At 42.4% G+C, this 72,089-nt stretch overlaps 1 pseudogene; it reads right to left on the bottom strand.

Moving 5' to 3' along the window:
* Positions 1–47,012: 47,012 nt before the first annotated feature.
* On the bottom strand, positions 47,013–67,112 carry LOC129136797 (ankyrin repeat domain-containing protein 18B-like; annotated as a pseudogene).
* Between the last annotated feature and the right edge of the window lie 4,977 nt (positions 67,113–72,089).

The following is a 72,089-nucleotide window of genomic DNA, read 5'->3' as shown; positions in this document are numbered from 1 at the left end:
AATTCAAGTCCACTTTCAGATAACACTATCCCACTTCAAGGGTGACTACCTGCTTAACAAAGAAAACACCTGATTCCTCCCTCCCATCCTTCCATTCCATTCCTTGTATTATTGTTCCTTATTTCACTTGTGTAAAAGCATACACAATCTATCTGTGTGTATTTATTATTATCTACAAACTTATTGTTCAGATCAATTATGAATAAATACATGTTTTTATTGTACCACAATTCCTCCCTCCCATCCTTCTATTCCATTCCTTGTATTAGTGTTACTCATTTCACTTGTGTATAAGCATACATAATCTATCTGTGTGTATTTGTTATTGTCTATGAACTTCTTGGTCAGATCAATTAAGAATAAATACATAGGTTTTTATTGTACCACAATTCTTTCTTTAATGCTCTTTTTTAAAAAATGTTGATCCAGGTTTCAGTTATATATCTTTCGTTTCCCTCTAAAGAATTTCATTTAACATTTCTTGCAAGAGAGGTCTCCTGGCAACAAGTTTCTTGAATTTTTATTTTTCTGAGGAAGGCCTTAATTCTCCTTCACTTTTGAAGGGTGTTTTCAGTGGGTACAGAAACTTAGGTTGGTGGGTTTTTTTCTGTCAATATTTGGAATTTTTCATTTCACTGTCTTCTTGCTTTCACAGTTTCTGCAATGTTGAATGCAGTTCTTATCTTTGTGCCTCTGTAGGTAAGGTGTTTTCTGCCCCACCTCTGGTTTCTTTCAGAGTTTTCCATTATCTTTTATTTCATATAGTTTGAAAATTATATGTCCAAGTGTAGGTTGCTGGCATTTATTCTGCCTGGTGTTCTCGGAGCTTCCTGGATCTTTGGTTTGGTGTCTGACATTAATACTGGAAGTTCTCAGACATGGTTGTTGCAGAACTTTCTTCTATTTCTTCTCCTCCTGGTATTCTCATTACTCTCTTTCACCTTTTGTAGTTGTCCCACAGTCTTGGATATCATCTTCTGTTATTTTCAGTGTTTCTTTAGTTTTCAAAGTTTCTGATGATAAATCCTCAAGGTCAGAGATTCTTTACTCAGCTGAGTCCAGTCTACTAATAAGCCATCAGAGGTATTCTTCAGTTATTTACCACATTTTTTATCACTACATTATGTTGAAGGTTCTTACGATGTCCGTCTTTCTGATTACATTACCCATCTACACTTGAATGCTGTCTACTTCATTCATTAGGCCCTTAGCATATTCTCCAGAGGTTTAAAAAAAAATTCCAAAATCATATCTTTGTCTGCTTCTGAAGCTTGCTTTGTTGACGCAAATTGTATTTTTTTCTTTTTTTGGATTTTAGTATGCCTTGCAATTTTTTCCGTTTATTCTCATGCATGAAACACCCACTAAAAGTGACTGTTGTTAGTATAGCTTCAGTAATGCGGTGATGAGGTGACAGGGCACATGATGCTCTCTTAGTCTCTTTAGGCTAGTATAACAAAATACTTTAGACTGAGTAATTCATAAACAACAGAGATTATTGCTCACAGATCTGGAGGCTGGAAAGTCCAAGACTAAAGGGCCAGGATATTTGGTGTTTGGTGAAGGTCAAACATTCAGACACTCGCAACGACTATAGCGACAGCAGCAGTCTTCAGGAATCCTATGTGAGGGACAAACACTCAGAAGCCAGCTGGAGTGTTCTAGAATCCTATGTGAGGGACAAACATTCAGACCCCAGCAGTAGTGTTGTGGAATCCTATGTGAGGGACAAACTTTCAAACCCTTGTAGCAGTGTTCTGGAATCCTATGTGAGGGACAAACTTTCAAACCCTTGTAGCAGTGTTCTGGAATCCTATGTGAGGGACAAAAATTCAGAACCTCGTAGCAGTGTTCTGGAATCCTATGTGAGGAACAATCAGACCACAGCAGGAATGTTCTGGAATCCTATGTTAGGGACAAACATTCAGAGCCCAGCAGCAGTGTTCTGGAATCCTATGTGAGGGACAAACATTCAGACCACAGCAGGAGTGCTCTGTAATCCTATGTGAGGGACAAACATTTCAAAACCTCGTAGCAGTGTGCTGGAATGTTAGGCCAGGGACAGACATTTAGACCCTCGCAACAGTGTTCTGGAATCCCATCTGCGGGACAAACATTCAGATACTCGCAGCAGTGTTCTGGGATTCTATGTGAGGGACAGACATTCAAACCCCAACAGCAGTGTTCTGGAATCTGATGTGAGGGACAGACGTCAGACCCCAGCAGCAGTGTTCTGGAATCCTATGTGAGGGACAAACTTTCAGACCCTCATAGCAGTGTTCTGAAATCCTATGTGAGGGATAAACATTCAGACCCCAGCAGCAGTGTTCTGGAATCCTATGTGACAGACAAACATTCCGATCACAGCAGGAGAGTTCTGGAATCCTATGTGCGGTACAAACTTTCAGACCACAGCAGGAGAGTTCTGGAATCCTATGTGAGGGACACACATTCAGACCCCAGGAGCAGTGTTCTGAAATCCTATGTTAAGGGCAAGCATTCACATCCCAGCGTGAATGTTCTGGAATCCTAGGTGAGGGACAAACATTCAGACCACAGCAGGAGTGTTCTCAAATCCTATATGAGGAACAAACATTTAGACCAAAGCAGGAGTGTTCTGGAATACTATGTGAGGGACAAACATTCAGACCCTCTTACCAGTGTTCTGGAGTCCTATGTGATGAACAAACTTTCAGACCACAACAGGAGTGTTCTCGAATCCTATGTGAGGAACAAACATTCAGACCACAGCAGGAGTGTTCTGGAATACTATGTGAGGGACAAATATTCAGACCCTCTTAGCAGTGTTCTGGAGTCCTATGTGATGAACAAAATTTCAGACCACAGCAGGAGTGATCTGGAATCCTATGTCAGGGTCAAACATTCAGACCCCAGCAGTAGTGTTCTGGAATCCTGTGTGAGGGCAAACATTCAGACCCACGTGGCAGTGTTCTGGAATCCTATGTGAGGGACAAATATTCAGACCACAGCAGGAGCGCTCTGGAATCCTATGTGAGGGACAAACATTCAGAACCTCATAGCAGTGTCTTGGAATCTTATGTGAGGGAGAGACATTTAGACCCTCGCAGCAGTGTTCTGGTATCCCACGTGAGGGACAAACATTCAGACCCTCCCAGCCATACATTCAGACCACGGCAGCAGTGTTCTGGAATGGTATGTGGAGGACAAACATTCAGACCCTTGTAGCAGTATTCCGGAATTCTATGGGACAAACGTTCAGACCACAGCAGCAGTGTTCTGGAATCCTATATGACGGACCAACGTGCAGACCCTTGCAACAGTGTTCTGGAATACTAGGTGAGGGAGAAATATTCACACCCTCGTAGCAGTGTTCTGGAATTCTATGTGACTGACAAACATTCAGACTCCAGCAGCAGTGTTCTGTAATCCTATGTGAGCGACAAACATTCAGACCCCAAGAGCAGTGTTCTGAAATCCTATGTTAAGGGAAACATTGAGACCCCAGCATGAATGTTCTGGAATCCTATGTGAGAAACAAACATTCAGACCACAGCAGGAGTGTTCTGGAATCCTATATGAGGGATAAGCATTCAGACCCTCGTAGCAGTGTTCTGGAATCCTATGTGAGGGAGAAGCATTCAGAGCACAGCAGGAGTGCTCTGGAATCCTATGTTAGGGACAAACATTCAGAACCTCGTAACATTGTGCTGGAAACCTATGTGAGGGACAGACATTTAGAACCTCTCAGCAGTGTTCTGGAATCCCATGTGAGGGTCAAACATTCAGATCCTCGCAGCAGTGTTCTGGAATTCTATGTGAGTGACAAACATTCAGACTCCAGCAGCAGTGTTCTGTATTCCTATGTAAAGGACAAACATTCAGAATCCAGGAGCAGTGTTTTGAAATCATATGTTAAGGGCAAACATACAGACCCTAAAATCAATGTTCTAGAATCATATGTGAGGGACATACATTCAGACCCTCGCAGCAGTGTTCTGGAATCCTAGATGGGGGACAAACATTCAGACCCCAGCAGCAGGCTTCTGGAATCCTATGTGGGGGACAAACGTTCAGACAATGGCAGCAGTGTTCTGGAATCCTATGTGAGGGACAAACACTCAGAGCCTTGTAGCAGTGTTCTGGAATCCTATGTGAGTGAGAGTGCCTGGAGTCTACCCAACCTGACACCCCCAAAGCCCTCAAAGGGTCTGACCTCCCAGCATGCACCTGCCTCTCCCTGAACCCCAGCTGCCCACCCTGCCTGTTCCCTGGCCTCCTCCATCCTGTGCAGCCCATAGACTATGACCATATCTCCAGGACTCTGGCCCTTCCTTTACCTTTGTCCTGTCAGAATCTCTGAGCAGGATCTCCCAGGTCCATCCAAACACAGGCTTTGTCCACTTTTGCCTAGGCCCTTGGGCATCACTGCGCTATCCCAGCTGTCCACAGGGCCTTCAATAATGCACATTGCACCTAGCTTATCCAAGCAGTGCTCAGCAGCCCACATTGACCAGGTCCCTGCTGACCAGACCCTGCACATCAGGTCCTCCCTGACGACACCCTCACTGATTAGACCCTCATGACCAGGCCCCACTAACAAGGCCCCCACTGCCAGGCACACAATGACAAGGACACCACTGACCAGGACCTTACTGACAAGGCCTCACGGACCAAGTCCTTACTGACAAGTCCTCACGGACTAGGTCATTATTGACAAGGCCTCACTGATCAGGTTCCACTGATCATGACCTCATTCCCTGGCCCCAAAGATGAGGCCCCACTGACCAGGCCTCCAGGGAACAGGTTGCCACTGATCAGACCCCTAATAACCAGGCCTAAGGTCACCAGATGCCCCTGACTGGGACCCTAGTGAGTAGACCCCACTGAACCGGCACCAAATGCTGAGATCCCCGCTGACCAGGTCACCCTGTAGACCAGTGCTACAAAAGTCACCACTGACCAAGTCCTCTCTGACCAGGACGCTATAGATTAGGTCCCACTGACAAGGCTGCCCTGACCAGTGCCCCACTGACAAGGGCCTCACTGATGAGGACACGCCCACCAGGGTCTGCTGACTAGGTCCCATGTGCCCAGTCCTCCACTGAATAGCACCCCTTGACCTGGTCACCAGTGCCCCAGCCCATGCTGACCAGGCCAGCACTAAGCCCCAGCTGACCAGGTCTCCACTGATCAAGCCCCACAACCCAGGTTTGCACTGACCAGACATGAAACAACTGGCAGCCAATAGGTCCCCACTCACCAAAACCCCCACTACTAGACCCCACTAATGAGACCCTCTCTAAACAGACCCCTGCTGACCACGATCCCACTAAATAGTCCTCACTGACCTAGGTCCACTGACCAGGCCCACATTGATCAGGCCCCTCCTAACCACACTGGAAATCCAAGCGGCAATGACATATTTCATATGGCAGAAGTTGGAACAAGACAGAGAGAGGAAAGAGGTTCCACAGCCTTTTAAACTACTAGATCTCATGAGAACTCACTCACTATCAGGAGGATGGCATTAAGGGCTTGGTGCTTTGCCATTTGTGAAGGATCTACTCCCAACCCTTTATGATTAAAGCTTTTTCCACCTAGGCCCCGACTCTAACATTAGGGAGTGTACTTTCACATGAGTTTTGGAAGGGGCAAAGAGAAAAAAACGTATTATTCTGTCCCTGACCCCACAAATCTCATATCCTTCTCACATTGCAAAATACAGTCATGCCTTGCCAGCAGTCTCCCAAAGTCTTAACTCATTTCAGCATTAACTCAAAGTTACAAAGTCCAAAGTCTCATCTGGGTCAAGGCTACATTCTTTTTTGCCTACGAGTCTCTGAAATAAAAAGCAAGTTCACTGCGTCTAAGGTACAATGATGGTACAGGCATTGTGTAAGCTTTCCATATCCAAAAGGGAGACATTTTCCAGAAAGCTTCTTATTTTTATCTGAGGCCCCCTCAGCCTGGCCTTCTCTGTCCATGTTTTTGTCAGCATTCTTGTCACAGCCATTTAACCAGTCTCTAAGATGGTCCAAAAATGTTCTCATCTGTCTGTCTTCTTTGGAGCCCTCCAAACTCTTCCAACCTCTACCCATTACCCAGTTCCGAAGTTGCTTCCACATTTTCAGGTATCTTTATAGCAATGCTCCAGTCCTCATTTGCCATTTTTGGTAAGATTTATTTTGAAAAAGAGGTTTAATTGGCTCATGGTTCTGCAGAGTGGACAGGAAGCTTAGTGCTTCTGCTTCTGGGGGGCCTCAGAAATCTTTCAATCATTGTGCAAGGTAATGAAAGAGTGAATTGTCTCACATGGCAAGAGGAAATCACGGACAGTAGGGAGTGATATAGAGTTTTCAGTGGCCAGATCTCACGAGAATTCATTCATGATTGTGAGGACAGTACCAAGGGGATGGTGCTGAACCACTCATGAGAAATTTGCCTTCATGATCCAATCACCTTATACCAGGGTCCACCTCCAACATTAGGAAGCATAACTCAACATGAGATTTGGTGGGGACACATATTCGAATTGCCTCATCAGTCTGAGTATAAAGACATCCATAGTAGGCTTTATCCAGCCAGCTTCTTTGGGATTCTTTAGAGGGTTTCAGGTCTATAGCATATCCACTAAAATATTCCTACTTCAAAAGGCAATAAAGTAAGTGGTATTATCATTCTTCAAAAAGTTATAATGGTAGTTTAGGCATTCATAGTATATTTTAGTTCATTTCCTACTGTTTCTATTCTATCACCATATTAACACTTTCCTACACAATTCTATATTCAGCTGGGTTTCAGTTGAGCACAAAGTCATCCTTGTACTAACACCGACAGCTGGCACTAGCTCTTTGATACTGTTATCATTCTGCTGTAGAAAGTACCCGTGAACTGGAAAAAGTCCACAATCAAATAGCTAGTCATTCAACACTATCAAATTTTAGGTGACTTTTAGAAAAAATAGTATCTCTTGTTGCAAGAAATGCTCCACCTGTGATTTCAAGTCTCTCACTTGAGTGAATTGGATGGAAGTGGTGAATTTCAGCGAAAGTGGCCAAAGAAATCCTGTTCCTGTGACAGTGACGCCATCAGCCTCTGCACCTCTGTCTTCCCTTCTGCCACATGTTGCCTGTTCTCCGTGACTTTGGTAAGAACTTCCTTGTGTATGAGGATGATGTCCAGGATGTTGGTCTGGTGTCCCTGAGACAGCACTAACAGGTCCATGGCTGGGTCCAGATCCTTCCTGGACTGATTGGCAAGGAGGTCACTGATGTTCTTGAAGGCATCTCTGGTGAAGTGGATGGCCTAGTCAAGCTCCAAGGCCTGGCTTAGGCTGAAGAAAAACTGGCCACCTTTTGATGCTCTTTCTAAAAGCCTGTCACTGTCATCTACTTGCTTGTCAACTCATTGGCTGTGAGGTTGAGCTGAGTGGCCTGTGTCCATCTTCTTGGGGAAGCATTTGAAGCCATCAGTCTTGCTCTCCTACCCCTAAAGGTTGATGGTCACCACCTGGGGGTGTGCTGAGGGTCAGAAAGAAGCCGGCACTCACTATCTCATCCTTCTCAGCCTTCCTCTTGCACTCTCTCCAGGCTGTCTCTTCAGTGCTGGTGGGATACATCAGAAAGTGATGGAAGATGTGGCACTGTGCCCACACCCAGAAACTGGCCATGTGGTTGGCTCATCCACCAGAATGGATGCTCTGGGTGCTCTTTGAGCCAGCTTGGCCTTGCCTGGCATGCACAGGCCCCAGGTTCCGACATGTTGCTCCGAGTGAGCTTGTCCTGCCTTGGGCCAAATTCTGTCAGGCCAGGGCCACAAAAGTCTGAGTCCCATGGGTGGTAATCCTGGCTGCTTTCTGCACTTCCACATAAAGACCTCCTGAAGATGGCCTGTGGTCTACCTCTTTGCAACCAAGAAGCCCGCAGTGCCATATGAACCCTCAGGCATGGACGGGAGTCCCCGAGGAAGCACACACCCTGCTCCTGAGCCTGCTGCTCATTTTCCCTGTGTGGCTCCATTTGTTTCACAGTTGTTGCACAGACTTGCGCATGCCAGGCAAGGCCAAGCTAGCTCAAAAAGCAACCGGCCATCTCTGCAAGGTTGTGCCAGGAGCCGGTGGACCGGCCACCAACCTCACTCGCTGCCAGTCAGGTTACATCAGTTCTTCTACCCTAGAGGTAGGGCCCCAGTGCCATATGCTTTTCTCAGGCCTCTGCTCTATCAGTCATCAGGCGGCAACCACTCAGGCTGTGGGAACCTGGCCATCCCTCCTTCCTTGAGTAGCTGAGGTTGCTGGCTTGTCCGCCTGCTACAGGCACAGCCTTGCAGATGTGGCTATTTGCTCTGAGCCAGCTTGGCCTTGCCTGGCATGCATAGGCCCCAGGTACTGACACTCTGCTCCGAGTCAGCTTGTCCTGTCTTGGGTCAAATTCTAAGTCTGGCCAGGGCCACAGAAGGCCCAGTCCCCTGGGTGCTAATCTGGGCTGCTTTCTGCACTTGAACATAAAGTCCTCCTCAAGACAGCCTGTGGCCTGCCTCTTGGCGACCAAAAAGCCTACAGTGCCATACGAGCCCTGAGGCATGGACTGGAGCCACAAAGGCAGTGCACGCCCCGTTCCTGAGTCTGCTGATCATTTCCTCTATATGGCTCCATTTGTAGCACACTTGTTGCAGTGAGGCTTGTGCATGCCAGGCAAGGCCAAGCTGGCTCAAAGAGCAAGCAGCCACCTCTGCAAGGGTGTGCCAGGAGCAGATGGACCAGCCGCCAACCTCACTCACTGCCAGACGTAGTACATCAGTTCTTCTACCCTAAAGGTGGGGCCAAGAGGCAGACCACAGGCCATCTTGAGGAGGACTTTATGTTCAAGTGCAGAAAGCAGGCAGGATTACCACACTGGGGACTCGCCCTTCTGTGGCCCACAGTGCCATATGAGCCCTGAGGCATGGACTGGTGCCATCTCCTTTATACAAAAATTAACTTAAGATGGATTAAAGAGTTAAATATGCCACCTGCTTTTCCTCAGGCCTCTGCTCCATCAGCCATCAGGAGGCAGCCACTCAGGCTGTGGAAACCTGGCCATCCTGGCTTCCTTCAGTGGGTGAGGTTGGTGGCTGGTCCACCTGCTCCAGGCACACCCTTGCAGAGGTGGCTGCTTGCTCTTTGAGCCAGCTTGGCCTTGCCTCGCATGCACAGGCCCCACCTACTGACACAGTGCTCTGAGTGAGCTTGTCCTGCCTTGGGCCAAATTCTGTCATGCCAGGGCCACAGAAGTCCGAGTCCCCTGGGTGGTAATCCTGGCTGCTTTCTGCACTTGAACATAAAGTCTTCCTCAAGACGGCCTGTGGTCTGCCTCTTGGCAACGAAGAAGCCTGCAGTGCCATAGGAGCTCTGAGGCATGGACTGGAGCCCCAAAGGCAGTGCACACCCTGCTCCTGAGCCTCCTGCTCCTTTCCTATATATGGCTCCATTTGTAGCACGGTTGTTGCACCGAGGCTTGTGCATGCCAGGCAAGGCCAAGCTGGCTCAAAGAGCAACCAGCCACCTCTGCAACGGTGTGCCAGGAACAGGTGGGCCAATCACCAACCTCACATGCTGCCAGTAATGGTACATCAGTTCTTCTGCCCTAGAGTTAGGGCCCCAGTGCCATCTGCTTTTCCTCAGGACTCTGCTCCATCAGCCATCAGGTGGCAGCTACTTATGCTGTTGGAACCTGGCCATCTGGGCTTCCTTGAGTGGGTGAGGTTGCTGGCTTGTCCGCCTGCTACAGGCACAGCCTTGCAGAGGTGGCTGGTTGCTCTGAGCCAGCTTGACCTTGCCTGACATGCATAGGCCCCAGGTACTGACACTCTGCTCCGAGTCAGCTTGTCCTGCCTTGGGCCAAATTCTAAGTCTGGAGAGGACCACAGAAGGCAGAGTCCCCTGGATGGTAATCCTGACTACTTTCTGCACTTGAACATAAAGTCCTCCTCAAGACAGCCTGTGGTCTGCAGCTAGGTAACCAAGAAACCCGCAGTGCCATAGGAGCCCTGAGGCATCGACTAGAGCCCCAAAGGCAGGGCACACCCTGCTTCTGAGCCTGCTGCTCGTTTCGTCTATGTGGCTCCATTTGTTGCACAGTTATTACACTGAGGCTTGTGCATGCTGGGCAAATTCTAAGCCACTTAGAATTTGGTCCAAGGCAGAACAAGCTCACTGGGAGCAGCGTGTCTGTACCTGGGGCCTGTGCATGCCAGGCAAGGCCAAGCTGGCTTAAAAAGCAAACAGCCTCCTCTGCAAGGGTGTGCCAGGAGCCGATGGACCCATCACCAACCTCACTCGCTACCGGTCGGGGTACATCAGTTATTCTATCCTAGAGGTAGGGCCCAAGTGTCATCTGCTTTTCCTCAGGCCTCTGCTTGATCAGCCATCAGGCGGCGGCCACTCATGCTGTGGGAACCTGGCCATCCCTGCTTCCTTGTGTAGCTGAGGTTGCTGGCTGCTCCACCTCCTCCAGGAGCACCCTTGCAGTGGTGGCTGGTTGCTCTTTGAGCCAGCTTAGCCTTGCCTAGCATGTACAGGCCCCAGCTACTGACACACTACTCCGAGTGAGCTGGTCCTGCCTTGAGCCAAATTCTAACTCTGGCCGGGGCCACAGAAGGCTGAGTCCCCTGGGTGGTAATCCTGGCTGCTTTCTGCCCTTGAACATAAAGTCCTCCTCAGCTGGTCTATGGTCTACCTCTTGGCAACCAAGAATCCTGCAGTCCCATACAAGCCCTGAGGCATGGACTGGAGCCCCAAAGGCAGTGCACACCCTGCTTCTGAGCTTGCTGCTCATTTCCTCTGTGTGGCTCCATTTTTAGCACAGTTGTTGCATTGAGGCTTGTGTATGCCGGGCAAGGCCAAGCTGGCTCAAAAAGCAACCAGCCACATTTGCAAGGGTGTGCTTGAAGTGGTTGGACTAGCAATCAACGTCGCCCACTCAAGGAAGCAGGAAATGCGTGTTTGTTCCATGCATTTCACTACAGGTACATTTCCCCTGAGGTTGGTGGCTTAGGTTTTCTTCTAGATTTTTTATGGTTTTAGTTCTTACTTCTAACTCTTTCATCCATCTTACTTAATTTTTGTTTAAGGTGTATAGGTGTGGCCAGTTTCAGTTTTCTGCATTTGGCTAGACAGTTTTCCCAACACCATTTATTAAATAGGGTATCCTTTACCCATTGCTTGTTTTTGTCAGGTTTGTCAAAGATCAGATGCTTTTAGATGTGTGGTGTCATTTCTGAGGCCTCTGTTCTGTTCCATTGGTCTATAGATCTGATTTGGTACCAGCCCCATGCTGTTTTGGTTACTGTAGCCTTGTAGAATAATTTGAAGTCAGGTACTGTAATGCCTCTAGCTTTGTTGTTTTTGCTTAGGATTGTCTTGGCTATGTGGGCTCTTTTTTGGTTCCATATGAAATTTAAAGTAGTTTTTCTAATTCGGTGAAGAAAGTAACGGTAGCTTGATGGGGATAGCAATGAGTCTATAAATTACTTTGGGTGGTATAGCACTCAGGCACAGAAATGTCCTTGTGTTAGGCAATACCATTCAGGACATAGCCATAGGCAGAGCCTTCATCACTAGAACACCAAAAGCAATGGTTACAAAAACCAAAATTTACAAATGGGATCTAACTAAACTTAAGAGTATCTGCAGCACAAAAGAAACTATTATCAGAGTGAACAGGCAACCCACAGAATGGGAGAACATTGTTGCAATCTATCCATCTGACACAGGGCTAATATGCAGAATCTACAAAGAACAAATTTACAAGAAAAAAAACCCATCAAAAAGTGAGCAAAGGATATGAACAGACACTTACCAAAGAAGACATTTATACAGCCAACGAACATGTGAAGCAAAGCATATCATCACTGGTCATTAGAGAAATGGAAATCAAAACCACAATGAGATACAATCTCACACCACTTAGAATGGTCATCGTTAAAAAATCAGGAAAGAACAGATGCTAGAGAGGATGTGGAGAAACAGGAAAGCTTTTACACAGTTGGTGGGAATATAAATTATTTCAAACATTGTGGAAGACAGTGTGACAATTCCTCAAGGATCTACAACCAGAAATATCATTTGACCCAGCAATCCCATTACTGGGTATATACCCCCCAAATTATAAATCATTCTAATATAAAGACACATGCACCTGTCTGTTTATTGTGGCACTGTTCACAACAGCAAAGACTTGGAACCAACCCAAATGCCCACCAATGATAGACTGGATAAAGAAAATGTGGCATATATACACCATGGAATACCATGCAGCCATAAAAAAGGGACGAATTCACGTCATTTGCTGGGACATGAATGAAGCTGGAAACCATCATTTTCAGCAAACTAACAGAAGAACAGAAAACCAAACACCACATGTTCTCACTCATAACTGGGAGTTGAACAATGGGAACACATGGACACAGGAAGGGGAACATCACACACCAGGGCCTGTGAGGGTGGGGGGCTAGGAGAGGGATGGCATTAGGAGAAATAACTAATGTAGATCATGGGTTGATGGATGCAGCAAGCCACCATGGCATGTGTATACCTATGTAACAAACCTGCATGTTCTGCACATGTACCCCAGAACTTAAAGTATAATTAAAAAAAAAGAAATGTGCTTTTAATTAAGCTTTTAATCATAGAACTTGTGAAGAAAATCCTTTTGAATCTTTTATTACCACATCATAGCTGGGACAAACTGCTGACGCTTTAAAAGTAACACAAATATCAAACAGAAAGAACTAGACTTAGGAACCAAACTCAGGTTTCTGTAGTGAACAGGGCAGAATCTTCACATTGGGACACCACCACTACTCCTTCAGTTTGGCCTTGGCTAGCAAAAGGATGACATTTTTATGTAGATGAGACCACTTATGTAAAAAAAAAAGTTTAAAAAATAATTTCTGCTAACTGGAATGCTTTTTGTTGTTGTTTATTTGTTTGTTTTTTTGCAGCCATAGGAGTTTTAGCCAATTCAGAGGACTTGCTCCCCACAATTTGGGACATTCCTTTGGATTTGACCAAGTCAGGAAGAGATGGGAGAAAAGTGAAACAACAACAATAAAACCCCAAGCATAAACAAGCAAAAAGAGTTAAGCAAAACAACAAATGCACAATTCATATGATTACTGAGTGTTCTAATGGTAAGGAGAAATTAAAAGCAGAAATTAAAAGCAGCTGGTGAGTAATCTTAAATTTTAGTCATTAAGGAAAAATTTTAAGACAAAACTCTAATTCAGCTACTTACCTGGAAATAAGGCTCAGGCTGGTGATCGTTCTCTGCCATCTTAGAAGCTGGAAAAAACTTACACTCACCTTCCCTGTCAGAAGCAAGCTGAAACTCAGGAAAGGAGGTGCCTGCTCTCCATCATCATGGAAGCAGGAAAACTTGCCTTCTTTGTTGGAAATGAGTAAAACTTCAGAAAAGGAGTTGTACAGCAAAATCAACCTTAGATCTCAACCAGATTTTGGGAGATCAGGGAACCTCTGCGGGGGAGAAGCTCCACAACCTCAGCAAATTATCCTGTTGATTTGGGCAATAAAGATAGCCCAGGTTGGTATCAAGCAATAATGAGATTTATCAAAGGTCAGGACCACCTTTGTATGTCTTTCTCTGTCTTTTTTTTATCTTTATTGGTATATACGTTTTGTCAAAACTAGGAGTGCAACACGTGCTTTTTTCAGTTTTCCGTTTGCTTGAAAGATTTTTCTCCATTCCTTTATTTTGAGCCTATGTATGGCACCGCATGTGAGATGGGTTTCTTGGAGATGGCATATTCAAATGGGTCTTGGTTCTTTATCCAGCTTGCCCCCCTGTGTCTTTCAATCAGAGCATTTAGCCCATTTCCATTTAAGGTTAGTAATGGTATGTGTGGATTGGATCCTGTCGTCATGCTGTCAGCTGGTTATTTTGCAGACTTGTGTATGTGGTAGGTTTTTAGCATCACTGGTCTGTGTACTTCGGTGCATTTTTGTAGTGGCTGGTGATGGTCTTTTCTTTCCACATTTAGTGCTTCATTCAGGAGCTCTTGTAAGGTAGATCTGGTGATAATGAATTCTCCCAGCATTTGCTTGTCTGAAAAGGATCTTCTTTCTCCTTCACTTATGATGCTTAATTTTGCTGGACATGAAATTCTGGGTTGAAATTTCTTTTCTTTTTTTTTTAACCATTTAACTCTCTAGCTCTCATTTTAACTCTCTAGCGGCCTTTAACACTGTTTCTTTCATTTTGACCTTGGAGAATCTGATGATTATATGTCTTGGGGATGATCTTCTCGTGGCATATCTTACTGAAGTCCTCTGGATTTCCTGAATTTGAATGTTGGCCTGTCTGGCTAGGTTTCGGACATTCTCATGAAGGATATTCTGAAGTATGTTTTCCAAGCTGGTTCCATTCTCCTCATCTCTTTCAGGTACATTAATCAGTCATAGATTTGGTCGTTTATATAATCCCATATTTCTCGGATGTTTTGTTCATTCCTTTTCTTCCATTTTTGTCTGCCTATTTCAGAAAGCCAGTTTTCAACCTCTGGGATTCTTTCCTCTGTTTGGTCTATTCTGCTGGGTGGTCTTGCACACGAGATGGAGCTGGTGTGACCTCAGCCCTCCTTAGTCTGCTTGCCTCTCCAAGGACCCCAGCCTGGCCACACCTGCCTACAGGACAATCTCTGGTGCCCATACACACTACAATAATTTTCATAATGCAATCACACATAATCACCATGTGACTCCATTATGAAAATTCTTGTAGTGTGCTTTTCAGCTCTGTTAGGTCGGTTATGTCTTCTTTATACTTGCTATTTTGTCTGTTAGCTCCTGCAATGTTTTACAATGATTTTTAGCTCACTTGTATTGCATGACAACATACTTCTTTCACTCAGTGAACTTTGTTCCTACGCATATCCTGAACCCTGCTTGTATCATTCCAGACATCTCAGCCTCAGCCCAGTTTTGAACACTTGCTGGAGAGTTGATGCAGTCATTTGGAGGAAAGAAGGCATGCTGACTTTTTGAGTTTTCAGTGTTCTCACACAGATTCTTTCTCATCTTTATGGGCTTATCCACCTTCCATCTTTGCGGTTGCTGACCTTCGGACAGGGTATTTTTGTTTTATTGTATTTGATGATCTTGAGGGTTTCATTGTGGTATAAGGTGGAATCAACCAACTGGCTTTGTTTTTGGAGGATTTTGGGGGGGCCAATGTGCAGCTCCCAATTCCTGGACTGTGTGCTTTAACTCTAGGGAACTTGTCTTAGGCCCCAACTTTGTTCTCTGGCTCCTCGAGGTTTGGAGTCCACTGCACTGAGGGGACCGAAGTGTGGCAACTGTGGCGGAATGCTAGTGGATGCAAAATTCCCTGCCTCCCTGCGGGCGTTCACCCAGTGGTGGAGGCAAGACAGCTGGGGTGTGGGCCAGGGCTCCCCTGTTGTGTGTGTGTTGCACTGGAGGTAGTGTTGGTTCAGGGTGAGCTGCTGGCCAGTGCAGACCATGGTGCCTTCTCTGTGCCCCTCAAAGAAACAGTGGTCGCTCAGGGTATAAGAAGGTCCCTTTTTCTCTGCACAGCATTAGCTCAAGGGTGAGGTGCTGGCAGGGGTGTGGTTCTTGGTTCTGTGCCCACCAAGGCTCTGTCTTCAATGGCAGTTGGTGTGGGTTGGTGTGTGTGCTGCACTCCCGTGTGCTGTCAGGGCAAGTACAGCAAAACCCACCTGTGTAAACACACACAGCAAAGTGATGTAGGAAGTTTCCATATAAAGGGCTGCAGTATGGAGAGGTAATGTGCAGACTGGTGCGTGGCTGTTGGGGCCACCTTGCTGCAGCTCTCCACTGATCAGCTACGGTCCACTAGCACGGAAGGTATGCTGTGGGCATCTGAGAGTGCCCTGTAAGCAGGTGTGGCCAGGCTGGGGTCCTGGGAGAGGCAAGCAGACTAAGGAGTGCTGAGATCAGACCAGCCCCATCTCATGGGCAAGACTGCTCAGCAGAGATCAGGTCTCAGAGGAGAACTCTCTCAAAAGTGAACCCCCAGCACAGCATAGCTGCTTTACACAAACATGGCCAGGCTTCTTTTCTAAGCAAGTCCCCTTTTTGAAGAGGGGAACTCTCGGACCTGATCTCTGCTGGGCAATCTTGAACATGAGATGGGGCTGATCTGAGCTTAGCATTCCTAAAGTGCTGGGATAAAGTGTCTCACAAGGGCAAGTGGAGCCTAGAGAGATAGCTGTCCCTGCCCTCTGGGCTCCACATCACCTGACTTGCTGCTCCACCACTCTGCTTGTCTCCTGGGTGCTCCATCCCAGAGAGATGTGAGTTAGCAATCACTTAGCGTAATCAGCCCAGGATGGAGGGTCTGTGTTGTAAGCCCAAGCCAGGGTTCCCTCTCTGGTGATGAGCAGTGTGGGGTGTGTGGTACCCGTGGGAGATGGACTGGCTTGTTCGTTGGGTCAACTGCAGCTTATTGGAGGTGTCGATATGGCACTTAGGGTCTTTGCTCCCTTGATATTCTGAGGGTAGCAAGGGCAGTTCCACTGCAGAGACAGTGGCAGAGGGAATTTCATTTGCTCCTGGAAGCTCTGTCCAGGGAATTGCTGAGTTGCTACTGGCTTGATAGCTCCAATGGTGGACTGGCTGGAGACCCAGACCAGGAGGACTTGTCCATCAAGTAGACTGTCCGGCCACTTTTCTGTCAGGCTGCTGTGGTATGCTGGGGGTCCCTCCAGTCCCTATTTGCCTTGTATTTTCCAGGGAAGATGATAGCCTGCCCCTTCCTCTGGGAGCTCTGGGCCACTGAGGTACGAACTTGTTGCCGATATGAACACACCTATAAGATGTGACTGGAGGCAAGTTGAGAAGTCTTATCTAGTCAGGAGGAACAAGAACAGGGACTTGCTTAAAATAAAGTCTGGCCACGTTTTTCTAGAGCAGCTGTGCTATGCCGGGGTTCACTTCCACTCCTTGTCGCCTCAAACACTCTGAAGCCCTAAGGCTGAAATGGCTGAGTTGCCCCAACAGCAAAGATGACAGTCTGGTCCTCCCCTTGGGAGCTCTGACTCAGGGAGGCCTGAAACCTCTGTCGGCCAGAGAACAGCAGTGAAGGTAGCTGGAGACCCTGGTTGAAAGGCTTCACTCACTGATTAGAAATGTGTTCGGGGACTGACTTAAACAAGAGTCTGGCCACGTTTTTGTAGTGTGGCTGTGCTGTGCTGAGGTTCCTCTTCCACCCCTTGTCACCTTGGGCTTTCCAAAGCCCGCAGTCCAGAATGGCTAGTCACCCAAACAGCAAATGTGGTGGCTTGCCCCTCTCTCTGGGAGCTCTGTACCGGGAACACTTCAAATTTCCATTGGCCAAGGAATGCTGGTGGCCGTAGCTGGAGACCCCAGTTGGGAGGTCCTTTCCAGTGACATGCAACAGGGTCAGGGGCCTGCTTACAAAAGCAGTCTGGCCATGATTTGGTAAAGCAGCCATGCTGTGCTGTGGGATCTCTTCTGCCCCTGGTCGGTTTGTACTCTCCAAAACCCTCAGGCTGGAATGACTAAGTTGCCTGAACAGGAAAGATGGCGGCCTGCCCCATCTATTCTCTCAGAGTTCATCTTGTTTGATGGAGCTTAATTTTTAGCCTGTTAATTTTACTGTCTACATTAGACTTGTTCTGAAAGAATCTGTTATATTTTAGGTTAGATATATGAGAATTCATTGTTTTCTGTAAATAAATCTGTTCATGTCTTGTTCTCTGGAAAGAAATCTCTTTCAGCTCTCTGACTTTGGTCACAATCATGTAGAGCAGTAGCCAGTCTACAGTGACATAATTGAATTTCCATTTCCAGTGTTTCGTTTTTGTGTCTTACATTGTACAGTTCAGAACTGTGCACTTTATTCCCAATTGTCAAAATGCTAAGCTGTCCACTGTACTGAAATTCTGTTTTTGTTAATTCTTCGTCATTCAGTTTTTTTTAAGATGTGCACTTTTATCCAACTTTTCTCAAGGCAGAGTACAGGTAAGCCCTGGCTGCCTCCAGCCACTCTCAGGGAGACCAAAACCCTTCATACACTCCAAGTTGGGGTACAAAAAAGGGGGGCCATGAAGGCTAATCATTCAAAATAAAACAAAATTTAAAAGTATTAATGCAAAGATTTAAAAAATTTTGCATTATGTAATTTACACAAAAGCAATGCTATCACCTCCCCTGTGTGAGCTCGGGAGAGGACTGGGCCATTCTCCTTAGAGAGAAGTAGGGTGGCTTTTAGGAGGGCAAGGGGCTTCCTGAAACAATGCATCTCACAATATTTGGAATGACTATTGAAAAGAAAAATAAAGTACAGTCAAAGTCCTTGGCGACATTGTAAAACTAGTGGGTGCTGACCCCTGAACCACAACCACAGTTTTGGGTTTGGGGTTTGGTAAAACCACCCCAGGGACAGAGTTCTGGGGCTGGGTTTGGGAGAAACCAAGGCACCTCCCAGGGATGCTGTGTCACTCCTGCTTGCCATGAAATGTGCACACAGGCTGTCCCCCTGCCCATCCCATCCTGCTGGACAGGATGGAGGAAGTGAGGGAACAGGCAGGGTGGACAGCTGGGGTGCAGGGCGAGGCAGGTGCATGCTGGGAGGTCAGGACCTGTGAGGGCTGTGGGTTCATCAGATGGAGTGGGCTCCAGGTTCACCCTCAGTGCACTGGGCAGGTCTCAGGCCAGGCTCCCTGGACCCCAGCTGGGTGATGTGGTCACTCCCTGGGGGACTGCTGTCAGACCCTGGCCACCCCCCCTGGGCAGCACCGTCCCATCCCAGGACTGGACTTTCTGAGTCCTGAGACAGGACAGTGCTGCCCAGGCCTGACAGACTGGGAGGACCTGTTAAGTCCTTCATCCCTAGACCAGCCAATCTTAGAATGAGATCCATCTCATTCTAAGGCAACCAAGGCAGAGCTGAGGACCTGTGCCCAGCTGTGAGCCAGTCCTCTGCCTAAATGGGCCTTAGGGAAGCCTCATCCCTATCCCAGTGCACTGCAAGTTTCAGCCCAGGAGACACATAGGGAAGGGAGGATGGGGCCTCCCCACTGGCTGACCCTGGAAAAGCAGGACCTGGGAGAAGAGAGAGTGCAGGGCTGGGAGGTGATGCTCCAGGCCCATGGAGAGCTCAGGCTCCACCAAGGGGCTGCCTCTCCTGGGCTGGAGGCTGTGCCCTCTGCAGGATCTGAGGAAGTCCAATCCTGAGATGGGACAGTGCTACCCAGGGTGGGTGGCCAGCGCCTGACAACAGTCCCCCAGTAAGTGACCACATCACCCGGCCGGGGTCCAGAGAGCCCGGGCCAAGACCTGCTCAGTGCACTGAGGGTGCACCTGGAGCCCACCCCACCTGATGCCCCCACAGCCCTCACAGGGTCTGACCTCCCAGCATGCACCTGCCTCTCCCTGAAACCCAGCTGCCCACCCTGCCTGTTCCTTGGCGCAAGATCTCCAAGGTCCATCCAGACACCTGCTTTGTCCACTTTTGACTGGGCTATTGAACACCACTGGGCCACGCCAACTGTCCACAGCCTCCTCGATAACATGCATTTCCCCTGACATTTCCCAGTAGTGCTCAGCAGCCCCCACTGACCAGGTCCCTGCTGAGCCGATTCAGCATATCAGATCCTCCCTGACCACACCCTCACTGATTAGACCCCCTTCACCAGACCTCACTAACTAGATTCCCACTGCCAGGCCCACAATGACCAGGACTCCACTGACCAGGTCCTTACTTACAAGGTCTAACCGATAAGGTTCCACCGATCATGACCCCATTACCTGGTCCCACAGATGAAGCCCTACTGACCAGGCCTGCAGGGAATATGCTGCCAGTGAGGAGGCCCCTGCTAACCAGGCCTGAGGTGACCAGATGCCCCTGACCAGGACCCTAATGAGTATGCCCCACTGAACAGGCATGCACTGCTCAGATCCCCGCTGACCAGGTCACCCCGTAGACCAGTGCTACAAAAGCCACCACTGATCAAGTCCTCTCTGACCAGGCCCCCACTGATTAGGTTTCCATGGACCAGCCTGCCCTGACCAGGGCCCCACTGACAAGCGCCTCTGCTGACTAGGTCCCATGTGACCAGGCCTCCACTGAATAGCACCCCTTGACCTGGTCACCAGTAAGCCAGCCCAATCTGACAAGGCCATCACTAAGCCCCAGCTGACAAGGTCTCCACTGACCAAGTCCCACAGCCCAGGTTGGCATTGACCAGACACCAAATATTTGTCTGCCACTAGGAACCCACTCACCAAGACCTGCACTACTAGATCCCTCTAATGAGACCCTCTCTAAGCAGACCCCTGGTGACCACCTCCCACTAAATAGGCCTCACTGACCAAGTCCCAACTGACTAGGTCCACTGAGCAGGCCCCTCCTAACCATATCAGAAGGCCAAGCGGCAAAGAGATGTTTCATATGGCAGGAGTAGGAGCAAGACAGAGAAAGGAAAGAGGTGTGACATCCTGTTAGACAATCAAATCACATGAGAACTCACTATCAGGAGATCAGCATCAAGAAGACTAACCAATGGTGAAGGATTCTCCACCCATGCCACCGCCCACTGCTTCCAGGCAGAAGCCTCCTGCAGAGGCAGAACCTCTTAGGAAACTTCCACTATGGCAGTGCAGAAGGAAAATATAGGCTTTGAGCCCCCACACAGGAGGCCACCATCCTCCCGACTCCAGATTTGTAAGCCCACCAACAGCTCATACTCTCAGTATGGAAAAGCTACAGGCACTCAACACAAATCCAGCCCATGAGAGCAGCCATGGGGGCTACACCCTGCAAAGCCACAGGTGCACTCTCCTAGTAGAGGTTTCCCATGAGCCTCTGCCTCTGCAGCAGGTTACTCCCACCCTCCCACCACCCTACTGCCAACCTACTCCTCCCCACACTACCACCCCTTTTCCTTCCACCCAACCCCCTCCCATCCAAGATTAAATCACCTCCCACCTGGCCCACCTCCAACATTAAGGATGACACGTGAGTTATATAGGGACACATAGCCGACCCATATTATTCTGACCCTGATACCCCAGAACCTCATGTCCTTCTCACAGAGCAAAACACAATCATGCTTTTTCAAAAGTTTCCAAAAGTCTTAACTCATTCCAAATGTAAAAATTTCCAAGTCTCATCTGAGACAAGGTTACAGTCCCTTCTGCCAATGAGTCCCTGAATTTAAAAGGGATTTCTTTTCCTTCAAGGTACAACAGGCATTGGGTAAGATTTCTCAATCCAAATGGAAGAAATTCCCCAGAAAAATAACACAAATGCAAGTCCAAAACCCAGCAGGACAGTATTCACTCAATCTCACAGCTCCAAAGTCATCAAGAGAACTCACTGTCATGCGGACAGCATTAAGGAGATAGTGTTTACCCATTTGTGAAGAATCTGCCCCCTACCCTCATCTTTCACTCCCACCCACAAAATAATCTCTCCCATTCTCCCCACAACCCTAACTCCAACACCCACTCTTCTCCATGATAAAATCACCTCCCACCAGGTCCCACCTTTAACATTCCCCACTACAATTCCACATGAGTATTGGTAGGGACACAGAATCAAATCATATTATTCTGGCTCTTGCTCCCCAAATCTTGTATCCTTGTCACACTGCAAAATACATTGATGACTTCTCTGCTGCCCCCCAATGACTTAACTCATTCCAGCATTTACTGAAATGTACAAGGACTTACAGACCCCATGCAAGTCAAAAACCCAGCAGGCCAGTCATTGAATCCTACAGCTCCAAATCATCCTTTCTGAATCTACATCTCACATCTAGAGAACAGATGGCTGTGCAGGGTCTATCCCCCACAGCTGCCCTTATGGGCTGGGCTGGTGTTGAGTGCCTGTAGCTTTTCCACATTAAGGGTGCCAGCTGTTGGTGGGTCTATGAATCTGGGGTCTGGAGAATGGTGCCTCCATATTTAGGGACTCCAGCCCTAAATTCTCCTTCTGTACTGCCCTAGTAAAGGTTTCCCATGAGGCTCTGCCTCTTGGAAAAGATCCTGCCTGAACACCCAGGTTTTTCCTTACATACTCTGGAGTCTAGACAAAGGCTCCTAAGCCTCTAGTTTTGTGCTCTGTGCAGCTGCTGGCTTAACACTATGTGGAAGCCACCAAGGCTTGAAGCTTGCACCCCTGAAGCTGTGATGCAAGCTGTACCTGTGCATCTTTCAGCCATGCCTGGAGCTAGAGCTGCAGGGATGCAGGCAGCAGTGTCCTGAGGCTGCACATAGAGGGGGGTCATGGAACTGGCCCAGGAAACCATTCTCTCCGAGGCCCCAGGGCCTATGATAGCAAGGGCTGCTGCAAAGGTTTCTGAAATGGCTTCAAGGCCTTTTCCCTATTGTCTTGGCTATTAGCACTGGGCTCCTTTTCATGCAAATTTCTGAAGCCTTCCTCAGTTTTCCCCTGAAAATCAGCTTTTCTTTCTGACCATTTGGCCAGGCTGCAAATTTTTGAGTTCTTTTTCTCATATAATATAAGAGTTGGGACTGATTTAATGTAAGACCCATCCAGATGTCATTTCCTCAGTCACACATAAGGGCACAGGCTATTTGATACAGACAGGACATCCCTTCAGCTTTGCTGTCCAGAAGTTCATTCCATCAGATTTTCAGTAAGTCATCACCCTCAAATTCAAAGTTTCAGAGATCTCCAGGGCCGGGTCACTGTGAAGCCATGTTCTTTGCTGCAGCAAAACAAAAGTAACCTTGGCTCCTGTTTGCAGTAAGTCCCTCCTTTTCATCTGAGAGCTTCTCAATCTGATCCTTACTATTTTCCTATGAGCCTTCTGATCACAAGTATTTAACAATTCTTTACAAAGATCCAAACTTTCCCTCATCTCCCTGTCTTCGAAGTCCTCCAAACTCTCCCAAACTCCATCTGCTACCCCCTTCTGAACCTGCTTCTACATTGTCAACTATCTTTATCACAGGCTGGCCATGTGGTAAAGGAAGACAAGCCCATTTCCTGGGGAAGAAGTCAAGGAGGCTTCAGATACTTGAGTGAAAAGAAGCTGAGTGCTGATTGCCAAGACGTTAGGGAGAAGGCCTTGAAGACATTTAATAGATCCACTTTGCAGTCATAATTTTCTCCATGATCATAAAGAAAAGAGGTTTAATTGGTTAATGATTCTGCAGGCTGTAAGGAAGCATAGTGGCTTCTGCATATGACACAACTCAGGAAGCCTCCCAATCATACCAGAATGTCAAAGGGCAAGGAGATGTCTCATTTGGCAAGAGTAGGAGCAAGACAAAGAAAGGAAAATGTTGTCATGCCCTATTATACAAGCAGATCTCATGAGAACTCACTATCACAAGGTCAGCATCAAGAAGATGGTGCTTAAACATTGGTGAAGTATCTGACCCACACCCCCAACTCCCACTGTTTCCAGGCAGAAGCCTCCTTCAGATGCAGAACCTCTTGGAAAACCTCTATTATGGAAGTGCAGAAAGAAAATATGGGCTTGGAGCCCCCACACAGGTGGCCACCAACCTCCAGGTCCCAGATTCATAGACCCACCAACAACTCACGCACTTGGTGTGGAAAAGCTACAGGCCCTCAATACCAGCCCAGCCCACGAGAACAGCTGAGGGGCTAAAACCTGCAAAGCCACAGGTGCACTTCCCTAGTGGAGGTTTTCCATGAGGATTTGCCTCTGCAGTAGTCTACTCCCCCTTCCTACTTCCCCCCACCCTCCCACCACCCTACTGCCAACCCGCTCCTCCCCATCCTACCGATCTCTTTTACCTTCCACCACCACCAACCTCCTGTCCATAATTAAGTCACCTGCTTCAACATTAGGGATTACAATTCCACATGAGTTTCATAGGGACACACAGGCAAACCATATAATTCTGACCTTGATATTCCAGAATCTATGTCCTTATCACAGAGCAAAATATAATCATGACTTTTCAAAAGTTTGCAAAAGTCTTAACTCATTCCAAATTTTAAAAATTCAAAGTCTCATCTGAGATAAGGCCACAGTCTCTTCTGCCTATGAGTCCCTGAATTTAAAATGGAGTTCTTTTCCTTCAAGGTACAATGATGGTGGAGGCATTGGGTAAGCTTTCTCAGTCCAAAGGGAAAAAATTTCCCAGAAAAATAACACAAATGGGCCCACAGGTCCAATGCAAGTCCCAAACCCAGCAGGACAGTATTCACTGAATCTCACAGCTCCAAAATTATCAAGAGAACTCACTGTCATGTGAACAGCATTAAGGAGAGTGTGCTTAACCATTTGTGAAGGATCTGCCCCCCCACCCTCATCTTTCACTCCCACCCACAAAATAATCTCCCCCATTCTCTCCACACCCTTACCTCCAACCCCCATGCTTCTCAATGATTAAATCACCTCCCACCAGGCCCCACCTTCAACATTCCCCATTACAATTCCACATGAGTTTGCTAGGGATGCAGAGCCAAATCATATTATTCTTACCCTGGTCCCCATATCTCATGTTGTTCTCACACTGCAAAGTACAATGATGCCTTCTCTACAGTTTCCCAATCTCTTAACTCATTCCAGCATTTAATGAAATGTCCAAAGCCCAAAGTCTCTTCTGAGACGAGGCTGCCATATGTTCTACCCCTGAGCCTCTGAAATACCAAGCAAGTACTTCCAAAGTACAATGATTGTACATGCATTGGATAAGTATTCCCAGCCAAAAGGAAGAAATTTGCCAGAAAGAAGCACAAAATACATTTGGGACTTACAGACCCCATACAAGTCAAAAACCCAACAGGCCAGTCATTGAATCCTACAGCTCCAAATCATTTTTTTTGAATCCAGATCCCACATCCAGAGCACAAGGGTATGAGGCCTGGGCTCCCAAGGCCTTGGGCCGGTCTGCACCTGTGACTTTTGCGGGGTCTAACCTCCACAGTTGCCCTCATGGGCTGGGCTGGTGTTGAGTACCTATAGCTTTTCCACACTCGGGGTGCAAGCTGCTAGTGAGTCTATGAATCTGGCGTTGGCAGAATGGTGCCTCCCTGTATGGGGTTCCAACCCTATATGTTCCTTCTCTACTGCCCTAGTAAAGGAGGCTCTGCCTCTTGGAAAATTTTCGACCTGGACACCCAGGTTTTTCCATACATACTCTGGAGTCCAGACAAAGGATCCCCAGCCTCTAGTTTTGTGCTCTGTGCACCTGCTGGCTTAACACTATGTGGAAGCCACCAAGGCTTGCAGCTTGCACCCTCTGAAGCAGTGACCCAAGCTGTACCTGTGCATCTTTCAGCCATGGCTGAAGCTGGAGCTTCAGGAATGCAGTCAGCAGTGTCCTGAGGATGGACATAGCAGCGTGGCCACTGGGCTGGAGAAGGAAACCATTCTTTTATCCCAGGCCTCAGGGCCTGTGATAGCAAGGGCTGCTGCAAAAGTCTCTGAAATGCCTTCAAGGCCTTTTTAACATTGTATTGGCTATTAGCACTGAACTCCATTTTATGCACATTTCTGAAGCCTCTTTGAACTTTCCCACTGATAATCAGCTTTTCTTTTTGACCACTTGGCCAGGCTGCAAATTTTCCAAACTTTTAAGCTCTCCTTCTCATTTAAATATAAGTTTCACCTTGAGGTCATTTCTTTGGTCACATACAGGACCACAGGCTCTTCGACACAGACAGGACACCTCTTAAGCTTTGCTGCCTAAAATTTCATTCCACCAAATGCACTCTAAATTATCACCCTGATGTTCAAATTTTCACAGGTCTCCACATTAGGGGCATCATGCAGCAACGGTCTTTGCTAAGGAAAAAACAAAAGTGACCTTGGTTCCTGTTCCCAGCAAGCTCCTCATTTTCATGTGAGACCTTCTAAGCCTGGTGATCACTGTCCATCCTTCTGTCACCTTTTTAATTATAACTATTTAACAATTCTCTACACTGGACCAAAGTTTTCCTCATCTTCCTGTCTTCTTCCAAGACCTCCAAACTCTCCAACTTCTGGCCATTACACACTTCTCAACCTGCTTCTACATTTTCAGCTACGTTTGTCACAGCCTGGCAATGTGGTAAAAGAAGAAAAGTCCATTTCAGGAGAAAAATTAATGCAGGCTTCACATATTTGCCTGAAAAGAAGCTGAGTGCTGATTGCCAAGAGACTAGGAAAAAGGCCTTGAAGGCATTTCATAGTACCACTTTATAGCATTATTTTTTTGTATAATCAGAAAGAAAAGAGGTTAAACTGGCTGATGGTTCTGCAAGCTTTAATTAAATCATAGAGGCTTCTGCTTCTGGGAGGACTCAGGAAGCCTCCCAATCATACCAGAAGACCAAGCAGCAATGGGATGTTTTATATGGCAGAAATAGAAACAAAACAGAGAGAGGAAAAAGGTGCCACACGTTGTATAACCCTGTTATACAACCAGATTTCCTGAGAACTCACTATCACAAGGTCAGTATCAAGATGTTGCTTAACCATTGGTGAAAGATCTGCCCCCTACCACCCACACCCCTCACTGTTTCCAGGCAGAAGCCTGAGGCAGAGGCAGAGCCACTAGGAAAACCTCTACTAGGGCAGAGCAGAAAAAATAGATGGGCTTGGAGGCCCCACGCAGGAGATTACCATCCTCAGACCCCAGATTCATAGACCCACCAACAGCTTGCACTCTCAGTATGGAAAAGCTACAGGCACTCAACACCAGCCCAGCCTATGAGGGCAGCCACGGCGGCTACACCCTGCAAACCACAGGTGCACAGCCCTGGTAGAGGTTTTCCATGAGGCTCTGCCTCTGCAGCAGGCTACTCCCCCTTCCTACTGCCCACCACCCTCTCACCACCCTACTGCCAGCCTACTCCTCCCCACCCTACCCATTTATTTTCCCTTTCACCCCTACCAACCTCCTGTTTGTGATTAAATCACCTCCCACCAGGCCCCACCTACAACAGTCTGGAATGCTATTCCCCATGAGTTTCTGTAGAGAAACACAGCCGAACCATATTATCCTGACCCTGACACCCCCACATCTCATGTCTTTCTCACACAGAAAAATACAAACATGCCTTTTCAAAAGTTTCAAAAAGTCTTAACTCATTCCAGCAGTAACTCAAATGTAGTAAGTTCAAGTCTCATCCAAAACAAGACCAATCCCTTCTGCGTATAAGTCCCTGAATGTAAAAGAAAATTCTTTTCTTTCAAGTTAAAACGATGGCACAGGCACTGGGTAAGCTTTCCCAAACCAAAGGGAAGATTTTCCCAGAAAAATAACACAAATGGGACCCAGGCCCAATCCGACTCCAAAACCCAGCAGGACAGCATTCATTTATCATGAGAACTCACTATCACACAGACTGCATTAAGGAGATAGTATTTAACGATTTGTGAAGGATCTGCCACCCGTCCCCATGTTTCACCTTCACTCACACCATGAACCTCCGTTCCCCGACATCCCCCTTCCAACCCCCATTCTCTACCATGATTAAATCATCTTCTACCAAGCCCCACATTTAACATTCCTCATTACAATTCAACATGAGTTTTGGTAGGGACACAGAGCCAAATCATATTGTTCTCCCTTTGGTCCCCAATCTCACATCCTTCTCATACTGCAAAATACAATGATGCATCCTCTACAGTCCCCCAGTGTCTGAACTCATTCCAGCATTTACTCAAATGTCCATTTGTGAAGGATCCACCCCCCACCCCTGCCTTTCACCCCCAACCCCACCACAATCACCCCAACCGTCCCCACCCCCTAATCACCCCCACCCTCCCCACCCCCCCAACCATCCCACCTCCACTCTCCACCATGATTAAATCACCTTCCACCAGCCCCAACCTTTAACATTTCCCATTAAAATTCCATATGAGTTTTGGTAGAGACACAGAGCCAAAACATATTATTCTGTCCCTGGTGCCCCAAAGTTCATGTCTTTCTCACATTGCAAAACGCAATGATGCCTTCCCTAGAGTCCCCCAAATCTTAACTCATCCCAGCATTTACTCAAATGTCTAAAGCCCAAAGTCTCTTCTGAGACAAGGCTGCCATACCTTCTGCCCTGAGCCTCTGAAATACAAAGCAAGTTAACCACTTCCAAGGTACAATGATTGTACAGGCATTGGGTAAGCATTCCAAGCCAAAAAGAAGAAATTTGCCAGAAAGAAGCACAAAACACAGATGAGACTTAAAAACCCCCTGCAAGTCAAAAACACAGCAGGCCAGTCATTCCATCATACAGCTCCAAATCATCTTTTTGGAATCTATGTCCACATCTAGAGCACAGGGTGGTGTGATGGCTGGGATCCCAAGGCCTTGGGCAGCTCTACACATGTGGCATTGCAGAATCTTCCCCCTACAGCTGACTTCTTTGGCTAGGCTGGCGTTGAGTGCCTGTAGCTTTTCAACACTAAGGGTGAAAGCAGCTGGTGGGTCTATGAAACTGCGGTCTGGAAAATGGTGCCTCCCTGCATGGGGACTCCAACCCTATACTTTTCTTGTGTACTACCTGAGTAGAGGTTTACCATGACGCTCTGCCTCTTGGAAAAGCTTCTGGCTAGACACTCAGGCTTTCTGATATATCCTCTGGAGTCCAGACGAAGGCTCTGAAGCTTCTAGTCCTGTGCTTTATGCACCTGCTGGCTTAACACTATGTAGAAGCCACCAAGGCTTGGAGCTTGCATCCTCTGAAGCAGTGATGCAAGCTGTACCTGTACATCTTTCATCCATGGCTGAAGCTGGAAAAGGAGCTGCAGGGATGCAGGCAGTAGTGTCCTGAGGCTGCACACAGCATTGGAGCCATGGGGCTGGGCCAGGAAACTATTCTTTTCTCCTAAACCCCAGGGCCAGTGACAGCAAGGACTGCTACAAAGATCTCTGAAATGCCTTCAAGGCCTTTTTCCCATTGTCTTGAATTATTAGCATTGGGCTCCTTTTTATGCAAATATCCTAAGCCTTCTTGATTTTCCCCCTGAAAATCAGCTTTTCTTTTTGACCACTTGTCCAGATTACAAATTTTCCAAATGTTGAAGCTCTGTTTCTCATTTAAATATAAGTTCCAACTTATGGTCATTTCTTTCATCACACATAGGAGCATAGGCTGTTCGATGTAGGCAGTACAACTCTTGAGCTTTGCTGCTTAGAAGTTCATTCCACCAGATACACCCTAAATCATCACCCTCGAGTTCAGTTTCACAGATCTCCCGGGAAGGGTCACTGTGTAGCCAATTACTTTGCTAAGTCAAAACAAAAAACCCTTGGCTCCTTTTCCCAGAAAATTCCTCATTTTCATCTGAGACCTTACAAGGCTGGTCTTCACTGTCCATCCTTCTGTCAGCCTTTTACTCACAACTATTTAATAAGTCTGTGCAATGGTCCAAACTTTCCCTCATCTTCCTGTCTTCTTCCAAGCTCTCCAAACTCTCTAACCTCTGGCCACTACCCAATTTGGAACCTGCGTCTACACTGTCAGCTATCTTTGTTGCAGCCTGGCAATGTGGTAAAAGAAGAAAAGTCCATTATCAGGGGGAAACATCAAGATGGCCTCCAATATTTGCACTGAAAAAAGCTCAGTGTTAATAGCCAAGAGAATGGGGGAAATTCCTCGAAGTCATTTCATAACTTCACTTCACAGCATTAATTTTCTGTATCTACATAAAGAAAAGAGGTCTAATTGACTCACAGTTCTTCAGGCTGTAAAGAAAGCATAGTGGTTTCTGCTTGTAGGGGTACTCAGGAAGCCTCCCAATTATACCAGAAGGCCAAGCAGCAATGAAATGTTTCATATGGCAGGAGTAGAAGCAAGACAGAGAGAGGAAAGAAGTGCAATATCCAGTTATACCACTAGATCTCATGAGAGCTGTCTATCAGAAGATCAGCATCAAGATGGTGCTTAACTGTTGGTGAAGGATCCACCCACCACCCCATAACCACTACCCACTGTTCCAAGCAAAAGCCTGAGGCAGAGACAGATCCGCCTGGAAAACCTCTACTAGGGCAGTGCAGAAGGAAAATATGGGCTTGGAGCCCCCACGCCACCATCCTCCAGCCCAAGAGTCATGGACCTACCAACAGCTCACACCCCCAGTATCGAAAAGCTTCAGGCACTCAACAGCAGCCCAGCCCATGAGAGCAGCTGCAGGTGCTAAACCCTGCAAAGCCACAGGTGCAAAACCACAGGTGCATTGCCTTAGTAGAGGTTTTCCATGAGCCTCTGCCTCTGTGGCAGGCTACTCCCCTCCTGCTACACACCACCCTACAGCCAGCCTACTCCTCCCCACCATACCCACCTGTTTTTACTTCCAACCCCACCCCTCTCCCATCCATGAATAAGTCATTTCCCACCAGGCCCCACCTGCAACATTCAGGATTACAATTACATGTGAGTTTAGGTAGGGACACGCAGCTAAATCATACCATTCTGACCCTGATCCCCCAAATATCATATCCTTCTCACAGAGTAAAATACAATCATGCCTTTTCAAAAGTTGCCAAAAGTCTTAATTCATTTCAGCATTAACTCGAATGTAAAAAGTTCCACGTCTCACCTGAGAAAAGGCTACAGTCCCTTTTGCCTGTAAGTCCCTGAATTTAAAATGGAGTTCTTTTCTTTCAAGGTACGATGATGGTACAGGCATTGGGTAAGTTTTCTCAATCCAAAGGGTAGAAGTTTGCCAGGAAAATAACACAAATGGGATCACAGGGCCAATGCAAGTCCAAAACCCAGGAGGCCAGTATCCATTCAATCTCACAGCTCGAAAAACGTCACGAGAACTCACCATCATGAGGAAAGGATTAAGGAGATGGTGTTGAACTATTTGTGAGGGATCCTCCCCCACCCCCACTTTTCACCCCTCACCCCCACCATAATCCACCCATTCTCCCCAATCTCCACCTTCCAACACCCAGTGCCCTCCATGATTAAATCACCTTCCACCTGGCCCCACTTTTAACATTTCTGATTACAATTCCACATGAGTTTCCATAGGGACACACAGCCGAATCTTATTCTTCTGTCCCTGCCTCCCCAAATCTCATTTCCTTCTCACTTTGCAAAATACAGTGATGCCTTACTTACAATTCCCCAAGCCACTATGCTTTTTTTTTACAGCCTGCAGAAACATCAGCCGATTAAACCCCTTTTTGTTATGATCATACAGAAAATTAGTACTGTGAAGTGAAGCTATGAAACGCCTTCAATGACTTTTCCACATCGTCTTGGCTAAGACCTCCAAGGTCTTAACTCATTCCAGCATTTACTTCAATGTCTGAAGCCCAAAGTCTCATCTGAGACAAAGATGCAGTCCCTTCTGTTCCTGAGCCTCTGAAATACAAAGCAAGTTAACTATTTCCAAGGTATGATTGTCCAGGCATTGAGTAAGAATTCCCACCCTAAAGGAAGATTTTTGCCAGAGAGAACAACGAAACACAAACGGGACTTACAGGTCCCAGGAAAATCCAAAACCCAGCAGGCCAGTTACTCAAACTTACAGCTCCAAAGTCATCCTTTTTTAATCCTTGTCCCACATCCAGGGCAGAAGGGCATGAGGGCTGGACTCCCAAGGCCTTGGGCAGGTCTGCACCTGTGGCTTTGCAGTTTTCAGTCCCCACAGCTGTCCTCATGGGCTGTGCTGGTTTTGAGTGCCTGTAGTTTTTACCCACAGAGTGTACAAAGCTCTTGGTGGGTCTATGAACCTGGGGTCTGCATATGGTGACCTCCAGTGTGGGGGCTCCAACCCCATATTTTCCTTCTGAACTGCCCTAGTAGAGGTTTCCCAGGAGGCTCTGCTTTTTTGGCAGCCTTCTGTCTGGACACCCAGGCATTTTCATACATCTTCCAAAATCTATATGAAGGCTCTGAAGCCTCTGGGCTAGTGCTCTATGGACTTGCTGGCTTAAGACTATGTGGAAGTCATGAAGCCCTATAGCTTGTACCCTCTGAAGCAGTGATGCAATCTGTAACTGTGCATCTTTCAGCCAAGGTCTGAGCTGGAGCTGCGGCTGCTGGGATGCAGGCAGCAGTGTCCTGAGGCTGCACACGGCAGCAGGGCCATGGGGCTGGCCCCAGAAACCATTCTTCTCTCCTAGGCCCCAGGGTCTGTGACACCAAGGGCTGCTGCAACCATCTCTGAAATGCCTCCATGGCTTTTTCCCCCCATTGTCTTGGCTATTAGCACTGGCCTCCATTTTATGCAAATTTCTGGAGCCTTCATGAATTTTCCCCCTGAAAATCAGCTTTTCTTTTTGACCACTTGGCCAGGCTGCAAATGGTTCTAAACTTTTGAGCTCTGCTTGTCATTTAAATATAAGTTCCAACTTGAGGTAATTTCCTCGGTCACACATAACCTCGGTCACACAAGAACACGGGCTGTTTGATGCAGACAGGATCCCCCTTGTGCTATGCTGCCTAGAAGTTCATTCCACCAGATTTGCACTAAATCATCACCCTCAAGTTTAAAGTTTCACAGATCTCGAGGGCAAGGTCGCCCTGCAGCCATGTTCTTTGCTACAGCAAAACAAAAGTAACCTTGGCTCCTGTTCCCAGTAATTTCCTCATTTTCATCTGAGACCTTGTAAGCCTGGCCTTCACTGTCCATCCTTCTGCCAGCCTTTTAATCACAACTATTCAACAAGTGCCTACGATGGTCCAAAATTTCTTTCACCTTCCTGTCTTCTTTCAAGCTCTCCAAACTCTCCAACCTCTTGCTGTTACCCACTTCTGAACCTGCTTTACATTTTCAGCTATCTTTGTTGCAGCCTGACAATGTAGAAGAAAAAGAAGTCCATTTTCAGGGGGAAACTTCAAGAAGGCTTCAGATATTTGCATTAAAAAGAAGTCCAGTGCTAATAGCCAAGACGATGGGGAAATGTCATTGAAGATATTTCATAGCTCCACTTCGCAGTACTTTATTTTCTGTATGATCATAATGAAAAGGGGTTTAATTGGCTCATGGTTCTGCAGGCTGTAAAGAAAGCATAGTGGCTTCTGCTTCTGGGAGGACTCAGGAAGACTCCCAATCATACCAATAGGAAAACAACAATGAAATCTTTCATACGGCAGGAGTAGGAGCAAGGCTGAGAGAGGAAAGAGGTCCCACACCGTTAAATAACCAGATCTCATGATAACTCACTACCACTAGGTCAGCATCAAGAAGATGGTGCTTAACCATTGGTGAAGGAGCCGCCCCCCAACACAGCTCCACCTCCTAGTGTTCCAGACAGAAGCCTGCTGCAGAGGCAGAGGCTCTTGGGAATCCTGTACTATGGCAGCACAGAAGGAAAATAAGGGCTTTGACAGCCTATGCAGGAGGCCACCATCCTCGAGACCCCAGATTCATAGACCTACCAACAGTTCACACACTCAGTATGGAAAAGTGATAGGCACTCAACACCAGCCCAGCCCATGAGAGCAGCCATGGGGGCTAAAGCCTGCAAAGCCACAGGTGCACTGCCCTGGTAGAAGTTTTCCATGAGCCTCGGCCTCTGCAGCAGGCTACTCCCCCTTCCTACTATCCATCACCCTCCCACCGCCCTACAGCCAGCCTATTCTTCCCCACCCTACCCACCCCTTTTTTCTTCCACCCCTACCCCTCCCATCCATGATTAAATAATCTCCCACCAGGCCCCATCTCCAAAATTTGGGATTACAATTCCACATGAGTTTTTCCAGGGGCACACAGCCAAATCATATTATGCTGACCTTGACCCCCCAAATATCATATCCTTTTCACAGAATAAAATACAATCATGCCTTTTCTAAGGTTTCCAAAAGGCTTAACTCCTTCCTGCATTAACTCAAATGTAAAAAGTTCTAAGTCTCATCTGAGACAAGGCTACAGTCTCTTCTGCCTATGAGTCCCTGAAGTTAAAAGGGTGTTTGTTTCTTTCAAGGTACAATGATGGTACATGTACTGGGTAAACTTTCTCAATCCAAAGGGAAGAAATTTCCAAGAAAAATAACACAAATGGGACCACAGGCCCAATGGACATCCAAAATCCAGTACGTCAGTGTTCATTCAATCTCACAGCTCCAAAATCATGAAGAGAACTCACTATCAGAAGGACAGCATTAAGGAGATAGTGTTTAACCATTTGTGAAGGATCCACCCCCACCCCTGCCTTTCACCCCCAACCCCACCACAATCTCCTCCAACCCTCCCCACCCCCGAATCCCTCCAACCCTCTCCACCCCAGAATCCCCCCCACCCTCCCGGTGCCCCCAACCATCCAACCTCCACTATCCACCATGATTAAATCACCTTCTACCAGCCCCCACCTTTAACATTTCGCATTAACATTCCACATGAGCTTTGGTAGAGACAGAGAGCCAAAACCTATTATTCTGTTTCTGGTCCCCCAAATTTCATGTCTTTCTCACATTGCAAAATGTAATGATGCCTTCCCTAGAGTCTCTCAAATCTTAACTCATTCCAGCATTTACTCAAATTCACAAAGCCCAGAGTCTTATCTGAGACAAGTCTACAGTCCCTCCTGCCCATGAGCCAGTGAATTTTAAAGCAAGTTTACTACTTCCAAGGTACAATGATTGTACAGGCAGTGGGTGACTCATAGGATACATAAGTGTCCAAAACCCAGCAGGCCAGTCACTTAATGCTACAGCTCCAAAATCACCATTTTTGAATCCTTGTCCCATATCCATGGCACAGGGCTGTGAGGGCTGAGCTCCCAAGGCCTTTGGCAGATCTGCACTTGTGGCTTGGAAGCGTTCAGCCTCCGTGGCTGTCTCTCATGGACAGGGCTGTTGTTGAGTGCCCATAGCTTTTCCACACTGAGGGTGCAAGCTGTTTGTGGGTCTATGAATCTGGGGTTTAGAGAATTATGCCTCCCTGTGTGGGGGCTTCAACCCTCTAGGTCCCTTCTTTGCTCCTCTAGTACAGGTTCCCCATGAAGCTCTGCCTCTTGGAAAAGCTTCTTCCTGAACATCCAGGATTTTCTGTACATCTTCTGGAGTCTAGATGGGAGTTCCCAAGCCTCTAATCTCTTTCTCTGTGCACCTACTGGCTTAACACTATATGGAAACCATCAAGACTTTGAGCCACCTCTGAAGCAATGACCCAAGCTGTACCTGTGCATCTTTCAGCCATGGCTGGTGCTGGAGCTGCACGGATGCCGGCAGCAGTGTCCTGCGGTTAAGCACAGCAGCAGGGCCATGGGACTGGCCTAGGAAACCATTCTTTTCTCCTAAGCCCCAGGGCCTGTGACAGCAAGGGCTGCTGCAGACATCTCTAAAATGCTTTCAAGGCCGGTTTCCCACTGTCTTGGCTTTTTGCACTGGGTTCCTTTTTATACAAATACCCTAAGCCTTCTTGAATTTTCCCCCTCAAAATTGGCTTTTCTTTTTGACCACTTAGCCAGGCTCCAAATTTTCCAAACTTTAGATCTCCACTTGAAGTTCCAACTTGAAGTCACTTCTTAGGTCACCCATAAGAACACAGGCTGTTCAATGCAGGCAGGACACCTCCTGTGCTATGCTGCCTAGATGTTCATTTCACCAGATACATCCTAAATCATCACCCCCAAGTTCATAGTTTCACAGATCTCCAGGGCAGGGTCCCCATGCAGCCAGCTTCTTTGCTAAGGCCAATCAAATGTAATCTTGGCTCCTGTTCATAGGAAATTCCTCATTTTCTTCTGAGAACTTTTAGGTCTGGACTTCAGTGTTTACACTTTTGTCAGCCTTCCTATCACAAGTATTTAACAATTCTCTATAGTGGTCCAATATTTTCCTCATCTTGCTGTCTTCTAAGCTTTCCCAACTCTTCTGACCTCTGTCTTTTACCCACTTCTGAACCTGGTTCTACATTGTCAACTATCTTTATCACAGCCTGGCAATGTGGTAAAACAGAAAAGTCCATTTTCAGGGGGAAAGTTCATGAAGGATTCAGATATTTGCATGAAAAGGAGCTGAGTGCTGGTTGCCAAGACAAAGGGGAAAGGGCCTTGAAGGCATTTCATGGCTCCACTTCATAGTATTAATTTTCTGCATGATCATAAAGAAAAGAGGTTTAATTGGCTCACGGTCCAGCAGGCTGTAAAGGAAGCACAGTGGCTTCTGCTTCTGGGAGGATCAGATCAGGAAGCCTTCCAATCATACCAGAAGGCCAAGGGGCAATGAGATGTTTCAAATGGCAGGAGTAGAAGAAAGACTGAGAGAGGAAAGAGGTGCCACCCCCTGTTATATAACCAGATCTCATGAGAACACACTATCATGAAGACAGCATCAAGAAGATGTTGCCTAACCATTGGTGAAGGATCTGCCTCCCACCCCCACCTCCCACTGTTTCCAGGCAGAAGCCTGCTGCAGATGAAGCGTTCTTGGGAAACCTCTACTAGGGCAGTGCAGAAGGAAAATATGGACTTGGAGCCCCCATGCAGGGGGCCACCACCCTCCAGACCCCAGATACATAGACCCACCAACAGCTTGCACCCTCCGTGTGGAAAAGCTACAGGCACTCAACACTAGTCCAGTCCATGAGAGCAGCCACTGGGGCTCAAATCTGCAAAGCCACAGGTGTGCCTCCCTAGTAGGGATTTTCCATGAGACTCTGCCTCTGCAGCAGGCTACTACCCCTTCCTACTACCCACCACCCTCCCACCACCGTACAGCCAGTCTACTCCCTCCCACCCTACCCACCCCTTTCTCCCTTCCACATCCACCCCCACCCATCCATGATTTAATAATCACTCCCTCCCACTCCCTGTCATAATCTAATCCCTCCAAACCCTTCCAATCTTTGTTTGCTACCCACTACTGAGCCTGCTTCTACTTTTTCAGAAATCTGTATAGCAGGTTTGCTATGTAGCAATAACAAAAATCCCATTTAAGGGGAAACATTCAAGATTTCAGAAATTGGCATATAAAGAAGCCCTGTGCTAATAGCCAAAACAAAGGGAAAAAGGCCTTGAAGGCATTTCACAGCTCCTCTCTGCAGTTCTACTTTTCTGTATTATTGTAAATAAAAGAGGTGTAATTGACTCATGGTTCTGCAAGCTGTGAAGGAAGTATAGTGTCTTCTGTTTCTGGGAGGAATCAGGAAGCCTCCTCATTATATCAGAAAGCCAAGGGACAATGAGATGTCTCCTAAAGCAGGAACAGGAGGATGAGATCTGTTAAACAACCAGATCTCATGGGAACTCACTCATTATCAGGAGGATAGCATCAAGGTGATGGTTCTTTATCATTCGTGAAGTATCTACCTGCACCATTTTATGACTAAATCTTTTTCCACCTAGACCTTGCCTGTAACATTACAAAATATAATTCCACATGAGTTTTGGTAGGGACATAGACAAAAACCGTATTATTCTGTCCTTGACCCGATGAATCTCATGTCCTTCTCACATTGCGAAATACAAACATGCCTTGCCAGCAGTCTCCCAAAGTCTTAACTCATTTCAGGATTAACTCAAAGTTACAAAGTCCAAAGTCTCATCTGGGTCAAGGCTACAGTCTCTTTTGCCTATGAGTTTCTGAAATAAAAAGCAGACATTGTGTAAGCTTTCCATATCCAAAAGGAAGACATTTTCCAGAAAGCTTCTTATTTCTCTCTGAGACCTCCTCAGCCTGGCCTTCACTGTCCATGTTTCTGTCAGGATTTTTGTCACAACCATTGAACCAGACTCTAAGATGGTCCAAAAGTTTTCTCATCTGTCTTCTTTTGAGCCCTCCAAACTCTTCCAACCTCCGTCCATTACCTGGTTCCAAAGATGCTTCCACATTTCCAGGTATCTTTATAGCAACGCTCCAGTCCTCATTTGCCATTTTCTGTATGATTTATTTTGAAAAAGAGGTTTAATTGGCTCATGGTTCTAAGCACAGTGCTTCTGCTTCTAGGCCTCAGAAATCTTTCAATAATCATGGAAGGCAAAGAAAGAATCAATTGTCTCACATGGCAAGGGGAAAACACGGAGAGTGGGGAGGTGATATAGAGATTTCAGTGACTACATCTCATGAGAAGTCACTCATTATTGTGAGGATGGTACAAGGGGATGGTGCTGAACCATTCATGAGAAATTTGCCTTCATAATTCAATCACCTTATACCAGGATCCACCTTCCACATTAGGAAATATAATTCAACATGAGATTCGGTGGGGACACATATTCAAATTGCATCATCGATCTTTGAATATAAAGACAACCACAGCAGGCTTTATCCAGCCAACTTCTTTGAGACTCTTTATAGAGTTTGAAGTCTAGAGCATATACACTAAAATATTCGTACTTCGAAAAGCAATAAAGTGGTATTATCATTTTTCCAAAAGTTACAGCAGTAGTTTAGGCATTCATAGTATGATTTAGTTCACGATTGCTACTGTTTCTATTCTATCACCATATTAACTGTTTCCTATACAATTCTGTATTCAGCTGGATTTCAGTTGAGCACAAAACCATCCTTGTACTAGCTCTTTGCTAGTGTTATTATTCTGCTGTAGAAAGTATCCTTGAACTGGAAACCGTCCACGATCGAGTATCGAGTCATTCAACACTATCAATTCCTGGGTGACTTTTTGAAAAAGTAGTATCTCTTGTTGCAAGAAATGCTGCATCTGTGAGTCCATGTCTCTCACTGGAATTGGATGGAAGTGGTGAATTTCAGCCAAAGTGGCCAAAGAAATCCTGTTCCTGTGATTCTGACGTCATCAGCCTCTGCACCTCTGTCTTCCCTTCTGCCACATGTTGCCTGCTCTCCATGACTTTGGTAAGAGCTTCCTTGTGTATGTGGATGATGTCCAGGATGTTGGTCTGGTGTCCCTGAGACAGCACTAACAGGTCCATGGCTGGGTCCAGGTCCTTCCTGGACTGACTGGCAAAGAGCTCACTGACAGAGTGGAAGGCATCTATACTGAAGTGGATGGCCTGGTCCAGCTCCAAGGCCTGGCTGAGGCTGAAGAAGAACTGTCAGGCTTCTGATGCTCTTTCTCAAAGCCTGCCACCACTCATTGGCTGTGAAGTTGAGCTGAGTGCCCTGTTGTCCATCTTCTTGGTGAAGCACTTGAAGCCGTCAATCTTGCTCTCCCACTCCTAAAAGTTGAGTGTCATACTGGGGGTGGGCTCAGGGCCAGGAAGAATCTGGCACTCACCATCTCATTCTTCTCAGCCTTCCTCTTGCCCTGTCTCCAGGCTGTCTCTTCAGTGCTGGTGGGGCACATCAGGAAGTCACAAAAAATGTGGCACTGCACCTGCATCCAGAAGCTGGCTGTGTGGTTCATCTACAAGATTGGGCCCTTTCTGCACTTGAACATAGATCCACTTCACCATAGATGCCTTTCACACTGTCAGTGAGCTCTTTGCCCATCAGCCCAGGCAGGACCTGGACCCAGTCATGGACGTGTTAGTGCTGTCTCAGGGACACCAGGCCAACATTCTGGACATCATCCACATACACAAGGAAGCTCTTACCAGAGTCCTCCTCAAGATGGCCTGTGGTCTGCCTCTTGGCACCCGAGAAGCCCACAGTGCTGTAGAAGCCCCAATGCTTGGACTGGAGCCCCAAAGGCGGCACACACCCCAGTTCTGAGCCTGCTGCTCATTTCCTCTATGTGGCTCCATTTGCAGCACATTTGTTGCACTGAGGCCTGTGCATGCCAGGCAAAGCCAAGCTGGCTCAAAGAGCACCCACCCACCTCTGCAAGGGTTTGCCAGGAGCCAGTGGACCAGCCACCAACGTCACTCCCTGCCAGTCAGGGTAAATCAGTTATTCTGCCCTGGAGGTGGATCCCCAGTGCCATCTGCTTTTCCTCAGGCCTCCACTCCATCAGCTGTCACGTGGTGGTCACTCAGACTGTGGGAAACTGGCCATCCCTGTTTCCTTGAGTGGGTGAGGTTGGTGACTGCTCCACCTGCTCCTGGCACACCCTTGCAGAGGTGGCTGGTTGCTCTTTGAGCCAGCTTGGCCTTGCCTGGCATGCACAGGCCCCAGGTACTGAGAAGGTGCTCCGAGTAAGTTTGTCTTGGGCCAAATTCTAAGTCTGGCCAGGGCCACAGAAGGCCGAGTCCCCTGTGTGGTAATCCTGGCTGCTGCAGGGGGGCCCATGGTGCCCCTCCCCTCCCAGGGCTCAGGATGAGGTCCGACTGGGACAGGATGCTTTAGGTATGGGACTTGTGCCCCAGGAGGGGACCTCTGTCACACACGTTGGGTGAGAATATGTATGGCATGCTGCTGGCTGCCAGGGCTGTTGGGATGCACGTTCACCCTTCCCTTCAGGGACCTCAAAGTGACCAGCTTCCCATTTATGAATGACTTCCCAAGGCCCAGGAGCTATTTGGGGCTGCAGAGCAGCTGGCTGCATGCTGCCCTGGCTTCTTCCATGTTGTGCTGGTCACTACCTACCAAGGGGGGTCAGATGCAGGCACAATGTAGGACGATTGTCTCTGGACCTGTGTCTTGGTTATCATGGAGCTAGACTGGGCCTGGTGACAGGGCCCTGATGGGGTTGTCCTGTGTGGTCACGGAGGTGATCAGAAAAGATGCAGAATGGAATTGCTGCGAGGATGAATGAGATGACTGTCAGCACATAACAGGCAGCTGGTGAGTGTTCAGGGATTACCCTCAGTAGCTGCCCAGAGGCCAAAACCACCCACCTGATAGTGACTTTTCCCAAGCCAGGAGGAAGAGAAAAGAGCAGGTCCCACTCACCTGAATCTGATCAGTGAGCTGTGTTGAGATGTGCCTCTCATCTAGAAAATAGTCCTTCACGCAGAGCTACTCACAGACACTGATGTGTGTCTCTAACTGCTCCACAACACAGAGGCGATGGGGACTCAGCAACAGTGACCTTGTGGGGTCACACAACCCACCACCATGGGAGTCTGCTTGGGTCAACAGGGCCCAGAGTCAGTGTCCTCTATCCCCTGAACTGACATGTGTGTATGCAATGTATTTGTGTATGCATGTGTGCCTGTGTGTGTGTGTGTGTGTGTGTGTGTGTGTGTGTGTGTGTGTGTTTGTCTTGCTTCTCTGGACAGGCCTAGCTTCTCCACTCATGGGTGCACCCAGGTCCTCATCACTGTCACCTTAGAGCATTAGAGCCTCTATAGGTGCTCCCCAATCTCTGCCCTCCCCACCCATGATGGTCCTGGGGATGCAGACAGAGGAGGGGCACTGCATAATGCTGAGAGGGCTGGCACCCTCTCTAGGTGGAACACAGGTCATTTGTAAAGTTGTAGGTCTGCCAAGCAGTATTGGATTCAACACATCTTCTCACCTTCTCTTTCCAGCCACCCTCCAGGGTGCCCTGACTCACTTTCCCTGCAGATGGAGGCAAGGAGGCTCCACAGACAACCCCCCTGCCTGAGGTCACATAGTGGCCAGCAGGCCGGGTACTGACCAACTGCCCCTGACCAGGTTCCCAGTGATGAGTGATGAGGCCCCTAATGACCACTTCTCCATTGACCAGGTCCCACTGATCAAGTCCCCACTGACCATGTCTTCCTAACCAGGCCCACACTTAATAGACCTCATGGGCCAGACCCCACTGACCAATTTTCCACTGACCTGGTCCCCATTGACAAGACCGGGTTCCCATTGACAAGACCACAATTTACCAGGTTGCTGCCCACCCGACCCCCCACTGAACAATTCTCCATGAACGAGTACCCAGCTGACCGAGTCCCCTCTGACCAGGCCCTCACTGACCAGGCTCCAAGCCACTAAGGCCCCACACTGACCAGGCCCGTGATATATTGTGTATGCCCCGCCAACCAGTTTTTCATTGTTTATGTTCCAACAGATCAGGCCCCACTAATAAAGCCACCACTGACTAGGTCCCCCCACTGATCAGGCTTCCAATGACTAGGTCACCATGTCCCCACTGATGAGGCCTTTACTGAGGAGGCCTCCACTAACCAGGCCCCTGCTGATCAGGTCCCAAATGACTAGGTCCTGATGACCAGGTCATCTCTGACCATGGTCCACTGACCAAGCCCCGGAGCAACGGGGTTCAAAGTCTCATTACAATGTCCCCTTCAGCTCATAGACCCTCCCTCCCTGCATGTGTGCCCAGAGGTCAGGCCCTGGGGGTTTTTTGGGGACATGGCCTTTCCTCCAAGACACAGGGAGAGACAATTGGCCTCAGGCTCCAGGTTCCCAGCTCCACACTCACCCCAAAGGCCCTCTGGGCCCATCTCAAAGGAGAAAGTGAGGTGGCCTGACACTGCCTGGACACACCATCTACCCTCTTCCTGAGTGTCAGAGTGTGAGGAAGGGAGGGACATTTGGCAGATAAGGCACGCTGTGCTGTTGGGTCTCTCAGGGCCCTTCCCACAGAGCCCCGATCTAAAGACACAACACAGAGGCTACAGGAAGACTAATCCAGAATCTCTGAGACAGCCAGGGACCACATGAGGACTCTCCCCAGACAGCCAGAAGGCCCTTTGCTAGTTTCTTGGTACCTCAGTGGATGTGGCAGTGGTTCTTCTGTTGGGGACCAGTGAGTACACACTGGGGAGGGCTCACCTGTGCTTCCTCAGTGGCTCCACCTCTGCTTCTAAAAAGAATTACTCATTCCAGAGCTGGCGCAGAGAAAATACAAGCTGAGCTTAGAACATCTGCCAGAAAGTAAAAAAGTGCTGACAGAGTAATGGAGACAAATCAAAGAGATATAAAGTCAGCTTGGAATGTCTACTACTGGGCTAATCTTGGGGAATTGGAGCATCAGAATCATGAGCTTTCCTACTCCCTTATTTATTGGTTTTATTTCTCCATGTAGAACAAAGAAGAGAATAAGAAAATAATCATCTGGTAACCATCATAGTAATAACTGTTCAAACACAAGTCATCCATGAAATGCTAAATCTAGTGGGTTCTGAGGAGTAACCAGATATTTACAGAGCCTCAAAGTATCTCCATACAAAATACGGTTGAACTACAAAAAGAAAATTGTAACATTAGCATGGACAAACCTGGCAGGTACTCCTTAACTCTCCTAAGTAATAAAAACTGTAAAATGCAAATAAGCCTTCGATGACCTTTACTAACCTTTACTAAAGTATCAATGATGACTCGGTTGTTTAAACAGCTGACATTTGGGCAATTTGAGTATGTCAAACTCTATAATACTGGTTTTCATTTGCAAGATCCACTTAAAACTTAAGGAGGCCAAAAAACATCATTTAAAATACCCTATAAATTATAATCATACATTTGATACAAAAATATCCTACTTCAGTAAATATTGGAATGTTATATATTTTATGAGAAACAATTAAAATGTGTAAATAGCCCAGTAATAAAATTTTATAATCTTTTAAATCATCATACAATTTTTCCTTAAGACTTTATGGTTAAATATTCTCTTCATTAGATGTGGCTTACCCGTGGATTCTAGAGAAGAAAGTAGATGGGAGCAAGTGTACAATACAGCAACAGCTGGAAAGAAAAATAAAGAATTTTGTTCTTTACCTAAAACACTTCAGTTAACTAAGTGTGAGTTTAAAAACTAAAGACTTGAGAACTTTATCAGAGTTAATAAGAATGAGAAATATGTATGTACATTTACAATACAAAATTACTATTTAATAATTTACACATGGCATTAATTCTAATTGTGTTTAAATATCAGAGCTTTTTCAGTCTTCATTCATGTAATCAACAGCCACATGCTAAGGTACTAGAACCAGCACTGGAATTACAAGATGAAGATGGCATGGTCCACCTCTCAACAGTCATAAGCTATAACCTAAAAAACAGACAGGCAGGCAATGTCCATATAGAGTCATAGATACCATGACAGGTATACAGCAGGGCACTAGTGGAACACAGAGAAGGGACATCTACCCACTTTTATGTCAATATCATGGGCTTTCTGGTGGAGGAGATAACATAGGTTGATACCTGAAGGACAAGGAAAAGCTTCCCAGATAGAGGAAAGAGGCAAAGGCAAAGAGCCTGAGGTGAGGAAGAGCCCTGCAGAGTTCCACTCCATCCAGTTTGGTGCTAGAGCAAAGGGCAGAGTGCAGTAAGTGGTGAGAAACAAGGCTGAGTAACTTGACAAGAATTACATTGACATGGGTGTTTTTATTTCATGGTGAAAAATTTGGAACTTTTCCTGAGAACAAGTGTAAGCCAATGACACAGTAAATTAGAGGAGATTTAAAATGTCACCTGTCAAGTGACTGCTTATGAAGGGTTATTACTCAGCTAAGTATTTCTGAATGAGCCTTAGGTCTGTTGGCCTTCAATCTCTACCAAAACCCTGAGAACTTGATGATGCCTTTGTTTTCTGAGAATCGTTTCAGTGTGCTGGCTGACAGTTCCATGAGGATGGCAAAACTTAAGAAAGTGTAGAGCCAGTGAAAAAGAGATGCACAGACTTCTTGGGAACTGTTTAAGCTTTGGAACATGATGAATTTATGGTGCATAAGTACAGTCTTCTCTGTGAAAGTTTCTGTTTTCACATCTTTCATTAGATGTGTGTAAGAAAAAAAAATATTGATGTAGTATCTACTAACCCAAGAATGAAAAGGAATGCCATTTGCTATTTACACTTTATTTCTAAAATAAACCTAAATTTAATTAATAAATTTTGTCAACGTACTTCTCTTTGTTTCTCTAATTATTTATTCTACACAGTCCGGCCCCATCTAAAATAAGTAAAAATAATAATAATGTCTAAATTAAACAAGAAACATTATCATGAAAATCATGTATCACTTACAAAATGTGGCCTTTAGTATTTTTAGTGACTAGACATAATTTGCAGTTTGCTTAAATAGAAAAATAATCACATAAATAAAATAAAATTTCTACTCATTTTAAGTTTAGATAACAGAGGATGTATATATGTAATGCTGTTTAGAGTAATCTGAAAAAAATGCAGTTAATATTGATCTATTGCATATACATGATTTTAGAAAGGTAGTATTTTATTAGTACAAAGGTTAAACAATGGCCAGGCATGGTGGCTCATACCTGTAATCCCAGCACTTGGGGAGGCCAAAGCAAGCAGATCACAAGGTCAGGAGATCGTGACCATCCTGGCCAACATGGGGAAACCCCGTCTCTACTAAAAATACAAAAATTAGCTGGGCGTGGTGATGCACACCTGTAGTCCCAGCTACTTGGGATACTAAGGCAGGAGAATTGCTTGAAGCCAGGAGGTGGAGGTTGCAGTGAGCCAAGACTGCACCACTGCACTCCAGCCTGGTGACAGAGTGAGACCCTGTCTCACACACACAAAAAAAGATTAAGTAATTAAAGCCATCTTTTGCAATGAATGCATTGCTTTGAAATTCTTAGAAAACTCTGCCCTTTATAAAAGTTTAATCCATTTTTTACTTCAATAAATTTTATCTTAAAAAGAAATTTCTGTTCTCTACTTATAGTAAACTTTTCTTTTTTTTTTTCTAGTTTGTATTCTAAATTAACGTGGTACCTCTGTAAGTTTCTTCCAAAGGCATATTGAGGGATACTGAGGTTTGCAGTACAATTGAACTCATCACACAGGTTGTGAGCATAGGACCCATGAAGTTGTTTTTCAACCCTGGCCAACTCTGTCCCTCCCCGTTCTTATTTCCCAGTGTCTATTATTCCCATCTTTATGACAATGTGCACCCAATATGTAGCTCCCACATGAGTGAAAACATGAGATATTTGGTTTCTGTTTCTGCGTTGGTTTGCTTAGGAGAGTGGATTCCAGCTGTATTCATGTTGCTGCAAATGACATGATTTTGTTCTTTTCATGGCTGCATAGTATTCCATGGTATATATGGAATTTTCCAATCTACCTTGGATTTTCAATCTACCTTGGATGTACCTGGATTGACTCCACGTCTTTGCTATTGTAAATAGTGCTGCAATGAACATACATGTGTATACATCTTTTTGTTACAATGATTTATTGTCCTTTTGGTATACCCCTAGTATAGTAATGGGGTTGCTGCATCCAACAGTTATTCTTAATTCTTAATTTCCAAACTGCTGTCCATAGTAGCTGAATTAATTTACATTGCCACAAATGGTTTGTGTTCCCTTTTCTCCACAGCCTCCCCAACATCCTTTTTTAAGTTTCTATTTATTATTTGTTTTTAACAAAAGTCATTGTGACTGGTGTGAAATGGTATCTTATTGATGTTTTGTTTGGCATTTTTCTGATGATTAGCAATGGTAAGCATTTGTTAATGTTTGTTGGCCACTTACGTGTGTTATTTTGAGAACTGTCTGTTCATGTCCTTTGCCCATTTTTAATGGTCTTATTTATTTTTTGCTTGTTGATTTGTTTAGGTCTCTATGGATTCTGGATAATAGGCGTTTGCTATATCCATACTTTGTGAATATTTTCTTCCATTCTTTTAGGCTGTCTGTTTAATCCCGTGATAGTTTCTCATGCTGTGCAGAAGCTATTTAGCTAAATTAGATCACACTTGTCAATTTTTGTTATTCTTGCAATTGCTTTTGAGGACTTAGCCATAAATTAATTGACAAATATGATATCCAGAAGAGTGTTTCCTAGGTTTTCTTCCAGGATTTTTATAGTCAGATGATGTACTCTTATGTAAGGAAATCACAAACCTTTTTTTTTTGTTTTGTTTTCAGACAGAGTCTCCATCAACAGGGCTATAGTGCAGTGGTATGATCTTGGCTTACTGCAACCTCTGTCTCCTGGGTTCAAGTGATTCTCCTGCCTCAGCCTCCTTAGTATCTGAGATTACACATGCCTGCCAACATGCCTTGCTAATTTTTGTATTTTTACTAGAGACAGGTTTCATCATGTTGGCCAGGCTGGTCTCAAACTCCTGACCTCAGGTGATGCACCTGCCTCGGCCTCCCCAAATTTTGGGGTTACAAGTGTGAGCCACCATGCCTGGCCAAGCACAAAGCTTTTAACATAAAAATGGAAATGAACATTTTAGTGTTTTGTTTAATTCATAAAATGCAATTATTTTGGATTCTACTAAATAATAAACATCCACATGTGGCAAAGTGTTTGGATGCCAATCATTCAGTTGTGATTATGGGTGGGAAGAATTGAGATGGTGCAAATAAACTTTTTTAAATTTTTTTTTATTTTCAAGATGGAGTCTTGCCCTGTCACCGAGGCTGGAGTGCAGTGGTGCAATCTCAGCTCCTGCAACCTCCGTCTCCCAGGTTCAAGCAATTCTCTGCCTCAGCCTTCCTAGTAGCTGGGATTACAGGTGCCCACCAAAACACCAGGCTAATTTTTTTTTCGTACTTTTAGTAGAGATGGGGTTTCACCATCTTGGCCGGGCTGGTCTTGAACTCCTGACCTCGTGATACACCTGCCTCGGCCTCCCAAAGTGCTGGGATTACAGGCATGAGCCACCACACCTGGCTGGTGCAAAGAAACTTTAAAAGTGGCATAGGCTGGGTGCGGTGGCTCATGCCTGTAATCCCAGCACTTTGAGAGGCTCAGGCAGGCAGATCACAAGGTCAGGAGTTCAAGAAGAGCCTGGCCAATATGGTGAAACCCTGTCTCTACTAAAAATGCAAACATTAGCTGGGTGTAATGGTGGGTGCTTGTAGTCTCAGCTACTCAGGAGGCTGAGGCAGGAGAATCACTTGAACCCGGGAGGTGGAGGTTGCAGTGAGTGGAGATTGCACCAAGACACTCCAGCCTGGGTGACAGAGTGAGACACTGCCTCAAAGAATAGAACAAAAATGTGGTATGAACCACAGCTAAACTACAATCAATTAGAGAGTAAGCCAAAGCATCTCAAAGTATATCATCAGTTATCAGGCAATAACATGCAATTTCTAAAACCTAACTTAAATGCAGCTTTTAAAGACATTTCAAATGTGTCAGTTTAGTCACATTTATTGAATAAAGTTAGCAAATGGATATCTCTTGAAAATGAGAGCTCCAGGGAATTAAAAAATGTAAAGTTCCCATTTCCTTTCTGTGTTAACACAGCTAATTATGATCTTTACTTCACATGCAAAAGTCAACAGAACAACTCAGTATTTCACCAAATTATAAACAAGAATTACGCTAGAGAAATTAAACCCTAAAGAGAAACGGTCATATAACTAACCTCAGTCAAGTAGTTCTGGCAGTTATTTGAAGTCTGAGGTTTGAAGTAGGAATTCTTATGGGCATTTGGGGAATATATTTTCTGTTGAGTCCTATACTAGTAAGATTTTCAACAAAAGGTGACTCTCGACCTCGCCTTGTGGGAAGAGTGCTGAGAAAATATTTCACCTGCTCTTTCTCCATAAAGAGCTGATACTGATCATTGCTATTTTCTTATTCGATCTGTAAAGATAGCAAAGACAAATGCTTAATATTTCATTTTTCCTTAAATGATTCTTAATGACTTGCAGTTTTTAAAACCTTACCCTGAGAGTAAACCAAATTACCCACTAAATAGTGTTTTCACACAGAAGATGTGTAAGAGCATACCTGTTGTAAGGAATTATAATTTTAAAATCGTTCTAAAGAAGCACCATTGTTTCTAAGGTGATTTCTACTGAACAAGCAGTTCAAACAAAGTAGACAGGGAAGAGAAATGGCTATCAGTGATGTATGGCTCAACAGGTAAAACTTCCTGCCTTCTAAAATGGCTCTACTTGTAAGATTCTGAAGATTCCATTAGAAATACTTGTATTTAAAGGGTAATAATGTGGGAAAATGAATATGTTGATTTGCTTGATTATAAGAACCACTTCACTAGAAATAATTATATCAAAACATCATGTTGTACTCCTTAATGTAGGTTAAGAAAACTAAAATGAACGAAAAAAAATCTAGGAATACTTGTGTTTAGTAAACCAGTTTTAGATTTCACTCTTGTACATTTCACCCATTATCTAGGACCAATTAAACATTTGGCACTGAGGAATAATTCAGAGCAACAACTCCTAGGGGAGAACTAGATTGTCTGGTTGGTGATCAAAAAGAACTAAAGCATCTCTGAAGGCAATTAGCCCCCAACACTGTGACCAAGGCCCTGGAGGTGGGGCATGTTCTTTCTGCCTTCCACACACCGCTTCAGGCTGAACAAGGTGTTATTTTTTAACCGCTTTATGAATTACACTTCTTTAAATTCCTGTGATAATTATTCCCTATTTCACAAGGGTGCCTTTCTGTAACATATTGAATATGTTACACAAATAGTCTTTCTTGAGGCACCCTTTGGTGATAATACTAAAGATCACAATCAAAAACAATTGTGCCCAGAGTAGCAGTACCACTTTGCATTTAGGTTGTGATCCACTGAAAAGTAAATTAAACACATTAATATTTCTATTTAGGGAAATTCTGAGAAGTAATTTTATAACAAGATCACTTCATTAATTATAAAGCTTCAAAAATACTTAGTGAAAAAAACTAACAGATCAGGTTAATTACATGAGACTTTTCAGGAAAAAAAGCCATACAAAAGCAAAAAAAAAAAAAATGAGAGGAGAGACAAAAACTATCTTTGACTAACATTTTAAAGGTAAAATTATTTACTAACATTATTTTTCAAAATTACATTGTCAAATTAGCATTCACTTCCTTCTAATATCCTGAAGCCATCTCACTAAAAATTATGCTTTTGAAACAAATTAATGAGCTTAATTCATTTTCTATGAGTGTATGTTTTGACTTACTTAGTTAATTTTTTTGACATGGAACTGTTAGCTTTCAACGCTGCTGCAAAGGCTTCCTTATATTCTTCTAACTCAGTTGTAACCTCTTCATAAGCAGTTTTCATTTTGTAGAATTTACATTCCACATCTTTAAGTGTGAGTTCCTTCTTATTTAGTGAAGCTGTATTATATCCTTGTTTAACTGCTCTAATTGTTTTTTATATTGTGCTTGTTCCTAAAACAGAGGAAAAGAATACACTTTTAAAACAATTATAACCTAATTATTATGTTTGTTGGCTTTCATTTTGAGTCAGTGATTCAAAGAGTATTTTCGAATATGTTAAAAAAGAGGATGAAGTTTAAAATATTTCAGCAATATCAAAACTAATAACTGAATTCAGAATTAAGTCTGATTTGTAAAAATTTGAAATCATAATTGTGCTAGTATTAATGTAATCTGGTCATATAAAAAGTAATAGAATCTATTCATAATTTTAAAAAGGAATCAATGAACACTGTAGCTTAAGACCAATTCATAATAATCACATAATTTCTAAATCACAATTTTTTCCTATGCCAACTGGTCTTAATCATCAAATGACTCCATAATGAGAATCATTACTCTGAAAGATTGATTTTGTTATAATAATAATGGAAATTTAAATATTTAAAAGAAAAAACAGATACCATTTTTTTCTAGAACTCTACAAAGCAGATTGCTACAAGAGAGGCAGAGGAAACAATATATATATATATATAAAATCTCCAAAATATAATTTGCAGTGAAATAAATGAAAGCACATTAAAAGTAAACTTACCTGATTTAAACAACTCACCTGTAAATGGATTTCTTCTAATTTTTCTACTGCCTGCATTGCCCTTTCATCTAGCTCTGATTTATATTCTTGTAGTTTACTAAGTTCTACCATACTGTTTTCCATATGTGTCTTAGGATTTAATATTTCTTCTTCTAACATCTTTTGATCCTCCTCAAGTTTTTCACATTCCTGTTGTACTTTTTTCATAGATAATAACTCCTGTTGAAAAACTTGATTCTCTTTAGCCAAATTGACACATTTTGAAGATACAGCTTCCTTCTCCGCCATAAGATCATCAAGCTGCATGAATAAAATAGTATAGCTTGATAATGAAGTAGGCTGAGAATAATCTAATACAAAACCAATAGCAAATTTTGAAATGCATTTACTTGCAATAAAATGTTATCTGTAATGCAGCAGATTCTTCAAATGTGAACCCTTAAATTACTCAGAATTTTAAGAACAAAGTTAAAGCTACCATGAGTCATAAAAATATATTCTTTACTATCATCATCTTTGCCACAGAATTTTTGTACTTCATTTTACTTTTATTTTTCTGATAATTCATTTTTGTTCCCCCTTAAATGGCACAAAGTTATCTCCTAGTAAAAAGTGTCTAACCCCCTTCCTTCATTATTATTCCCCACAGTATGTCAAAAAAAGTTTCAGAGATATCATATTGAGTTATTTAGGCCAAAGTCAATAAATGGGTCTAGGAATAAGACTTTGAAAATGATATTACACTCTATATTAGGCATGGTGGCTCATGCCTGTAATCCTAGCACTTTAAAAAGCTGTGGCAGAAAGATCACTTGAGGCCAGGAATTTGAGATCAGCCAGAGCAACATAGTGAGACCCCCATCTCTACAAAAAAAAATTTTTCTAAATTACCCGGGCATGGTGGCTCATGCCTGTAGACCCAGCTAGTTGGGATACTGAGGCAAAAGGATGGCTTGTATCCAGAGTTCAGGGCTGCAGTGAATTATTATCACTGCACTTCTGCCTGGATGACAGACAAAGACCCTATCTCAAAAAAAAAAAACAAAATAATGAAATCTATGATTAAGGATTCTGATGCTATAAGCCTTTCCTTAAACTGCAAATGTTTCATGCTAATTTGAATTGCATTTTAAGAAGTAATGATTCTTGGGGTAAAGACCATAGAATACAGCACCTAGAAATAAATCCACATATTTCCAGCCAACTGATTTTGGACGAACATGCCAAGAACATACGCTGGGGAAAGGACAGCCTCTTCAAATGAATGACACTGGGAAAACTAAATATCCATATGGAGAAGAATGATATTAGCTTCCTATGTAACACCATATAACAACATAAACTCAGAATCGATTGAAGACTGAAATATAAGGCCCAAAATTATCAAACTACTCTAAGTAAATATAGGGAAAATGCTTGAGGACATTAGTCTGCACAAAGATTTTTATGGGTAAGACATCAGAAGCATAGGCAAACAACAAATCGTAGACAAAAGACACTACATTAAGCTAAAGAGCTTCTGTCCAGCAAACAACTGAGCGAAGAGAAAACCTGTAGAATAGGAGAAAATATTGTCAAGCTATTCACCTAATAAGGGACTAATATACAAAATATACAAAAAAACTCAAACAACTTCACAGTAAAAAAAAATCTGAGTTTAAAATTGGGTAAAATATCTAACTATACTTTTTTTTAGAAAAAGAAATACAAATATCCAATAAATAAATTTTAAAATGCTCAGTATCACTAATCCTCAGGGAAATACAAATCAAATCTACAATGTGATGTAATCTTGCTTCAATTTGAATAAATTGCTGTCATTGAAAAGACAAAAAAAAAAAAACAAATGCTGGTGAGGCTCCAGAGAACAGTAAACTCTTACATGCTGTTGGTGGGAAGGTAAATTAGTGCAGCCACAATAGAGAACAACAGGAGGTTTTCTCAAAAAAACTAATAATGGGACTGCCGAGGGATCCAGCAACCCCACTACCGGATATTCAGGCAATAGAAAAGAAAAAAATAGATCAAAAGGATATCTGTCCTCATATGTTTACTGTAGCTCTATCCACAACAGCTTGTGTATGGAATCAACCAACATGTCCATCACCAAATGAATGGACGAAAAACTGTGGCACACAAACACAGTGGAATACTATTCAACGTATAAAGGAATTAAATCCTGTTATTCGTGGCCACATGGATCAGTCTGACGGATGTTATGTTAAGTGCAGACACAGAAAGATAAATACTGCACATTCTTACTCATGTAAGGGAGCTAAAGGAAAATTGAAGGCTGGGCAATATGGCTGATGCCTGTAATTTCCTAGCTCTTTGTAAGACCAAGGCAAGAGAATCATTTGAGGCCAAAAGTTCCAGAGCTCCCTGGGCAACATAGGGAGATATCTCTACAAAGTCAAAAATCAGACATGTGCAATGGTGCATGCCCATAATGCCAGCTGCTTAGGAGGCTGAGGTGTGAGGATCAGATGGGCCCAAGAGTTTGAAGCTGCAGTGAACTATGATCAAACCACTGTCTCCAGTCTGGGTGACTACAGTTGCCCAGAGCCCAGACTACACTAGCAAGACCCTGTCTCTTAACAAAAAAAAAGCTCACAGAAGTAGGGGAGGGGAGGCTGGTTAATGGATACAGAATTACAGTTAGATAAGAGGAGTGAGTTCTGGTGTTCTGTGGCATTTTAGGGTGAATATGGTTAACTATGACTTATTGTATATTTTTAAAAAGCCAGAAAATTTTGAATGTTCACAATTCAAATAAATGAAAAATGGTTGAAGTAGTAAATGTGCTAGTTAGCTTGATCATTACACACTATAAACGTGTATAAAAATATCACTCTATAGCCCATAATTATGTATATATGTGTCAATTAAAACAAAAGAGAAGCTACATTCATCCCATTTAAAAAACAGAATATGGGCCAGCCTTACTGACTTCCTTCTAATGAGTAGAATGTAGTGAAAGGGATACCATGTGTCTTCCCTATCTCAGACTGTTTTCCCTTGGAACCCAGCCCCAATTGTGAGAGCCATCAGGCCACAAAGAGAGCCTGAAAGTGCCTGTGTCAGTGTTCATGCTGCCTGTCCCAACCAAGTTTACAGCCGATGGCCAGCGTCAACCATCAAACAAGTGGGTGACCAAAGCTTCAGAGGATTCCATTTCCCCAACTGATCAGCTGTTCCTAGGGAAGCTGAAGGGAGCAGAGACAAGCTGTCCTGGCCAAGTTTTTCCCAAACCACAGGTTCATGAGCAAAATAAATGTTTTTCTTTCAAGCCACAAGACTCTGGGTAATTGTTAGGAAAATAAGTTTTAAAAAGAGACAACAGGAAACATAACCTATGCAGCAGAAAAGAGTCTCCTTTAAAGCAGGATCTAATAAATGTTGATATTTATTTATTGATGTCAAACATTATTGAGAAGCAGTAGATAACCAGGAGAGAGACATAAGCTGCTGAGGAGGAATTTTCCTAAAACTCCTTCAATTATGAACTCTGATAACAAGGCAAGGGTGTCTTCTTACAATTTCCCCTCAAGTTAGGAAGTAAGACTAGGAAGCAAGAAGATGTATGATTTGAAAAACACCTAGAAATACTGGGTGACATAGGCAAAATCAGACATTTACCTGATTTCAATTAACTAAAATTCTAAAAGAAGAAGTTTTGAGTATTTATTAATCTACCTAGTATTCAATTTTCATTTTCTTTTCTAAATGAGGAAATAAGGAGAATATTATGGAATGATTTTTATTCTTCACAGAAGTAAAATAAGCATAGTGTGTTTTTGAGTGTTAAGACACAAATGCAATTTCTCCTTTACCTTACTCCAAGCTTGTTTGTATGCAGAAGTTAAGACCATCCCATCTCTATGCTATGCCACAATGCTTCTCTATAGCACACAATTTGGCTCTGAAATTTTGAAAGTCAAAATACTAATCTACTATGTGTCTCTGATAAATTGCCTGAACGTTATCTGATTTTGAAGTGTTGCACTCCTAAGACTTTTTCTTGGAATGAGTTAAACGTTTTATTCCAAGAATCCTCTACTGAGCTAGAAAGCAGAGCTGTGCATCTCTGTTTCAGTAAAGGGAGGTCAATACAGGGAACTGTGGTTTCTGAGAATGCAAGATCTGCACTAAGAAAAGGATTAGCCACAGTGCTACCCAAGAGAACCAGCTACCAGGAGGAAAGAGGGTCTGTAAACTGCAAGATGATGACTTCACTTGATTTCCACTGAGAAAAGCTGGTGGCTCAGACTTAAACTTCTCCTTCCTAGATGGTAAACATCTATGGAAGGTTCTATGAATTATAATGAGTTAGTAAAACATAATGCACTGAATATTAGACTATGTCAGCAGATCCTATAACCAAAACTTACTGAAAATATAATTATACTGGGAGGCAATGGAAAAGAGACTAAAGGCTTGAATGGAGAAAAAAAGAAATTAAGTGTGTCTTGTAAGCCTGGCGTCTGATCATGTCTTAGAGGAAGTAAGGTATAAGCTGGCCAGAGACTCCTTTGTGACACAAAAGGTGAAGTTACAGACATTCCACTAAATTTAATTTTTATTATGACATAAGACAACTGGTAATATGCAACATGATTGAAAAAAACTTCTCATTCAATTCGATTGGGCCTTGACATAAGAATAGACATAAACAAGCTAAGAATTGACAATCTAAAAATAAGCCTGCACTTTTACAGTCAATTGATTTTATACAAGCTTAACAAAAGAACAAAATGGGAAAAGAATAGTCTTTTCAACAAATGGTGCTGGGACAACTGGGTATCCATAAGCAAAAAATAAATAAAGTTCGACCAAATATCTTATTTAATAATTAACTCAAAATAAAATATTTAACTGTAAAAGCTAAAACTATAAAACCCTCAGAAGAAAACACTGGCATAAATCTTCGTGACTGCATTTGCCAGTGTTTTCTTAGCTATGACTCCAAAGGAAAAATGGATTCAATGGACTTCAAAATTGAAAACTGCTGTGCCTCAGAAGACAGTATGAAGGAGTGAAAAGGTAAGACGCCAAGTAGAAGAAAGTATTTGAAAAGCGTGTATCTGATAAGGGACTTACATATATAGGAAATATAAATAACTCTTGCAATTAATAAATAACAAGATAAGCCAATTTTAAAAAATGGGAAAAGATTTTGAATAGATATATCTGCAAAGAAGATATAAAGATGGATAAGCACATTAATAGATGCTTAATGTAATTAGTCATTAGGAAAATGTAAATCAAAACCACATGTGGTATCACTTCACACCACAGGATAAAATCTTTGTTCAAGAAAAAAGAGTGTTAGGAAAAATGTAAAGAAATTAAAACCCTTATCTAATGCTGCTGGGAATGTAAAGTGATGCAGCCACTTTGGAAAACAAACTGGCAGCTCCTTAAAGGGTTAAACATGAAGTTACCATATGACACAGAAATTCCAGTCATAAGTATATGTTCCAGAAAAGTAAAAACATACGCATGCACAAAAACTCATACATAAATGTTTACAGCAGCATTATTAATAGGAGTCAAAAAGTGGAAAGAACCAGAATGTCTGTCACCTTTGGGTGGGAGAGAACCCAAAGGTCCATCACCTGGTGAATGGATAAATGAAATGTTTGATGTATACATACAGTGGAATATTACTCAGCAATAAGAAGAAATTAAGTACAGATACCGTATTAGGAGGAGACAGCAAAATGCCTAGGCAGATACGGAAGGGTCCCCGGAGAATCTCCAACCAGCCCCACAAGTGTTTACACCAGATATTATGTGCAGATAAGGGAACCGGACTTGTCTTGCCTGGACATGCCCACAGCAGACCGGAGGCCCACATGCAGTGGGGGGATGGGGTGGAGTCACCAGGAATTCACACCTTATGCAGAGGAGGAGCCTGGCCGCTTCAGCTAATGTGATCCTGGTATTCAATTGTGAGGTGGAAACCTCTTTGCAGGACCCCTCTCTTTGCTGAGAGCTGTCCTTTCACATAATAAATTCTGCCCTCCTCAATGTGTCTGCATGCTTAATTTTTCCTGGTCACGAGAGAAGAACCCAGATGTAGCTGAACTAAGGAGCAAAAACCCGGCATGAATACCTGCTACAGCACAGATGCAGCATGAAAAATTATGCTAAGTGAAATAAGCCAGTCCCAGCAGACCACTTGCTTTTTATTTCAGAGACTTATAGGCAAATGTATACAAAGAAGGTGGGTGGTTCCCTAGGGCTGACGGAGGATGAGAAAACTGGTGAAGATGGCTAAATGATGTGGGGTTTGTTTTTCGGGTGATGAAAATGTTCTAAAATTAATTGTAATGATGACGGCATAACTCTCTGAAAATACTAAAGTTAATGAATTCTATACTTTAAATGAGTGAATTGTATAGCGTGTTCATTATTTCTCAATAAAACTGTTACCCCCCACCCCAAATTAATTTGGTACTAGAGATCTGGAGATAGGTACTGCTTGGTTTCAAATCACTGGCCAGGGTTCAAGGTCTAAGAGAATCAACAACATGTCCTTTTTATAGAAAAAGAGATTTATATTTTACAAGCTATCCTTTTCATTAGTATCAAGTCTGTAAAATTAAATGAAAAATCTTTCTTTCACTGCTTAAAGCACTGACAGATTTATATAGAGGAATAAGACCTTGTTTTCTTTGGCCCCAATTTCTATCTAAAGGGTCTGGGAAACACACCCTTCAAACTATCAAATCTCATCAGATGGGTTTTATTAACACTTATAATGTGGCTTCCTTTCTAATCTGATTCTGGTGCAGCATCACAGAGAGAAGAAGCTGAAGGAAATCAAAATATTTTACCCCCAAATATATTTTTTGACGTATTTTGAAATGGCTGCTGCAGGGCCAAGAGATTGAAATGGCCCTCATTAAGGTAGCCCAATCTCTCCCCTTCTAGGTCTTCCCAGATCTGGGGAAGATTAACTAAGAGCCTGAGGCATTTAAAGTTTGAAAAGATATATTTACCCTCTATTTTCTCAACATATTTTGGCAGAATTTGGATTTTTTCCATTATCAATATTTTCCAAAATGCATGATTTTTAATACCAAAACTGATTTAAAATTACCATACGTTGGAATATAAATTATTCTATTATAAAGATACATGCATTTGCATGTTCACTGCAGCACTATTCACAATAGTAAAGACATGGAATCAACACAGATAGACATTATCAGTGATAATGGGATAAAGCAAATGTGGTATATATACACCATGGAATACTATGGAGCCATAAAAATGAATGAGATCATGCTCTTTGCAGGGATATGGATGAACCCGAAGCTGATATCTTCAGCAAACTAATGCAGGAAGAAAAAACCAAACACTGCATCTTCTCACTTATAAGTGGGAGCTGAACGATAAGAACACATGGACTCGGGGAGGGGAACAACAAACACTGGGGCCTGTTGGGGTCAGGAGGGAGAGCATCAAGATCAATAACTAATGTGCACAGGGCTTAATATCTAGGTGATGGATTGATAGATGCAGCAAACCATCATGGAACACGTTTACCTATATAAGAAACTTGTTGGCCAGACTGGTCTTGAACTCCTGACCTCATGATCTTCCTGCCTTGGCCTCCCAAAGTGCTGGGAGTACAGGTGTGGCCACCATGCATGGTGGCTATTTCTCTTTTTAAATTCTCTCAGGACTCCTAAAATCTCAAAACTTTGACCTAGATTCCCTAATCTACATTTCCAGCTCTGACCATTTTCTTGAGGTCTCTTCCTTCTAGTACACATGTTATAGAAAATATTCTCAACCACATGCTCATACATTGCTAATTGGTGCAGATTACTTTTGTAGATAGTGAATGTTGTCTATTTTATGTTGGTTCTCATTAATGTTACTTTGAGTATACTGTTATTTTCTAATCTCAAAGGGGGACTATCTCACTGTTATGATACTAACCAGTATACTTTGTCCTTTTTTTCTTGCTTTCTTCTTTTTTGGACCAGTATACTTTGTCCCTTTTTTGCTTTTCTTTTTTTCTTTTTTTTTGAGATGGAGTCACACTGTGTCATCCAGGCTGGAGTGCAGTGGCACCATCTCGGCTTACTGCAACTTCCACCTCCTGGGTTCAAGTGATTCTCCTGCCTCGGCCTCCCAAGTAGCTGGGACTACAGGTGCACACCACCACACCTGGCTAATTTTTGTATTTTCAGTAGAGACAGGGTTTCACCATGTTGGCCAGGCTGTTTTTGAACTGCTGACCTCAGGTAATCCACGCACCTCAGCCTCCCAAAGTGTTGGGATTACAGACGTGAGCCACGGCACCCAGCCCTCTTTTTCTTTTATGATGAAAACTTTCCCATGAGAATCATATTATCAATTGTTTGCCTTTGTTTTCTTTTAAAGAAATTCCTTTTCCATAAAGATATGGCATGATGAAAGTCTTGTTCTAAAGTTTCTTTTGGGGGACACTGAACTATGTCATTGGGAAGCTTCAGTAAGTAGAGATCTCCCTTCTTCTCACTCAAGATTCTTCATCTCAAAATGGTGTCCACCAAATGTCTTAATCCAGGTAGTCGCTTGTTTAGAAATTCATGAAATAAGAACCTTCTCGAGAAGTTGGAGGCTATTGATTGAGATGGTTTAACGCTGCCCCTTATTATATGTTTTACTCCCAAGGTAGACATCAAAGTGGCTAATAATTCTATGACTGATGTCTAACTCACTTCTATGGGAATCTATACAAAACGTTTTATTTATGAGACAGAGTCTCCCTCTGTTACCCAGCCTGGAGTGCAGTGGCTTGATCACTGTTCACTACAGCCTCAATATTCCAAGCTCAAACGACCCTCCTACCATGGCCTCCCAATGTAGCTGGGACTGCAGGCGTGCACCACCATGCCTCAGATAAGTGTTTAATTTTTTTTTTTTTTGAGACAGGGTCTCACTATATTGCTCTGGCTGGTCTCAAACTCATGGGCTCAAACGATCCTCCTGCTTCAGCCTTCCAAAACCAGGTGTTTAACTGGGGACTAACATGAAACACTTAGAAGACTACGTGGAACATAGTGAGCTACATAAAATATTTGCTATTAGCATAATAATTTTATTGTATATCTTAACAAAATTGTGTATTTCAGGCAGGTGGCATGCCAATGGAAGTACTCTCCTATAGCTGCACTGAATCATTCTTACCACTGAGAGTTGCAGCAAATGGGGGACATAATTTATAACTTACTTTTCTCTCTGTATGACTCATTAGGCAATGACTATGTATGTACTACAATGTAAACAGCACCTCCTGGATTGAATAGTACGTAACTGACATGACCAGCAGAGACAGGCTAAAGACACTGAGCTGAAAACCCTGGACTCTATTGCTAAATCAAGGCTCCTGAATCCATTCCCTCTGAGCAACTGTTGCTGTGGTGCTGCCTTCACAAGCACTCTGCTGAGCACTCAGATTGAGGTGCTCTGCTATCTGTCATCGGACAAGCTGCACCCAGAACTGTTCAGCTGACAAACTGGTAGCAGTCCAGAAATACAGTTCTGCTGCATAGTGAAAAAAGGCCAATTTAGATTCTTTTTCATAGAGAGAAAAACATAAATATGTGATTTAACAAGTCTCCTGTATTAAACTAATTGGTTTAGATTTGATATATAATTGCTAAAAACACACTTAGAATATAAACCTTACTGTGTCAAGGTCTCAAAGAAGAAATAATTGGTATGGTATAAAGTATTGAATTGTATGCTACAAACTTCTAAGCTAAAATATTTTCAATGTATGCAAGGATAGGTGGCATACATATTATATATTATTCCCCCATTAAGCAAATTTATAATGAGAGAAAATTATCTTCCATAAAAAAAAGCCATGTAAAATTAAGAACTAAGTTGTTCTGCACAGACTAGACAATGATTGCTAACACATAAGGTCAATGAGAGAACAGTCAGAGAAAGCTTCATGAAAACAATAAATTGTCTGCCACGTCTGAGTGAATGAGGCTAGATGAACAGAAACTGAGAAGGTAGAAAGAATAGCATGAGCAAGACAAGTGCTGAAATCTGCCCAATTAACTCTGAGGATAAAGTCCAATGGCAGAGAAATAAAAACCCGTGTCCACATAATAACCTGTAAGTGAATGTTCACAGCAGCATTTTTCATAAGAGCTAAAAAGTGGAAACTAACCTCAAGGTCCATCAACTGATGAATGAATGGAAAACCAGTATAGCCATGGAATAGAATATCATTTAACTATAAGAAGAAATAAACTACGAATGTGTGCTAAAACAGTATGCTAAGTGAATTCTGAAAACATTATGCTAAGTGAAAAATCCAGTCACAATGGACTACGTATTGTATAACTCTATGTATATGAAATAAGCAGAACAGGCAAACATATGGAGACAAAAGGAGATAGATGGTGGTTGCCTACAACAGAGGTAGGTGGAGGGACATGGAGGAAGGCTGCAGTCATACCCAGGAGATGTGGGGTTGCTTTTCAGGGTGATGAAAATGCTGTGAATATACTAATAGATACTGAGTTGTACATTTTAAATGGTCGAACTCTCTGAAATGTGAATGATATCTCAGTGAAACTGTTTTTAAAATCCAAAGGCAGGTCAAGATAATTTTCTCAACTCTCAATTTTTGATGTACATGTTATCTCAAATTTAAATATTTCCACAGTTTTATAGTATATTTTAAATAAAAGATAAATAAAGAAAATGCCTAACTTTTCAAATAGTTTGTAAATTAACCTAAAACATGCACTTTTAAAAGAATAGTACAATGGCCTTTCTGTACAAGTTAACCTAGAATCTGTGAAATAAATAGACACAGATTCTGTGTCCACTCACAAAAGTGAAGAAATAAGACAATTTTCTGGAACATTCCATGAAACATTCTTCTCTGATTTAATCTGGCCTGCCTCATCAGAGCAATACAAAAATTACTTAAAAATACTGTTTTAACAGGACAAAAGTCAGTTTTCTATGAGGAATGATGTATAATTCTCAACTTTTCCAAGGGTACATATTGTAAGAGAAAAGGTATGCAATGGTTTTTCAAAATGGTAGAAAGTCACTATATAAAAAAATAAGTACATTATAGAGATAGTAAAATGGAAATAATTCATTGTAATGAAAATAAAAAATCAAGCTTCTGCCATAATTAGTATCCTAAAACATGTTATGTAATTCAACTAGCTACAGAATAACAGTTGACATGCTAAGTTCCATACATACTTGACTTTCCACTTGAAATAATTTCTTCTTTGGGACCTGTGTCTCATCCAAATTAATGTGATAATGTGATATACCTTCCAGTGGAGACTCTAACATAGTTAATTTTTTTTAGGCTGTCAGCCGCTTCTTGTTGAAGTTGTCTCACAACCACCTGAGAAAATATTTTTGTTACTGATTTTATAAATTGCCTTATTATTAAATTATGCTAATAATATTTAACTCTAGCATACCTACTTTGAAAATTATCACCACACATATCAATTCACCTTCTTTTAATCACATGTACACATTTGTATTTATTACTGAATTCAGTGAGGGATGCACAATATGTTCTCTTCCTGCCAAGTTGGTATTCTCCTACTTACATAACAGATTCATCCCACCATTCAATCATCTTAGAAGCTCAACTCAACCTCAAAGTTCCTGACATATTCAATCACCTGTTCAAATCCTTCCAACAGATTCCTATCTCAGAATAAAAGTAAAATTCCAATGGCCTTTGAGGTCCTAGGTAAACAGGTCACTACCTCCCTCTCTGACTTCAAAGCTCCTACAAATCCCTCCTGTAATTACTCCATTCCCACTGTACGTGAAGCCTGCCACCCCTCAGTCTGAAAATAGGGATCTAATGCCTTACTCATAAATCACAGGCAGCTACAATTATCTTTGTACTGAACAAAATTATATTCCAATGATAGTCATTGAGTCTTGAAATAAAAATTAGGAGCTAATTATTAATATAAATATTCAAATTAAACTATAAATACCAGTGGGAAGACTAAACCAAATATAGTTTTGCTAAATATTACCACATGTATCCTAAATTATGATTTTATAACAAGTAGGTGCCTTTAAAACATTACATAGTCAAAAAATATGTAATTTGACATATTTTCAGATTTGTTAAATTAATATGATTAATAACAAAGATATACCAACTAAAATACATAAAAAGCTACTTAAAGCAAGGTATTACAAGACACAGCAATACACTTCAGTTCATCTGGGAAATCTAGAATTAAGTGTCAAAGAAAATCAATTAAATTTTAATTTGAAAATACTCATTTCAGGTGTAAACATTTCCATTTATACTTACATTATGGTCTTAACATGTGGCAACATAAAGTCATTAAAATTATTATTTCAGCAGTACAGAACTATCTACCTTAAAATATGACTCTGTGCCTAATAAAATTTCATAGGTGACACAATGTCTTTTCTCAAAGTAAATCATCTCTCACCTCTACCTTTTATTTCCTAGAAATGAGGCACGTTTCTAAGCTGGTATAGTAAACACGGTTTTCCTTTTTTTTTTATTAAAACGGCTTTGTTGAAATATAATTTACATACTATAGAATGTATCTGTTTTAACTTAAAGTTAAAAGATTTTTTAGTCCATTTACTGAGTTGTGCAGCCATCTCTACAATCCAACTTTACAGCATTTCCATCACTGCAAGATCCCTCACTCCCATTAGCAGTCACTACCAGCTTTCAGCCCCAGCCCTTTGCAAACATTAGTCTACTTTTTGTCCCTATACGTTTATCTTTTCTGGATGCTTCATGTAAATGGAATTATACAGTATGGTAAACACACTTTTTATCCATTGATTTTTATATTCAACTAAGTTCAACATGTATCCAGAACCAAATGTTTAAATTTTCTTTCTAAAAGTTTGAAAATATTTATCTTCCTTGATACTTACTACTCTTTCTGCTTTCTTTCTCTCATATTGAAAGAGACTTTCTTTTAAATGATCACATTCATTCATTACCTTCTTATTTTTCTCTTCTAGCATGAGGTCTTTCTTTCCACTCTCAATAAAGCCTCTTTGGATATTAGTTACTATCTCTTTATGATCCTCTTTCTGATGAACATCATCTAGTTGCTGTTCAATGCACGGATTTTCATGTTGGAGTTGACATATCCTCTCTTCTACACAGCTCCACTTTCCAGTGGAATTATTCACTTTAGCTTCTGCATTTTCATACATCTCTTTCATTTCCTTTATTTGCTGCTGTGTTTGGCTTAGGTCGTTTGGAGAGTTTCTAAAGCCAATGACTTTTTTCTGAGAGTATCTCTTTTCTTACGGAACTTACCTTTTAAGGTATTGAATTTAATTTGCGTTTTAGAAAGTTGTTCAGTAAGAAACTCATTCTTATCTTCTACTTCGGAAATATCAGAACTCATTTTTACTTGTACGGAAACATCTTGTGTTCACTCTAATGCAAGTTTTAGGTTTCTTTCTGTTTTCACATTTTCACTGTGTTTACTTATAGCAGCAGTCAGTCTAGACTGATGATTCAATTTCAGCTTCCAGTCTTTTGTTGCTTTCTTCTTCCTTCAACAGTTCGGAATTGAGCCTTGTATTCTCAGCTTTGAGATCATTAAGCTCTTGTTGATACCGGAATTCTGTTTTTGTTATCAATTCCTCATTGAGTTTTATATACTTTTCAAGGGCAGCATTTATTTTTTTCACAATTTTAACGTCCTTAAGATATTTATTTTCTTTTTCCAGGTTGTCATTTTTCATTGTGCATATTTCCTGTCTGAGTATAGCAATATCTGTCTTCAAAATGCAATTTTCATCCATCAGATCTTTCATTTCTTCGTGATTATGAAAATCCTAAATAAAACAAAAGAAAGTTTTAGCTAGTACTCAATAAAATAACATATCATGATTACCTCTGAAGTTAAAGAATAACCTGCACATCCATATACTAAAAAGGTTACTGTAAGTGGATATCCAACTGGAGAAAAAGTTGAAACAAAACTTTGAACCTTATAGAGCATAAGTTCCAAAAAGTTCAGAAATTTATTTAAAGTCAATGAATTTATAAAAGTAAACACACACACACACACACACGCACACCAGAGAATTTTTAAGAATTTCAGAATTGGAAAAGCCTTTCCCTGAATTACAACAAACTCAAAAGCATAAATTAAAGCATTAACAAATTTGACTAAATTAAAATATATCAAAAAATTGCATTTACACTTTGATATCTAACCCATACACCACCCTATAGTAAGAACCTTACTTCACACGTACTTGGACAGATAAAATTTCCCAGAGTTACTACAGTTCTGTTTCACTGATAACATTCTATTTCAATTTGACTCTTTTAACACTTTTATAGTCAGTTGTAAGAATTACATTTACTAAATCATAAATCTAGACATTATACGAGTCACTCCTATATACATTCATTGATGAACTCATCTAGTTACCACAATTTTGAAAAAGAAATGTTAAAAATATAAGCAAGCTACAGGATTTTCCCCAGGACTTCTGACTCTACTTCTAGTTCTCTGACAGATCACAGTTACTTCTGTGGTGTAAATGTATCAATACGAAAGAAAACTTTTATTTCAAAACACCAATGGTAAATAAGATAAAATTTATAGAGCTCTTCTTAGAATATCATGAGATTATTTGTGATTGCAATAATTTGTTTCCTCTTTATAGTATTAGGTACAGTAATCAATATGAAATAGAGGGAAGTACAAGGAACAATTTTACTGGGAAAAAATCTTTATCAATAGGTTATCACTAAGTATATATTATGGCATATTATTGTTTTCAAAAGCTCTTTGTAATAAAATAATATCCTATGTGGATGCCAAGATTTATAATAAATATTAATAATTGTACCTGTAAGTGTCATCATTCATTTTTTGAAAATGAGATAACCTTTCTGGTTTGTTTTATACCAAAATATTATATATTAAATCAAGAGGATATTATAAGTAACATTGATAAATTAAAGTTTAAAATATAGAATTTTTACCAAAGATTGATTTATCTGATTTGGAGTATTTCTTGTAGTCTTCAGTTTCATCTCTAGTGATTGAACAGTTGGTTCAAGTTGTTTTGCTTCAACTTCTTTCTTATATTGTTTCTCTTTCCTTTCTAATTCTTCTCTATTTTTTTGTACAGCATATTAACATTTGTTTTTTCTTCACTTTCTTGTCTTAAGATGCATCTGCAGATAAAGACATTTATCTTAAAATTCATTTTGTTAAAAAACAAAGAGATCATCCTGTGATCTACCTCTGCAGATGCTCTTTATCATCCTAATAAAATTTCTATGTTCTGGATTATTTATCCTTTGTAGTTCTCAGATATTTAATTTCTCACTTCAACATCTTCAAACTAATGCATATACTTGAAAAGTAGTAAGGAAAGAATATTCTGCTAAAGTTTTTGTTACTAGTCACTCTAGTATGTATTATAAAAAAGGATACTGGAAATAATTCAGTATAGTTAGAAGTTCAAAATTACCTTTTCAAATCACACAATCATAATTACTCCCCGATTAGAAAAGATCATTTACAATCAACTAAATTTTTAAAGTTACTATTTATTGACAAGCGTATAAGTTCACTAGAAATAAATTTTCATCTCTATGAAATATTGTAGGTGTCTCTCCAAATGATTTACAGAGTAAGATGTCTCTCACACAAACTATATCTGCAGATGATTGTCATCTAAAACTAGGCTAAAGAGTCTAACATCTGTTACCCCACACTTTTTATAATTCTTTCTTAATACTTCCAATTCCCCTTCTTATTACATATATTTTATATATTTATTAAGCTGTTGTTCATTATGTGTAATATATAATTAATGCCCTTAATAAGTATGTGTATGTTTACACAAGTTATGTTTTCCTGTGAAATCTAGTCCCAGAAGTGGAGTTGTTGAGTTAAAGGGATGTCAGGTTATTTGAAATTTTGATACACAGCACTAAGTTACCCTTCAGAAATAATTTACCAATTTCATATACCAACAGTGTATGAGAATGCCTTTTTCCTCACATTTTCAATGGTAGTAATTACTTTTTCAATATCAGCATGACTTTACAAAATATATCTTATTTTATGTTAATTTGCATTTTTCTGATTACCAGGCAGGGCTAAATATCCCTGGTAAAACTATAAAACTTGTTAATCATAAGGAACATTAGTCCAATTTTGAATTAGTTTATAGCACAATGACAATTATCTGCTGAGAAATGCTGCTATAGGTGGCCAGGCACGGTGGCTCACTCCTGTAAACCCAGCACTTTGGGAGGCCGAGGTGGGCAGAACACCTGAGGTCAGCAGTTCGAGACAAGCCTGGATAACATGGTGAAACCTCATTTCTACTAAAAATACAAAAAATTAGTTGGGCAGGGTGGCACTTGTCTGTAATCTCAGCTACTAGGGAGGCTGAGTCAGGAGAATCACTTGAACCCAGTATGCATAGGTTGCAGTGAGGTGAGAACACACCATTGCACTCCGGCTTGGGCAACAAGAGAGAAACTCCATCTCAGAAAAACAAACAAACAAATAAAAAAACAAACAAAAACACACTGCTATAGGCTTACTTACCTATCATGCTCTTCCTTCAGTTTCTCGGGAAATTGCTGAGGATACGTTTTCCCAACCTTTCTTTTTTTGGTTAATCTGTCAGCAGCAGCAGAAGACGTAATATGACATACATTTTCTGATAGTTGTATTTTTTCACTTTTGTTTGTATTATTTCCTTCTTTGACCTTTAATAAAAGTAATATGAATAATAATTATTTTATTCAATAAAAAAAACTTTTCCCCTGATTTTTTCACTTGATTCAGGTTAACTATCACCATTTTAATGATAAAAGTATTTTGTGCTTACTTTAATTTTATCATTATACATAATAATTATAAGATACTTATCATTTTATCATTGAAATTTTTGTCAAGTCTGCTCATTTCTGTTTGAGTGAATGGAATAATTTTCCAAAATTTCAAAAAGGACTCTTCTCCATTTTGTGCTTTTATTCGTATCCACTCTTTGCTATCTGATATAAACGTTTATGCTATCTGACTGGCAGAAACAGAGAAATAAAAAGACACAGGCATAACATATATCTTCTGTCATTGCCACCTGGATTTTACATGAAATAGCCAGATTAAGAGGATGTGACCTTGTAGGCCTTCAGGAAGAGTAAAGAAGTTTTCCCTTTTCTGCACTGAGCTATTCTTTTCCCCACTGCCTTTTATCTCTTTTTTTTTGGATCCTGGGATATCAAAAAAGTGAAAGTTCTCCCTGAACTATGGGAACCAATGTTTGCCACAACACAAGAAGCAGAGTGAAATTGCTGAGTTTCTAGTGCAGAATTCTGGAAAACGAGATGCTTCCCAGATTTCACATTCAATTACCACAAACATTTATAGGTGGAAAACATACGGTACAGTTATCTACTTTAGCCCCATTATCTACTGAAAATGGGAGTCAAACCAACCAAGACATATGAAATGTTTCATCCAGAGCTCTTGAGGTGGCATTCCCTAGCATTTCACGGCACCAAATAGCGTGATACAATTCCATATTGCTGAATTACATAAATTACCAGATAAATTTATCAAATTAGTCAGATATATTAAAAGTCTAACTTGAGCAAAGCAATTTAACACCTCAGAGGGTGGGAAAAGGCCTCATCTGCTTTTACTTTGAAAGAAGAAAATCTCTAGATTTTTGTCTATCTTTAGAACACAATGTACAGAACTCAACTTTCTACTAAAGAGTCAAAGGCTAAATTTTTAGCCAAGAAATTATGCTTCTTTCTTACATGATAAAAATCATACATGCCAAAACTTACCATACTTTATTAAACAACATAATGTAAGGTCTGATTCAACAGAAATATTGGAGTGGTGATTTTTTAAAATATGTGGAAGTATATATTTGTTTTCAAAATATTGGAAATAACCATGATGGAACTATAAATTCAAACAGTTTGAGCTAAGCAGATAAACTGGCGTGCATGAAAACACATTAAACAGACTCATTTGGCTGGGAATATTCATTGCAACTCTCAAGGCTAGACGTGTTTTTGTGGCTCATCTCAGTCATTGCTTCCCTCCCATTGTATTCCCATTCTATCATTAAATAAATGTAATTCATCCCTAAATGAATACAGAAAAAAGAATCTAGAATCTAAAGCTTATTTCTTTAGCAATTTCTTTATGTTGATCTGGTTCAGAAGGTCACATGGTATATGGCTGAATTAGTTTCCCAGCTCATATGCCACTTGGAAGACTGAGAGTGAGACTTAGGTTGATTAATGAAGAAACATTATGAGAACATTCTCCAGAGCTGTTGTTTAGATAGCAGGACTAATCTACTTTGACACATAATTACACATTTAGAAAACCCCGCTGTAACTGTACACATGAGATTTTCTTGAATAGAAAATTTGACTAAATCAAATAATTGATAAAGAGAAAAAAGAAGCAGCAAGTGAACCTCTGTCTTTTTGAAGTTGGACTTTCTCTTTCTCCAAAGCCAGGAACTCTACTTCTAACATGCCTACCTCATTCTTTTTACTATTATTATACTTTAAGTTCTGGTACATGTGCACAATGTGCAGGTTTGTTACATATGTATACATGTGCTATGTTAGTGACCTTGGAATATCTTGCTGTAAGTCTTCTAGCTATATTTTTGATGTTCTCTCACTATGTGGCAAAGAATAACCCGCATTTTATAATTCAAGATTCATGCTTTTGTAGTTATTAACACTGGGATTGTCATACAGCGGCTTCTGGAATAAGCACTGTGTTGGTTTTCTGTTTTTATAAGTATCTGTAGGAGCAGAAATACTGTGACTTTCTATCTGAATCATGTGCTTCATTTCTTTGGGGTGGGTAAACCACAAATCAAAAAGACTTTCTGGATCTCTAGACTGAGACCAATGCCTAATGTCTAATTTCCAATTAGTGGTATTTGGGTTTATATATTTTTCCTTTTGCATGTCAAACTCTTAATCATCTTTCATTTCAATCATAATTACTGGGTTCCTTGCTTTTTCAGTTTCTATATCATAACAAAAATTTTCATCATCTGTGTTAGAAACAAGCTGTGTGTCTGGTTTGTTATCATTTTTATAGTCTGATTTAATTTAAATGAAGCTTAGAAGATGACTGGTAAGTGTATTTCAGGGACCTGGAGTGTGAATGGAATAAAAAGACATTTGACATGGGCTTCCTCTGTTCAGGCGCTGCCTGGACTGCCACAGAGCTAGACCTTCCAGATACATTTTTCTCCTCACAATCAGGGACATGATTCATCAGACTAGAGGGCACTCCTTTTTTGTTCATCCCTCTTTAGAGTTACCATGTAGGAGCTCTTCCTCAGGGCAAGCAGTAATTTTGGAGTTTTCAGAACTTTTACCAATATTCAGCTTGAACTTGTTTGTAATGAATTTTAAAGAAAGTCATGAATATATAGATTGAGTCCCTTTATCACTGTTCTTACCCAGTTCTGGTTCTTGAGACTTTTTTTTGGGGGGGGGGCAGGTGCAAAATGGAAAACAAATTTGCTTATTTTGTTTCTCAGATGTCTTTTCTGTCAGAGTGTATGTTTTAAAATTAGCTTTAATCAAGTATAAACAAAGAAATATTAGAAAATAGTTAAAATTTAACTGTGAAACTTAATCTATGTGTTGCTACTCTTAAATTATGGGATTGTAACTAAAAAGTGAAAAATAATTTGCCTTGGCTTAACATAGGACAGAAACATGAACCAGCAAGCTGAACTCTCAGTGTCTGTTTGGACTAAACTTAATGCATTTGTGTAAAATCTACCAGAAATGAATTCAAAGATGATAGGTAGTATTATAAAAGCTTCCTCTCTTACAAAGACTTTACCTCAGCATACCAGAAAGAGTGAGCCCCTACAGTGCATGTTTATTTCTGAAGATTAACTAGAGCACTAGGCAAACACTGAATTATTAAGAGCTAAACTGAACACCAATAAGAAAGAGAAGCAAAATTTTAAATTCTAATTCAAATGATATACTATGATAGTGTTATGTATCTAGATAGAATTTCTGCTTATATCCACTTCTAATATATTTTAAGTTCCGGTAGTGATAGGGTTTGGATTTTTTAAACTTTAGTAATGTTTACTATGTATTTATGTTGAAATAAAGTTATTGTTCACACCCTGACACCAAAGGTCCCATTCTGCAAGGTAGGATTCTCTTAATAGGCAACTGCATTGACTTTTATGACCCCATTCACTCCCTGAACACAGACACAGAAGTCAACTGGTGACCACAAAACAGAATAAATCTTTAACCTCGGCACTGGTGACCAGAAATATAAGACTGCAACATTTGAAGCACTGGCAATGATGACTCCTTTAACACTACTTTAACTCAGTGGCCATTGTTGTTAAACTGTTCATAATTTCTATTCCTCAGTAATATGACCCAATACTTCATGTTACCTTGTGTATTATGAGTAAGGTTATATAAATAAAACAGCAAGATAATTCTGAAAATTTCTTGCCTCAATTCCAAGGGTAAAGACAGCTATGAGTTACTAGAGATACTAAGAATTACTAGAGTAACTAATAGTTACTAGAGATAGTAAGAATATCTTAAGTTTCATAACTGGTTAAGATGTTTTAAAAATTAAATATAAAATTATGATCTATTGGATTCTAAAGGTATACTCTGAAAGGTCATGTCATTTGGACTATGCTTTGTTAGTAAAGCAAAAAAAACCCTAATATTAAACAAGAACTTAAATTTTCATATACCTGTGATTGCTTCTTTTCACTTCTTTCACACTTTTCTTGCTCTTCCTCTAAAGCCACTGGTAAGGTTTGTTCTGTTGACAAATTCATTGATTTAGTTCAAATGAACTAAGAAGAGTTAGATAAAGACTATAATCTTTATAAAAATAAATAGAGAATAACATTTCTTTGTATTTTATATTTTGAGAGTTTGAATGAAACAATGTTTACTGAAATATTTACTTCTGTAAGAAATACTTCTAATTATCCAAAACTTCAACAAACCACTTGGGGAGACACCAGATATCACCAGATTCAAGCCATGCAAAATCTCAGGGTCACTCACAAATTGTTCCACCCAACATAAGTCAACAAAACTGTTGGAAACAAAACAGAAATTTGAAATACAGTCAAAATATACAATGTAATGCTTTACTATACTTTGTAACAGTATCTTTTTAACAAGACACTAATTGAGTTGGCAGTTACTAATAATTTGCAAAATTATTGTTCTTTATACCTCAGTTAGTGTGCACCCCATTTTTTACATCACAAATGTTTTCCCCTGCTATTCTGAAAAATTTATTTTCATCTTTTAAGACTCAGAAAGTAGGCTGGGCATAATAGCTCACATCTGTAATCCCAGCACTTTGGAAGGCCAAAATGGGAGAATTGCTCAAGGCCAAGAGTTTAAGACCAGCCTGGGAGCCATAGGTAACCTTGACTCTACAAAAAATTAGACAGGTATGGTGATATGTTCCTGTTGTCCCCGCTGCTCAAGAAGCTTAGATGAGAAGATCCCTCAAGCCCAGGAGTCTGAGGTTTCAGTGAGTCTCAATCATGCCATTGAACTCCAATCCTGGGTGATAGAGTAAGAACTTGCCTTCAAAAAGAGGGAAAAAAAAAAGGCTCAGAATGCTATGTGAAATCTTCCTTGATTCTAGCTATCTTTCTC

This window comes from Pan troglodytes, chromosome 15, assembly GCF_028858775.2.
Source record: "Pan troglodytes isolate AG18354 chromosome 15, NHGRI_mPanTro3-v2.0_pri, whole genome shotgun sequence".
NCBI classification, from domain to species: domain Eukaryota; kingdom Metazoa; phylum Chordata; class Mammalia; order Primates; family Hominidae; genus Pan; species Pan troglodytes.
The sequence above is the reverse complement of the archived record's forward strand: the minus strand, read 5'-3'. Positions and strand labels throughout refer to the sequence as shown.